This window comes from Myxocyprinus asiaticus, chromosome 1, assembly GCF_019703515.2.
Source record: "Myxocyprinus asiaticus isolate MX2 ecotype Aquarium Trade chromosome 1, UBuf_Myxa_2, whole genome shotgun sequence".
Classification (NCBI taxonomy): domain Eukaryota; kingdom Metazoa; phylum Chordata; class Actinopteri; order Cypriniformes; family Catostomidae; genus Myxocyprinus; species Myxocyprinus asiaticus.
Genome location: NC_059344.1, coordinates 4,009,167 through 4,081,255, shown reverse-complemented (window position 1 = coordinate 4,081,255; position 72,089 = coordinate 4,009,167). Strand labels below are relative to the sequence as shown.

Below are 72,089 nucleotides of genomic sequence, written 5' to 3'. Positions count from 1 at the left end.
GAAGAGTGACATTGTAATGCATATTTATCTGAATTTTTTTGCTAGAATTTTTTTTAAATGACTCAGAATCAAGGCAAACGATTGTTACAGTCGCTTGAAAAGAGAAAAACTTCATTTAATAGCGATTACACATGTAATAACATTAGCGTAAGTTAACTGTTTTATAACATCCCTTTACACACTCATTTTGATGCTGGGAACTGTTTATTTACTATTGCTTTTATTATGACTTGAATCAATACATAAATGAATAAACGTTCAGTTATTAGCTTTAATTGACCTTGGAGCAAATGTACGTAGGTGTCATTGCAGATGTTATATGTGGGTCGCACGAGGATAATCAACCATAGAATAGAGGCGTATTTGCGCAGAAAGGCGTATGCAATTTTAGACCAATTTCGTCATCAAATGGAAGGTAAACAATTCCCCTACTTGCAGCTCAAATCTACCCAAGATGTAAATCACTGACCTTTAATGATTATACAAGGACTACATCAGACAATTAATGGCTCAAGAAAGATGATTTTAATTATATGATTTATTATTCATCAGGGCTGAGCTTTTAAAACTCTAAAGCTCATTTCACTGTGCGCAATCTCTCTGTCAGTGGTTACAAAATTCTCTGTCACTCATTCAAATTAGTTACTTCTGCAAGGACAGTTTGTAATTTTACCAAAAAATTGAAACTAATAAGTGATGAGATACAGAAGAAACAACAGCAGTTCAACTGTTAGAGGAGAGGAAAGGAGAGAGTGTTCTCCTGTAGTGCTGCAATCTGTCTGGAATGTGACTTAATCTGTCTTCATGCTGACCTGTAAGCCCTCTGCTCTGCTGCCACACACACACACACACACACACACACACAGAGAGAGAGAGAGAGAGACACATTCTGTGCAGCTGATCACAGGGCATCAATTCTGCCGCCCACTGCAGGGATACGCTTCACCCAGCACAGAGAAGCATTACACTCTATGAGCCATGGCTTGTCTATAGCGGCGGGTGGGGCAATGCCCACCAAAATAGTAATCCACTTGAAAAAGTGGAGAAAGAAAACAAGGATTGTTTGGAAAAGTGTAAATATCATGTAGATAGTTTTTGTTGTGTGTTTTGTTTTTTATTTTTTATTAGTTAGACAACTGTTATCTTGTGTAAAAAGAATAGGCTATTTTGCACTAAGAATCTTCATAGCTTTTTCTCCTTCTCCTTCCTGGAGTTATTCCATGGCACTAAAAGCTGCACTCAGCCTTTGCTCTTAAACAAATTAATTGTAATTTTGAAACGTATAAAATCATGAAGAATCCAGTCACATCAGTAACCTTATAAAAGCTGTTCAAGTAGAGGGTTCCCTTAAGGAGGCAGCCATGTTAGGATCACATGACCAGCCAAATACTACTCAAATAATCTCAGTAACTGTCCTGTGTTGGACACTTTCATTCAAAGATTAAATTAACAGAGTTCGTATGTGTGATGAATGGCAGCTGATGGAGTTTCTGGTGCCCCCCTAGGGTAAGATAGTGCCCCTATAGGGAGCAGGTACCTATGCAGACTGTGTATGCGTATAGGGAGTGTCAGTACCGGTCAGTAATACTCTTACTGAAGATAAATAATACCAAGAAATTGACCATGTATTCAGATGGTCCCTTACTACATCCTTCATAGTTTTAGCAATAAATGCTTTTTGAGTTCTGAGTCTGAGTCTGTTCCATGCCATGTTTTGGCCACATCTGAACAGTTGGACCTGGAGATGGTTCCCGCCCTTGTACCCACCCTTAGTTCTCCTGAGCAGGCAAGGGGAACTTTCAACCCTCCGACCCCGCCTGGACCCTCCGAACCCTGGACTCCGCCTTGGCCTGTCGGTCCCTTGACATCGCCTCCGCTCTGCATTCCCTCGGATCCACTGTGGTCCTTCAGCCTGTCGGCTTTGCCAGGATCCCTCGTCCTTCCGGCTCCTCCTTGGTCTGTTAGTCACCTGGCTCCGCCTTGGCTCTCCGATCCTCTGGCTGTGCCTTGTCCCTCCGATCTGTCAGCTCCACTGGGGACCTCCTTCCCTATGGCTCCGCCTTGGTCCTCAGTCCCACCAGCTCCACCTCAGTCTTCCGATCCCCCAGCTCCACCTTGCTCCTCCAATCCTCCAGTGCCGCCTTGGTCCTCCCTGCCATCGGCTCCACCCTGGCCCTTCGAGTCTTCGGCTACTCTCCAAGTTCCATGGTGTCGCCCTTCGAGCCTCTCAGGGCCCCACCTTCCATTGACTCTGCCCTGGTCCCATGCCCCACTCCCTGTCTTGCCACACCATGCCCCACGCCTCAAGATACCCCCCCCCCCAGCTCCCTACAGTGCTTTGGAAAATGATGTCTTGTTTTTGTGTTTTGTTCATGTGCTGGGGCATCGGGAGCCGCCCCTTAGTGGGGGGGGATATGTCATGTGTATTTTGTTGATCCATGTTTTTCATGTCTTTTATTTTGAAATTCTAGTTCTGTTCCCTAGTCATGTGATGTCCTGTTTTCCCTCTATGTTCATGTGTCTTGTTTTCATTGGTTTATTGTTTAATTATCTTGTTTAGAGTTCTGTTTGTTCATTGGTTTATGTTCTTCCATGTCATGTATTTAACCCTCATGTTTTCCATAGTCCATTGTCAAGTATTGTTGAATGTGTATGTAACTTTGTTATACTAAGTCATGTTATGTTTAAGTCAGGCCGAGTCAAGTTTATGTCAAGTCTAGTTTATGTCAAGTTCATGTTTTTGTTAGATCACGTTTATGGTTAGGGTTTTTGGATTTTCACAATTGTTAAATAAACTACACATCATCATTGCCAGCGCCAGCAGCAACGTTACAATGGGACAATCCTGTATTTTACAGGACAGGTGGCAATCCTACCTGGAGGTCGAATACATTCTCATGAGCAAAGTGTGGATGCGGAAAATTGGGAGTTTTTTAATCGGGAGAAATTTTAAATTGGGAGTACATCGGGAGGAGGGGTGGGAAAATGGGAGAAACCCAGTAAAATTGGGATTGTTGGCAGGTATGTAAACACACTGCAGTGATGTCCATACTGTATGTTAGTATTTAAATTCAAATAGTATCTGACACTATTTGCACCAGGTTTGGGGTGCAAATAATATCTGCTACTATTTGCACTGGGGTGTAAATAGCATATACCATTCATTGCACCAGGGTGCAAATTGCATCTGCCTTAAATTAATCGATGCTGATCTTCACTTGTTCAGTGAAGGTGCATGTTCGTTCAGTAGGTCAAGCCAATGATATGCTCCTCCACAACCCGACTTGAATGCTATTGGCTCGCACTACAGTCAGTTTTTACAGGAAAGAGAAGCCATCAAAGCAGTCTCGTGCCTCAAACTAAGGCTTATTGGTTTAGATGGGAAAAGACTTCAGTCTATTAGAAATATGAGTCAGTGTGATTCCATCTCTCAAAAGATTTGTTCAAAAACACTAATTTAGTCCACAGGCTGAGATTCGTGCAGACACTATGGGGTCATCTTCCTACGCCAGAGCTGTGTTGCTCGAGCAGTGATTGGAAAATCTGTGCACCTTGATGACTGGGCCAAGTGATGTGAGTATTGAGAAGAGGAGAGGGCCAAGCACTGAAACCAGTGGTACCCCAGTGGATAGCAGATATAAAGCAACCTGATTTCATTAATTTTAAATGAGAGCTGGTGACTTCTGGCAATAAAAGAGACAGTGTGTGTGCAAACAAAAAGACGCAGATTTAAACACAGGGACTCTTATCAACTCATGGATCATGGCAGCCTCAGTAAAAGGACACTTTCAGCTCTTGAGAGTTCTTACCAGCTGTACATAGAAAGATTTGCCTCATACTTCCTCCTTGTTAAAAATGAGGGGTTGTTAAGGAATCAGTGAAAGATTTATTGTCTTTTTTAATTAGCGCCCTTGTAGTTATTATCCTTAATGATCTCATTTGAATCATTTCCTTTATTTAGTGTTATCACTTTAGTGAAGTGAAAGAGTGTGTATGTGTGTGTGTGTGTGTGTGTTTAACAGCTGGGTGAGAATGTGTCGATTGCCCTTATCTCAGCAGTGATTTTGCCCACCTGCTGTTAATGTGGCAACAGGGTTCGCAGGGCACGACTAAAGGTTTTCACAACAATCTGTTCTCTCTCCCTCTGTCTCTAACTTTATCATCCTCTATCTCTTCTTCCCTCCCATACTCATTCACTCACACTCCTCCCTGTGTGTTGTATGGATGCTGATAATGACACATCCAGAGAGGAATGGACATGTTATGATAATTCAGAGGTGATGACGCCTTTGACCCATAATGTCTTCATCTGTGAGTGTTTCCATAATGTGAATGCAACTCAACCAACATATGCACAAACACTTCAACATTTACTCTCTCTGTCTGTGTCGTCTTGGACCAAGAGGTCTAATGTAGGCCTATCTCGCTGGAGCTATCCTGCAGTGTTCCCATTAATCTCAGTGGCAGTTGCTCATTTGTTGCATTCACCTCTTTTTGAGGTCTGCAAGGGCCTGAAGCTGAAGCCCGAACCTGACCGGAGACCGTATGTCGTGACCATGCAAATGCTACTACAAAATATCCACAAAAATCAACATTACTTTGAGTTGATGGTCATCTTCTATGGTCACGTGACAGGAGGCAGTACCTCTTCGTCATTATGATTGGCTGATTAACCTTTCAATGGGCAGCCCTGCTGCTTTGTTGAACTCACTTTCACAATTTGGTCAGAATCATTTGACCTTTGATTAAAGCATCTGATTTGTGAGTTAAAAACTGATACTCACTGAGTCAGACAACACCACTTTCTATCATAGGCATTGGCATTTACGATGGCGACAGCGTGCATGTCCTCACCACTTTTTGCCATGGTTAGTTTTGTCGCCAATTAACCTGAAGCAGGAAAGTGTCAAACATAGAGGAATTGTCGAGCAGGAGCTATCATTTATTTTCTGTGGTGTATTTTATAATGGTGATATCAGCCTGGATTATGTTTTTTATTGTTGTTGCTTGATTTGTTTAGGTTTTTAGTTTTGCTGCGTGTTTGGTGCCATTGTCCCATGTCATGGATATTTGCATAGAGTGCCGATGCTATTTATTTATTTTCTCCATTAACCAACATCTTATGGAGTTTTTTTTTTTTTTTTTGTTCCTTGCCAAAGTCACCTTTAGCTGGCTCACTGGAGGTCTAATTACAAATATTATTTATTTATTAAGGCAGAATCTAAAATCCTATTTTGATCAAATGAACAATGATTGACAGACATTATTGGCTTTATTTTCTTTTTTTCTATTAGCATAATTCCCTGTAAAGCTGCTTTGAAACAACATCTTTTGTAAAAAGTACTATACAAATAAAAATTACTTGACTGTTTAGGATTCAAGGTTTCCATGACAATGAGTGATTTTGTAGAAAAGAGTAAATACAAAATGTTACATCTCAGTCTCACTTAGCCAGAACTTTGAGTAAATGGCAAAAGGTCTGGTCCACATTGCAAAGTATTCTGGCCAAGAACTGGCCACTAAAGCAACCAACCAAAGTTCATTATAGGGACAGGTAAATCAGAAAGAGGTGATACAAACAATAACAGACTGAAAAAAATACAATTAATATAGCCGCAAGTGGCAATTTTCAGGGTGCTTAGCATTTGGAAAAGTGGAGAAAATTATCAAAATTGTGAGGTTTGCAATATCATTACAAAGGACTTTACTTTGTAGGTATGATGTTTGCAGACTTAAAGGTGCAGTATGTAAGATTCAGAAACCCTTGTTATTAATGACACCTGTGGCCGTTAAGTGAACTGCAGCCAGCTACCTGTTGCTCATGCTCGCGCTCGTGCAGACACTCCATAGGGACACGAGCGAGCGAGCATCGGTCAAAATAATGACGTAATGTACAAAGAGTCTGAATGTGATCCACCGGCATATGCTGACAGATGAGGTAGCATAATTAAAATTACACAATTATGATTGTTTTACTACAAACTTTGAGACTAAACTAAAACTACTTATCAGCTAACATAGCATACTGATACACACATACAGCTACATACTACCGAACTATACCAGACAGTTTACTGTTACACTGTTATGTTGCACTATTGTGTGTTTTGTATGTCTTATGTTGTACTACGATCAAGAAACCAGCGTATTTGCTTAAATTTATCCTGTATACCTGACTTTTAGTATAAAGAGAAGATCATTGAAATTATTTGAAAGTTACGAAGCAAGGTAGCTTGCAATTCGTCAGCGTTAGCAGGCAAGATCAAGTTAGTTAAATTACACAGATCAATCCTTATGGCACTATATTTCACATGCTTTGCAGTTATGTATGCTTACCTGTCCAATAAGAAGAACGTGAATTCAGGGTCAGTTTTGCTCCCCAAAACCGAACGAATGTCCCTCCAGGAATCAAATGCCTTGCTGATGTTCACTCTAGTTTTTGCTCGACCACAATCACGTTCCCACTTAGCCAGATGGGATTCAGTAGAATGCTCTCGGGAGTGCGCAAAACCGACCCACACCTTTCGCATGAAAATCAGTCTACAGGCTTTAATAGGCAACCTAGGAAGTCCGAGAAGGCTCATTTTTTAAGTTGCGTTACAAGCCGTTCACACATTGGCAAAAAAAAAAAAAAAAGGTGAATATTACATGAAAATTGTTACATACTGCACCTTTAAAAGGATTTCTTGTAACAAAATGCTTATCTAGTGGACAAAACCGGTAGTACATCTTTCTAGGGTTGTCACAATACCAACATTTCAATAGTCGTTGCTTAGACTAGTAAATCATCCAGATTCTCGATACCAATTTTGATACCGCAGAAAAAAAAGAATACGCTATTGAACGCACATCTTTAGCCTACTTATTAAAGTTACATGTATTAATGTAAATAATAAATAAATACAATCGCATGTTTCCTTGTGTTTCTCAATTAAGTCAACATTGCGTAGTTTTTTTTATAGCAGTATTTGTTTTGTTTTTCTAAGTTTTGTTTTTTTCCCCAAATTCTGTTTTCCATTCCATGTTTTAAAGTTTAGTTCAATTTCACTATTGAAATGGTGTCTAAACAAATTAATTAATAAATTAAATAGGACAATTACTTTTTAACATGCCATTGCATTTTTAATCAAATGAAATGCTTCAGTAAAGATCCTCACAGCATAATTCAATACACAGAATATATTATTTTTGTTTAAAAAAATAAACTCAACGTGCACAACAGAGAGTGTCACATTATAAATAAAAAAATTGATGGAAACTTCTATTCAGTACAATAGCACTCTTGTGCGACACTTCTTAAATATTATTATTAATATTATTACAGTAAATACTACATTATATACAGCAGTAATTTATTTTTGTCACGATTTCTTCAATTCTCCTGTTGAGATTTTATTTTATATCAAACTTTTATTTTGACGTGAAGGCTTATCTGTTCTATGTTTCTGTTGGTAGTTTCACACCTCCAGTTAAGACATTGGTTATATGGCCCAGTTTGGTTATTAAAGTGCAAAATGCTGCAATTTAATTATAGAAATATGGAATCTGCAGGTGCTGCGCACTTCACTGTAAATGTGCAATCTCTTCTGTCATCTACTACAACAAGCACAGCGTGCGATGCCCATAAAATGTGATGTTTTGATCAATCAATGTTTTCAGCATATAAGCAGCTTCAGATATGTGTTCTGAAGCATGCAGCATATGCAGACTGTATTTTTTTAATTAAATAGTGGTTGAATAATCACACTAGAGCATATCACTATTTTAATTTGATTATTTTTTTCCATCTAATTCTTAGTGCAATTTTCATGCCAGCGCAAAGAGCAAGTGGGTGTGGCTGGAAGCGTTTGCGGTGTCTGTGGATGTATGCGCGCAAACTGTGGGTGTATGGTAATGAAGTGGTGCAAAGTGCAATTTGCTTTTTTCCTGAGAAATAGGTCATTGCACTAAGACGTTTCAGAAGCAGGTCCGTGTTCAAACTCAGTTCCTAGATTTGCAGTTTGGAGATTCCACCAGCAGGTGGTAATAAAGTTCCTGTCCAAACTCTGAAAATATAGTGGAACATCAAATTATGTCCCTGACAGTCACTGTTTTATGGAGAAAAAAAAAAAAAATGAATTATGAGATTTGTGATCTGTATAGGTCATGGTTTATTTTTCAGTTATTATTATTATTATTATTATTATTATTATTATTATTATTATTATATTTACAATATAAGATACTGATAAGATAAGAATATATTCTTCTACTTGTTGTCTTTGAGTGATTTTATTAGTCATTGCAAAAGGGGCCTGTAAAAGAAGTTGGAGTTGGAGAGGGTAAAATATTTGGATTTGGTATGATTTTTTGACCACTTCGTTATTTTGATTATATTTAGTTTGAAGTGTATTTGAAGTGTATTTGAATATATTTGAATTTTTGTGTGTGTGTGTGTGTGTGTGTTTGTTTCAATAAATGAATTTAGTTTTTAAAAATCAAAAACGACCGGTAGAAGTGATGTGCCTGCTGATACAATCACTATTAATGCTAGTCATGATTTGTGTGTCAGTAGATGAAAATTATTAATGATAATTAGAATTATAATAATACTAATAATACATTCTCTATCATTTCATGGAACGTACATCCAAATCCTGACAAGAATCACATTTTATATGCTAATAAAAAGAGTGTCACTGTCATACAAATATTTCTATACTTCTAATTCATTGCATACAGTCCACTGACCCAGCCCATTAACGCTTTAGACTTAGCACATGCTTGCACGAAAATACCAAAACTTCATGGCCATGCTCACTGACTTTGTGCTTATGACTTAAAGCATAGTGCTGCGCTTAGCACTAGCGCTCATAAAATAGGGCCCCAGACATTGATATAACAAGATACTGAATATGTCGCTTGTTTACTCAGTCTTATTTAAAGCATCCAGTAATGACAGTTCATTCTTTATATTCAGTTTTTGCATGTCTCATTTGTTCTGTTTTAGCTAGAGTCTAAAAGTATGCGCTAGGCATTTTATTTGGACAGTTCTGTGTTATAAAAATGCTGTGACTGGAAATGCATCAGGACCAGACATGTGCAGTAGCATTCTAATTTCTTTGTTCCTGTTTAAGTCCTTGAAAAGGTCTGTATCTTAAGGACATGTTTGCACTTGACCCAAAAAACATGCATGCCCAATCTTCTTCGTGTCAAAGTTTTCCAAGTTTCATTAAGTTTGGATTTTGCATTCAGAAGATATAGATTTATAAGTGGATTTGGGCCACAACCAAAATATGAATTGGCTTATAGTTTAACGATATTTTTGATAGCCCATGGATCTTGTTAAATTGACACTCAAAGCCTCAATCAAATCTCTGATTACCTTTTTCTCCCCAATTTGGAATGCCCAATTCCCAATGTGCTCTAATTGCTTTTGGTGCCGTAGTGACTCAATCCAGGTGGCGGAGGATGAATCTCAGTTGCCTCCGCGTCTGAGACTGTCAATCCGCACAACTTATCACATGGCTTTTTGAGCGCGTTACCACGGAGACATAGCGCGTGTGGAGGCTTCACGCTATTAATCGTGGCATCCACGCACAACTCACCCCCACCCCTACCGAGAGCGAACCATAATGTAGCGACCACGAGGAGGTTACCCCATGTGACTCTATCCTCCCTAGCAACACTGGGCCAATTTGGTTGCTTAGGAGACCTGGCTGGAGTCACTCAGCACGCCCTGGATTCGAACTCGCAATTCTAGGGGTGGTAGTCAAACTCTGATTATCTTTGAAAAATTTGATTACTCTAACCTGGAAATCTTTGGCAAATCCAGTGGTTATTGTATCCACAAATGTGTTTGCACATTTAATTTAGAAAGCAACCCAGTTCATTTTGAGAAAGAAACAAAAACCTGCATCCCCCTTACTCCTGGAAGTTGCATAAAGTCAGCCATTGGCGTAACTTGGATCTTACATGTCGCCCTTGATCATTGTCACCTTCTGAGGGTGGCGGTTAACGTTTTCTGGTAAGAGTGCTAATTCACGCTAATTAATTTTCATGCTAGTGCAACGCGCAAGTGGGCGTGGGTGGGAGTGTTTTTACGCTATCTATGGATATAAGTGCACAAACTGTGGGTGTGTTAATAAAATGGTCCATACTTATATTCTTGTAATGCATTGAATACAGCCAGTTTACACTAACAAATTCTTATAAATGGGCTGTCTTCATTTATATCGACAATGCGTGACAAATAATGGAAAATGTAATATGGGATGCACTTTACCAAACCCAATCACACTTTGCATGCGCTATTTCTATTTAAGGCTTAGCTCATACTTGCACGAAAATACCAAAACTTCATGGCTATGCCGCATATGACACATCGCATAGCACATGCTTAAGACTTAGCAGTCTTAAAATAGTTTCCTCCGTCTCACTTGGATTTGTCCACCAGTAGGGGGTGTGGATGGGCTGTAGCTGGAGGTCCTCGATTGTGACCAGACCAGCTGCACACTTACAAGAACACTTGCATGCTGTTTCAACCCTGTCTGTGTAGATGCATGGAGGCGAGACATGGAGAAGGAGTGATACCTCTGATCAGTGTGTGTGTGTGTTTTCCGGTGATGTATTACTGCGGCTTTGCCTCCTGTGTGTAAAATGTTGTGTATGTGTGTGTGTTGCATTGTGATGTGGGTGCTTGGAACCACGTGGAAGAGTTTGCTGCTGTTGCCATGGAGATTAACGTCACAAGATCAAGGGTCTTATCACACTGTACATGCACAAGTTTCACTAAGGTGAGAAAAACCAGCCGTCCAGGTTGGCTTTATTGAACCATCCAAAACCCTAACTAGCATGCTGCCAGGAGAAAGACCAGACAAACACACACACACACACACAACATTTCATACTTTACACAGGTTACTTCCATCTCACTTTTGGCTTACTACTTCAGCCATATATGTCAATGGCAGAAATAGTAAGAGTAGTATGGTAGTATGCCATTCCGAACTCGGCCTTTCTCTTTTGTTTTCTGGTCTTTGTTATTTAACAGCACCCTCTAGAGGTGAGTAAGCAACAGAGTAAGTCAGGGTTGTGCAACATTCAGAATTGAATGAAGAATGCCAATTCAATTCCTGAATTTAGATTGAATTTACATTGAGGTAGCATATAGGATGTAGAATTGCAATTCAAATTTGAATTTAAGGAAGTAGGGTTAAAATGGAATGAAATTCAAATAAATGTATATGATTGTTTTGAATTTTATTTTTATTAATACATTTGATTTTTTTCAGTATGACATGAAACACGTTATCATATAATCACGTGCTTAAAAATTTTGGTATTTCCAGAAACATTGCAGTGTAAAAAAAAAAAAAAAAAATTAAATCAAGTAAACGATTCTGAAAAAACAACAACAACAAAAAAAAAAACACTGAAAGATTTACTTGATTATTGTCGTTTTTTGGGCTTGCATCTCAATGAAGCTTTTTTTTATTACTATTAACGTACATAATTTTTTAAGTTGAACCAACAAGCACAGCAGCTAGTTGGATTAATGCATTTATTTGAGTTCAAATTGGCCTACTCAAAATGTTTATGTGCTTCAGTACCATTTACACTCTTCCCAGCATGCACTAGGGCATGAATAATATGGTTGCATTGCTTGGACATTTGCATGGTTTTATTTACATTGTTGTTGATTTGTTTTTCATGGTAGGTATGTGGCATGGTTTGTTGTTTTGTGATGTCAGGATTAATTTGTTTCTATACTAAAATGATTAATTTGTTCATTGTTAACCTTGCAGTGTTTTATGTACCAGATGTCTAGGTTTGTGTGTACCATTTTAAAATACTTTTTTTCCTCATGATTGTTAATGTGTTAAGTAAAAGAAATATATATTGTTGGTTTAAACCTTGTGCGACCTTTGGGACATTTTTGTCTTTTTCATTTTTGTTTTTTCGATCATTTTGACTGTGTTAATGCCAATGGTATAAATTTTTGCCAAAGGTGTGTATTTTTGGGGGAACTGTGATATTTCAACCTCATTTCTTATAACACATCTATAACACACTGTGTACACAAAATAATTACACTCAGGACCTTAAGGACAAAAATGTCCCAATCAGTGCAATTAAAGCATAAAATCATGAATTCTATGATATTATGCTTTCATTCTAGAGCCCTGGCTTCAAAATGTAATTTATTAATATTTTCCACCAGATGGTACCATTTTTCTCATGTTTAGCCTATGGAGCAAATACATGCTTTTTTCCTATTTTCTGTTTTGCTGTATTATAGAGCGCTGCAGGCCAATTGAATAAATGATGCAGCTAAAATAGTGTGGGTGTGTTGGTATGGATGTCAGAGTGTGTTTTTTATGTGTGTATTGAGAAATGTATGTGTATGTGTAAAAAACAACAGTGGCATTATGTAAACAAACTGGCATTTATAGGTTAAAATCCTGTAAATTAATGAATATTTGGTAGATATGATCAGGACTGATGCTGGTTTAAAAGTCAGTGAAAGTGGAAAATAATATTAATACATAATATTTGTATGGCAGTTTTTTGATGCAGACATTTTTGAGTAACTTTTTTTTTTATTGACGCACAAGGGTTAAGACAGCAAACATCACACTCCATGAAATATACAGAATGTTTATAGAAAAAAAATGTAAATTTCTTTAAATTCCAATTCGAATTCCAATTCATCTTCCTGTGGGGTGTGGCCAATTCAATTCAAATTCCATCTCATGAATTGAAATCTGAAATTCAGAATTTTGCACAACCCTGGTGTAAGTACATTCATTTTTCTTTGAGAAGGGTCTGTCTGCGTCCTGCAAGACTACTACAATACACATCCTCCTTCAAATAACCAGTGAAACACTTCAGTCTTGCAAAAGTTGGATGTCTCATTCAGCAACCCTACGCTGACGCCTACCCCTAAACCTAACCCTAATCACAAACCACGAAAAATTAAGTGTGTAAAATTATTAAATATACTGCAGCTTAAAAGTTCTATTAAAGTCGGCATGAAATGAAAATTCACACTGTCTATTTTCTAAATGCATGTTATTGATCTTATTGTGAACGATTCGTCCATGCATGTTTTTTTTTTTGTTTGTTTTTTTACCTTGTAATCTTTATTCAAAATGTAATAACTCAGTCTTCCGGTGAAATGACAGACTTCTCTCTGGTGACGTATGCAGGACTTTTCCAATCATTTTTTTATTTTTTTTATACTTTATTATGTTTTTTCCATTCAAATAATTTAATACATTATACAAATAAACATTCTTTTAAAGACATAATGTTTTTTTCCCAATAATTGTTCACTATTTCTTCTACTTTCTTTTAATTATTTTTTTTTTCTTTTGTGATAATACCCACCACCAACACATAAAAAAAAAAAAAAAAAAAGCACTTAAATAGAAACAGTAAACCAATATATATATATATATATATATATATATATATATATATATATATATATATATATATATATATATATATATATATCAGGCTCTTATAACCACACATAGTACCTTAAAATAATTCAAATAATATTATTTAAACATAAAAAAATACTACTACTAATACTAATAATAATAATGATAAATGAGTAAATCATAAATTAAAGGGGAGGGAGTGTTATATGAACAAAGTAATTAATCTAATGTATATTCCTTTGTTTTATATTATATTCTTTGATTTTAGAGGTGCCCATATCTTTTCAAAAAGTATATTTTTGCTCTTAATTTCATATGTTATCATCTCCATAGAATGTACTTTGGAAACTAGATCTAACCAATCATTTAAAACTGGGGATTCTTGCCATCTCCAAAATTTTGTTATTGCTTTAAAAGCTGTAATTCTCAGTATTCTAAATAAATATAACTCATCTTTATTAAGTAGCATATGTCTTATACCCAAGACTATATGTTGTGTCTTTATTATATTTGGTTTCTTAAAAATGTATTCTATTACCTGAATTATTTCTATCCATTTTTTTTTTTTTTTTATTGTTTTACAAGTATAAAAAATATGTGTATAATGAGCCTTAAGTTCACCACAGCTTCTCCAGCAACCTAAAGATGAATAATTATACTTAGAGGATATTTCTGGTATTATGAAATATCTCATATTAACTTTCCAAGCATGTTCAAATTTATTTTAAACATTGTTTCCAATCTCCTTCTGTTATTTTATTTTCCAACTCGTCTTCCCATTTTATTTAAATATTATGTAAACCCTTATCCTTGATTTCTTGATATATTTTATTTATTCGTCCTATCAGATTATCTACTTTGTTAATTTTACTAACTTTAATCATAAAGTGCAACAGAAGGTGAATATCGTCTAAGGTTTTTACTTTAATTTCATCTTTTAAATAATTTCTTATTTGAAGATATTTGTAAATTAGTTTCTTAGACAATACATATTTTTTCCCTATGTTCTCAAAAGTCTCCATAAATTTGATAAAATCTTATAAGCCCTTTGCTAGCCCAAACCTTAAATACATCATCAAAGGCATTTGGTTTAAAGTCTGGATCTCTTGCTATTTCTCTTAAACAGACCTGTTCTCATGATCCCTAATATTTATCACTTTACAAATTCTTCTCCAACATTTAAAAGTTTCACCTATGCAATAATAACTAGCATTCATATTCTTCTTTCTCCCACAGAACATTAATGTACTAATTGCATCGTGACCCTGTTTCCATATGTTTCCACTTTGATGTATTATCTGCATGCATCCAATTCAAAATTGGCTTAACCTGGGCTGCATAATAATAATTCTCCAAATTAGACAATGCTAGACCCCCCATTCCTTTACTGTTTTGTAAGACCTTAAGTTTTACTCTTGGTTTTCCTTCATCCCAGATACATTTTCTAAAAATGCAATGCCACTTTTTAAAACTACTAAGCTGTATATAAACTGGAAGGTTTTGAAACAGATATAAGAATCTTGGAAGTATACTAATTTTAATTGTACTTATTTTTTTCAAACAAAGATAATGGTAGTATTTTCCACCTTTTAAAACTGTGTCTTATAGCAGTTTCTAGAATATCATAATTACACTTATATACATTTTCTACATTGTTTGGAATTATCACTCCCATGTGCCTTATTTCAGTTTGTATTTCTTTTTAAAATCCTTTTGAAATTTGCACCCTATTTCTATAACGTCTTATTACAATTTAGTTTATAACCTGACAAATCTCCATATAAATCTATCTCTTCTAACACTGAGAGTGATGATGTTTCTACATCTGTTAAAAACAATATTACATCATCTGCATACAATGCAAGTTTATGTTCCTCATCCTCAATTTTAAGACCTTTTATTGTGGAATTAATTTGTATACTCTGTGCTAAGGGCTCTATGCATAAAGCAAATATCTGAGGTGACAAGGGATCCCCTTGTATATTTTTTGACTAATTTAATAAACCGTTGATTAAAACCATATGCTTCACAAGTTTAAAAAAAAAAAAAAAAAGATCATAGAACCCTGTCAAAAGCTTTTTCAACATCTAATGTCATTATTAACATTTGTTTCTTAGTTTTAGTTGCATAATCAATAAAATTTAGTGTCCGTCGTACATTATCATACAATACCCGTTTTTTCACAAAACCAGTTTGATCTAAGTTAATTATTGTTGGTATTATTTCAGCAAGTCTGGTAGCAATTATTGATGTGAATAGCTTTTGATCTACATTTAACAAAGATATAGGTCTATAAGATGAACATTGTGTGGGGTTTTTCCCGTCTTTTGGTTTTACGGTTATAATGGATGAGTTCCATGTCTGTGGCCACTCATCCTTTTCTAAAATCCAGTTAAAAACCTCACTCAATATTGGGGACAACAATTTATTAAATTCTTTATAAAATTCATTTGTAAATACCTGGACATTTTTCTGTTTAACTTTTTTTAATAACTGTTAAAATCTCTTCTTCTGTTGTTGGAGAGGTTAAAAATGTATTTTGTTGACTTGTAATTGTAGGAAGGTTCCAAAAATTCAAGTAGTTTTTCATTTTAGTTGTATCCGAAATTTCTGAAATTGTTTTATAAAGAGACTTGTAATAATCTCTAAAACATGAAACCATTTCTAAGTTTTCCTTCCTTTCTACTAAATCTTTATCTTCTCAATTTCTACTAATGCTATTTTATCTAAGGCCTTCCTTACCTCCTTTAGCTCTTCATAAACCTCCTTATTTGTATTTTTCACATGCTTTTCCTGTAAACTTTTAAATTTATTTTCTAAGTTTAACTTCTCTCTTTGACATTGTTTCTTTTTCCATGATGCATATGCAAAGACCGCAATATGCTTGTGCGTTTATGTTGTCAGTTTGATCATAAATGTGTTCAATCAATTTCACCGATAACCGGCTCTGACTCAAGCAGCACGGTGGTAGTGGTGTGTGTGTGTCTGCTGGAAACTGGCATTCAGATCTGCCTCCGTTCCGCTATGCAACATCCATATTTTCACAATCCAATCCAACAACCAGTGGAAAAACAAATCCCGCCCTACATTTTTTTCTTGTTTGAAGAAAAGTTTCACTCGTAAATACGTCACAATACAGAAGTAAAATTGGTCGCTACTTCTGTTTCATGCCGACTTTAAATAAAATCATACCGCAATATCACTAGGTGGCGACAGTGAGAAGAAATGTGATGAAAATTAAGAGTAGACGAGGTTAGTTAGTGGTATGTAGTGATGGCAGAAACGAAGCTTTCCGAAACTTCGAATCAACTGAACCAATTGCTTCGTAAAATGATTCACTGTTTCGAAGTGAAAATTTAAAAAACAAAACGTATGGTAATAAGTTACACATAGTCTGTTTGGGGACCTAAGCTCACGCATTTTAGTATTTTAAGTAATAATGCGAGTGTGTTAACCACTAGTCTATGCAGCATTTTTAGCATAACAAAATTTGGTGTATTAAATAAAACATAAAACGAAGGCGTGTTATCATGTCCAATAGCAAAACAAATAAATCTCTTTAAATGTCACAAAATATCTGTCTCTCTTAAATTTCTTTCTCAGAAACACAACATTTTGATTTTTTTTTCTCCTTTGGGAACATAACTCAAGGTGATCGACAGGGAAATTAAAATGACTGAATTCAAATCAGCAACTCTTGTTTGAATCAATCTGATTTTATAACCTAAGTTATTGTTGAACTGACTCGAGATCAGTTACTGCCTACATTTAACACTGAATCAGGGTTACACTGTAGGATCAACGCCCCCTAGCATAACCGCAAACCATTACGAAACTGTTTCGAAACAGTGTGACGTAATGAAGCCTTGCTGCTCATATCACATGACTTAGCCAGTTTGATATGTGCGCCGCGCGAAACTAATGATTCGTAAAGGTTTCAGAGCTTCATGAAGCACCCTTACAAAAAACCTAAACTTGCCACAAATTTGCCACAAGTTTGCCACTCATTTTTTTCACATGCAAATGAGCTTGTGATTCGACAAAAATGTTTGCCAGAAGTTTACAGCTCTTCACCGGTAGTGGTGAAACTCCGGCAAATTTTTGGCAACAATGGACAATTTTCCGCAAGTTTACCACAAAGCTGGCGAATTTGCGGCAAATTTGCAATGAACTAAATTTTTGTAAGGGCTTTGTTTCGAAAGAGCCCATGGCTTCGAAAGAGCCTATGCTAAGCTAGTTGGCTAATCATTTAGCTTGTGAGCTAACTGGAGAAAACAGAACAGATAATGTTTAATTTCACCATTTATATCTTTGGTTTAATAATATGATATGTCACATATAATTTAAAAGTTATTCTTTGTTTTGTTTACACTGTTAAGACAACATGAATCATCCAGTGATTGCATAGGATCTTAATAGTTATATTAGCCAAAAGAATCTTTATGATTTATGGTGCACTGGGCATTACTTGTCATCTTGCTTGTTTTTGCTTTAAATGACTTAAAGGGATAACTCACACAAAAATGAAAAGATTATCTGCGGTCACTGTAGGTCTTTGTCAGTGAAAGGTGACTGAGGATAACAGTCTGCTTAACATCTCTTATAACATTGCTGTCCCTGATATAGCACACATACATCACCCAGACATCTATTTGATGTGTGTGTTTACATCTGGAAGACGTATTTTTTACATTGTTTGCTCATCTGCGATACATCTATAAGATGTTTCCTCTCGGATGTCAATAAGACACTCAGCAGATGTCTTTGAGACGTTTATGATTTAGATAGTTTGTAAATCTGATCTTTTTAAGATGTTTAGCAGATGTTATTTAGATTGTGATTAAACACTCAAAAACAGACATCTCTGAGATGTGCGTGTGCTATCTGGGGTAGAATCGAAGTTCCCCTAAATGTGTGTGCCGCTATTTTCTCCTATCTTTTAAATAGCTGACATACTGTATAATGTTTGGGGGGTGCCATGCATTAAAGTCCATAAATGAATGCGGCCTGATGATTATTTGTGGCTTTTCGCTACAAAACACACACAACAAAATGTCACAAATAGTATCAGAATAGCTACTGCAAATCGAGTCATTTTTGGCTGCTTATAATCCGAAAAAAAAAAGTGCTGTGAAATCCATTTGGGACTATTTATTTTTCCACTGAACAAATAAAGTCATTGAAGGCCGGTCTATTATTATGGTATATAAATCTGAGATAACCCTACCCCTAAACAGCACAAAATCAATACCAACAAAACCGACAGTAACTGATCATTTTATGTGAATTACAGCTATTAAGTAGTTAGTTCGAAGATGTAGATGAGCTCAAAGCTAACACACGTACTAAAAGCCACAATACTCTTATTTTGATTTTATCGGGTCTATAAAACATCAACACATCATCAAACTGTTTAGTCATTCCAGTTCTTAATCGATTTAAATCCCAAATCCAGACTTCACAAAAACATCCACTAAAGACAGGAGCACTGAATAACCATGAGAGTTTAAAACCAAAAGATGACTCAAGTGCCTGACTTTATATGTGGGTGTGTCATTTAAGTTCCCAGCCAATTATTAAAATGTCAGTTAGGTGTCACAGTTTTTACAGCAATAAATCGTGATTTTAGACCAAGGGCATAGCCAGGAAATTAATTTTGGGTAGGCCTCAATAAAAATGGATGGGCCAGATTTTTGCCCAAGTTTTTTTGAACCAAACTGTCCTTAACAACAGAGAGGTGGCGCATTCAAACAGTTCTTACACACTTTCAGAAATCAGAATTTGTTTTAAAATCAGAATATTTTATAAATATATATTTGAAGTCATACAATAACCTCTAATATTCTGGGTGGGCTTGGGTCTAATTTGGGTGGGCCCAGGCCCGCCCCGGCCCACCCTTGACTACCCCACTGCTTTAGTTCAAAAATACCGAACAAGAGCAAGACTCGTCCTTCACTGACTATGTGATGAACTCATTTTCAACTAAAATCCCATATGGTAACAAAATATTTCACGGGGTAGGTTTTTATTTTATTTATTTATTTATTGTTATTTTTTAAAGTCAGTTTCTTTATATGCACATATCTTAAAGTCTTAGCTAGGAACACCGTTACGAACACTGTTATTGTCAAGGAGAAAAGATACAGTTCCTTTCATTACACACCTTTTTTTTTTTTTTTTTTTTTTTTTTTTTTTTGTGACAACTATATGGATTTGTCACACTATATGGGGTAAGTTGTCACAGTGGAACCAACCATTAAAAAGCCTGTTACAGACTAAAAACAATTTTGAAACAAACAACAAAAAGATAACTTACAAAAATATCAAGCATTGTTTTGTTCAAAAGAAAAAGATGGTCATTGATCGTTTATATTGAAATTGAAGCTGATGCTCACGGCAGAAACATTAGCACATGGGTATTTCACCAGCTAATTTTATTTATTTATTTATTTATTTATTTATTTTCATAAATGTTTGTATGGCCTGTGAATTACTTTATGTAATAAAATGACACCTAAATATATTTTGTTTATAAAAGATGCTTAAAACAGTTTAAGTTTAAAAACATATCTTGTTTCAATGACTGGAAGTGGAAGAACTCGACTAAAAATAATACAACACATATTATTATTATTAGAATTATTATTTATTGGAATTATAAAAATAATAAACAGCACAGTAAATGTAATCATAAGGATAAAAACATAAAATCTTCATGGCAACATTGCATAGAGCTGGATCTGATGTGGTATTTTAATAAAAACAGTTTTATTAAGAGAAGGATCTTTTATTATCTAGAGAAATTAAAATGAGCACAATCATTATTATTAACATTTTAAACATGTAAAATGTAAATAAATAAAACAAATAAAATCCCAGGGGAAAATTCATTGACAACATTTCAGGTATTATAGAATGGCACTTTTGGTGACTGTATTTTACATAATTAAATGTATTTTAATTGTATGTTTAATTTAACATATCTTATATATCCATATACCATTAATTGATTAAAATCTTAATTAGCCAACATATTGGAAGTACTCAAATCTGTTTTGTACTTAACAATATACTGATAACCACCAGAATAATATTGTTGTTAAAATAAATGGCCAAAGATGACTAAAATTAACCTCATATCAACAATGAATAAACATGCATAGCACAGTGTTAGCTACACAAAGACAAACAACATCACACATGTCAATATTAACTAAACAACATAAAGATGTATCATAAAACACCCCAGCATTAATTATAGAAAAAAAAAAAAAAAAACTTAAATCTTATAAATATAGATAATCAAATGTGATGTCACATGGGCACTTCTGGGAATGTCCTTTTACTGTTTATCACCATAAATGATAAGGGAACATACTTTATCTTACAAAATAATAATAACAATAATTCTAACAACATTTTACCTCATTTAATGGTTAAAAATGTATTATTGCTGTCAAATATAACATATTCATACTTTTTACTTTACAAATGACATGTATTGTTAAATGTGACGTCCTTTGTTAACATATAGGCTACTGTATGTTAAGGTAACAACCTATTACAAGTTTTACTCTATTAATGCTTTTTCTATTGAATAAAGTCTGTATGCTCCATGTAAATTTAACAGAGTAACAGATATAACCTGTTCAACATCATATACAACATTAATTACACAGGTCTTCTTTCATTTTTGCCTGTCACAATGGATGTCATAAATACGTCTAGTGTTTCATACAACCTCCCTCATATGTCTTTTTGATGTGGTGAAAATGGAAGTAAAAAAATGGCAATATGGAGGCATAGCAGGGCAGCAAACACAAACAGCTATGCCAACATCTTGCCATGTTTTCTCTCCCCATCCGAAAACGGTCAAGTCTCTTCCTAAGGACTGGATCAAATAAAAAAATAAAATTAATAATAATAATAATAATAATAATAATAATAATAATAATAATAAATTAATAAAACAGCAAAACGTTTTTATTTATTTTTTTAATTTATATATATATATATATAAATTAACCTAAAACAGACCAGGAGTCTTTTGTTTTAACACAAAAATAAGAAGTTTATGAATCTACAACATATCCCTAAACTTGCAATCTATCTATCAGGATGGGTTGTAAATTTGTATGTATATATATGAGTTATATAGAAAAAAAACATAAGTTAAATATAGTTTAAAGTTAGGTAGAAAAGTTCAAACTCAAATGTCTTAACATTTTCCAATTCAAATTTGAGGATAACTGCAAAACAATTATTATTTTTATTTTTTATTTTTTTTATGAAACATTTTAACAACAATAAAAGCAATTGTAAAAGTTTCCTTACCTGTTGCATTTAAATGGGAAAACGTGGCAAATACAACAAATTCTCAGCCATATTCAAGCCTGTCCCTCCTCTTCACACAGCTTCTGCCTCCAAAGGTCACGCTGGAATGAATGAAGCTGCGTCCTCTGAAGTGCGTTTTCACTTTGATGTGAGTCAGCACATTTCTTCTCTCTACTGTTCAGGTGTGTTCAGGTGTGTTTAAGTGCAACAACGTCATCACAGGACCGCGCCTACACATGTCAGAGAGGAATAATGGATAGTGCACGTCAGGTGTCGAAGCAGCCTGGCTTTCAGGTTACACTGGTGTAGCATTTTACAGAATGATGCTTTTAAAGCAAAGCTCTGCTTAATTTCATACAAATGTGTGTGTAGTTATGTGTGAATCACACTTGGTCTGGACTCAGTCTAGACGGGGTCTTGGTTCTATTAGGACAGTGAGCTGCACTCTTGGAAGGGGTCTTGATCACTCACATGTGCTGAGTCAAAGTCTTCATTTTGTGAATGAATCATTTAATGTTTGGCAGGTCAGACACTTTTTTGTTATCACCCACTTTCAGCCCACACCCAGCTGCAGCAGCTTTATTAACTAGTGCTAACTACTCCTACAGATCATATAATAACGCCTTGCATTCATAAGCAGCAAAAAGTTTTGCATTCCCTCACAATAGTTTTGTGTTCCCTCACAATAGCTGGCGTTCATTCACAAAAAGTTTTGCATTCTTTTGCATTCCCTCACAAAAGTTTGTGCATTCCTTCACAAAAGTTTGTGTTCCCTCAAAAAATTTTGCATTCCTTTGCAATAGTTTGCGTTCCCTCACAAAAACGTTTGCGGTCCCTTGCAATAGTTTTGCATTCCCTTGAAACAGTTTGCGTTCCCTCACATAAAAGCTTTGTGTTCCCCCAAATAGTTTGCGTACCCTCACAAAAAGTTTTGCGTTCTCTCACAATTGTTTTCTTTTCCCTCACAATAGTTTTGCATTCCTTAACAAAAAGTTGTACATTCCCTCGCAAAAACGTTTGCATTCTCTCTCAAAAAGTTTAGCATTCTAACACAATAGTTTGCATTCCCTCACAAAAACGTTTGTGTTCCCTCACAAAACGTTTGTGTTCCCTCACAATAGTTTTGCGTTTCCTTGTAATACAGTAGTTTTGTATTCCTTCGCAATAGTTTTGCGTTCCCTCACAAAAAGTTGTGCATTCCCTCGCAACAAGTTTTGCGTTCCCTCACAAAAAGTTTTGAGTTCCCTCGCAAACGTTTTGTATTCCCTCGCAATAGTTTGCGTTCCCTCACAAAAAGTTTTGAGTTCCCTCGCAAAAGCTTTGAGTTCCCTTGTGACATAATTTTCTACTTTTTTACTTCACATAGTAAACATGGTTTTACTATAGTAATATTGTACTAATCATAACTGTAGTAACCATGGTTAATTTCATTGTTACTTTGGTTTTACTACAAATGCCATGGTTTAACTATTGTTACTGTAGTAAATCATGGTTGATTTTTGTAAGGGTTAACCACGGTTAGTTTTCCAATAGTAACTTCATGGTCCATTTGAGGTACGTGTATTATGCTTTTTAAAACTTTGGTTACTGTAGTAAAGCCATATTACATTTTGTGGTTATGGTTTTACTAAATACCACAGTTAACTATGGTGACTGTTGTAAAACCATGGTTCATTTATTGCAAGGTTACGCAAACTAATGCAAAGGAATGTAAAACTATTTCAGAAAATAAATTCCCTCCCAGTCCTTTAAGGGTCTCTGTAATAATCTGCTAGGGGTGAATACAAGTCAACTGGGAGAACAGGTGAAATTAGACACTTTTGTAGTATTACATAGTTGTAGTGTTTAATTATATATTTATATATAGATATCAATATACATACATACATACATATATATATATATATATATCAGTATACATACATATATATATTATTGTGAAGTTGAGGTCTTTAGCTATGGTACTGTGTAAGGGCTAAGCCATTTGGCAACATATATTAAAACAACGGCAATAGCAAATTATCAGAAACAATCAGTTTACTTGCATTCATCCATATATTCACACACACACACACACAAACACACACACACAAACACACTCTCTCTCTCTCTGTCTTTAGAACTGTTTTATGTATTTGTTCTATATTTGTGTCCAGTTATATTTTCTGTTTTTAATTCAGATGCTTCTTATATGTTTAAGAAATGAGGATGGGGATGGCACAGCAATTACACATAATTTACACATTTTAGGGATATACTAAGTAGCATAGTTTGAGACACATAGCACGAAAAAAAAAAAAAGAAAAGTGCTACAGACAAAGTTACGGACCAATCGAAATGACAACAATGAAACTAAAACACTCCCCAAACTCCCCTAATCCATTCTGCAGTTGCACAAATGATTATAATAATAATGATTATCAGACTATGGTCCTGATTCCTGAACTCTTCCCCTGGTGAGGTGACTCACTTCCTATGGCACACCTCATCCCTCCCGCACCTGGATCCTCCCTAATTACAAACATCAAAAACCTCCATCTGTGCACAAATCGTCCATTTCAACAGCACACCGGCCCTCAGCTTTCCATTACATACAAAAACAGGATCAAAACATTCAAAACATCAAAACTACAAACCTACAAACAAAGTCTGTATATGCCTTAAATCCTGTCCCTATAACACAGAATTTGTAAAGGTGCACTCGATATTTATTTATTTTTTCTTATTGCAAAACTCTAAACAAAAATAAATGTATAGTATTTTAAAAACAAATACTGTAGTCTATAGACTGATGCTACATGTGCAGTTAATATACTCTTAAACCTAACCATAACTGAAAGTCTTGGAATAAATATGAATTTAACATGAATTTAATGATTATTTCTTTGCCGTAATTGACAGATTCTCACTTTTTTTTTAGATCCTGCCGGAAAATGACGACAGGGGCGAGGAGCCCACCACCAACCCCAAGACGGCCCTGACAGTACACGTACATCTCCCAGATGTCTATTAGATGTGTGTGTTTAGATCTGGAAGATGACTGTTTGACATGGTTTGCTCATCTGCAATACACCTATTAGACGTATTGTATCCATTTCTTCTCAGATGTCTATTAGAAATTCAGCAGATGTCTTTGAGATGTTTGATTTGGAATGTTCATAAATCTGATCTTTTTAAAATGTTTAGCAGATGTTTATTGGATTGTGATGTTTTCCAGATCAAAAGATCAAAAACAGACATCTCAGCGACATATAGTGCTATCTGGAGGGAACATAAACTGGTGGCAGTGGGGTGGTGGAGGGTGAAAACAAAGACAACAGAGCGATGAAAGACAGCTGTATGAAACTTATAAAGCACAAGCTGCCTTATGGCTAGATGAAAATGAATGAATCAATGACATAACACTTACTATTCCAAGTCTTCATCTCAGAACAACTGTTTTCACTTCCATTTCTTTCACTTATTTCTTTGTAAATGTAGGATGTGACCTCAGATTCGCTTGGCACACTGTATATGAATATTGGTAAAAAAATAAAAATAAATAAATAAAACATTCAGAATGAATGCACCAATTTCCCTTGTGATCATGTTGGCCACTAGGTGTTAGCACAAAATAAACTAACATTTTACTGAGTGCGCCTTTAATGTTAATAAATGTCTTCTGTTTCTTTTTTATATTGTTTTATTGTTATTTTTATTACCATTACAGGCACATGATTTTTATATTTCCCGGCACTCTTTTATTGTTTGTATGAATGCTTTAACAGAATTGACACAATGTGCAGTAAATAGATTAAATGTGAATGAGTTATTGGACATTAATTGAAATCTTAAATTTATCTGAAGATCTTAATCCTTTCTGTGAGGTTTTTTTTTTTTTTTTTTTTTTGTCTGCTGTGCAAAATGAGAGCGTGTACACGCACACACACAGTCACGGTACTTTGAGCTCCACGTGTGAGTCACCCACAAATGACTTAAGCGGCAGATATTCACTGTTCCTCCTGCCCGCTAAAGCTGGCGTCACTCTAGCGAGTCAGGGATTGACTCAGCCGAAAATCCACCAAATCTGGCTGTGTCATATGCTGAGAACAAATATTTTGCAGTCCAGCCCATATGGGGATCATAAGAATTGTGCAGTCCAGCTGAAGTCAGAATGGTGACTGACACAGTGCTGCAAAATATTCTCATACACAGATGGTTTTGATCAAATGTGTCATTAAAACATTTATAATGATCACTGTCTCAACTCGCTGCATCAACCTCATCTCAGATTAGATCCGTCCAGTCCCTTTAGAGAACGGCCTGCTGCTATATTTTAAAGATTTTTATTAGCAGTCTGTGTTCTTATCACTCTGAGCAAAAGTTCAGAGTATTCGTGTAGCTCATAAATCAAAGGTCACATAAATACCGACCCAATTCACACTGTATGTTGTCACACCATAAGGGGTAAATTGTCATATTGGATAAAAAAACAAACCTAAAGCACAAAAATAGTGTCTTATACAACATAATTTGTAAAAAAAAAAAAAAAAAAAAAATATATATATATATATATATATATATATATATATATATATATATATATATATATATATATATATACATATTACAATATAAAATGCTCCTTAATGGCTTTTATTCAGCTAAATTTAAACTGTAAAGCAATATGTGAACTAGGAAAAATAAGTAAAGCTAAGGTAGTAATATCAAACTATTTATTTGGCCAACAGAAATACTAAAAAATGAATTGTATGAAATTACATCTTGCATATGCTAAATGTGACATTTATTGACAAATTCAGATTCAAACATTCTTTTAAAATTTGAAAACTTGCATTAATGTATGACATTGCCGTGTGGTTATATTGTGCTGTTTATCCAACATATTACAAATTTACGAAGCCACTGATAGAGTTGGAATTTTTACTGTCATGAAGCTTAAAGGTGCTATATGTAAGACTGACAACAAGCATTTGAAATGGGTACTGCAGTCCAAATTCAAAATATTGGAGAGTTGTCTGCCCCGCCCCAGACTTCAAGCTCATGCGGGATGCCAGAATTGGCCAACTCAGCATCTGCTTTAAAGGATTTTTGGGCTTTAAGCTGTCTCCATCTTCCAAAGGCATTTTCAGTATTTATCCTTGTTTTACTACGCCTCTTGTCATGGTGGTTTTTAGACAGATGGCGTGGCTTTTTAGGTCGGGTGGAATCTGTTATCTCTGATCCAGTTCGTTTGCTGGCTTCCATGGCTGAAGCACGCAGTGTTGTTTGCCTGCAAACTTGTTCAAATCTGGCAACCCGGCGGTGTTGAAATACTACTGGTGAGTGGGCAGTGGGCGGGATCACACAGGCCAAAACATAAACAGAATTCCGGCCCGGAATGGAAACTTCCAAGTAGAATATACTGGCTGTAGCATTGTTATCGGAGAAGCCAGTATTTCAACTTAGCATGTTTCTTAATTCTCTAATGACATATTATGGTCATTTTGTGATTTAGTACAGTACAAATATTACATATAGCTCCTTTATGAAACCTATAGACCTTATTCACGCTAGCACCATCTTTGATTTTTAATGGGAATGACAACGAGGCTGTGAGGGATAAATGACCATCTCTTCAATGGCATGAACGGTATAAAGCTGTACAAATCTCCTTGATCACATCTGATTTTCCACAACTCATGTTGTCTGGTGTTCTTTGTATACTGAATGCTCTTAGACAGATATTTTATCAATGTTTTGTCCATGGAACGATCCAAAAACACTTCAGACTGCAGTACAGCCCATTAAAGAGACTGTACATCTGTCCCTCACAGCCTCGTTGTCATTCCCATCAAAAAATCAAAGATGGCGCTGCTGTGATTAAGGTCTATGAAACCTTATACATTATGTTGGACCTCAGAATTCTAACATTGTTAAATCAAACAGATTTCGTGCTTACGGTACACCTTTCCTCTGGAATTTCAACAAGGAGTTTATTCCCAGCATAATAACAGTGAGATGGAATTTCCCCACCAGGATAATACGGAGGAAACAGGCGGGAAAGACTTTAATCTTCATCAAAATCGGTTTCCGGGTAGTTTTGACTTGAAATGTGCCGTTAATTCTCAGGAAAGACCCACTTTAACTATGAAAAACTGAAACTTTATCTGTCTGTCTATCAATCTTTCTGTCTGTCAGACTGTCTGCAGTGAATGAATGAATGAATGAAAATAAGTGAAACCATTAGGCTACTACTAAAGCGCACGTGCGTCTATTGTATGCTAGATGGCGCCAATATAAAATACATGTCAACCAGACAGACAGTCCTCTGCTTTTAAAGAAGCTCTTGTTGTGAGATTTACAACAGTTAAATGTCTGGTTTAAAAATAACCCAATTGGCACCCCCTTGCTGGTTACATATTGGACAGAACATGTGTTGGGTTAAACTAACCCAGCACAGTTTGCTTAAAAATGGTACAACACTGAATAAATAACCCAACAACATGATTTATCAGACTCAATCCAGCATTCTGGGTTAAAAAAAATAACCCAGCAAAATTTAGAGTGAACTTTAGAGTTATTTTTAACCCAGCCATTTTTGAAGGCACTCTAAGGAAACTATGGCTTTTGCACTAGGCCTACAAATACAGATGCATCCACATAATTTTCATCCAAGACTGACCAATCAAAAGCCTTAACTGTAAACTGCACTGACCAGTCAGCAAGCTATTAAAGAGTTCTAATCAGCTCATTTTGATTTTCTGCTAATATCAGTTAATGTTTTTTAATCAAAGTTGTCATAATGTGTTACTGAGAAATACGTAGCTTTTTAATATCAAGGGTCTCTGAGTCCTTCTCATCTATAGAGCCTTCCCCATGTGCTCTTTAATATGATCAAAGTCCTTGGCAAGTCAGTCCACTCTGAGGAACTCTCCCAGGCAGCAATTTTCTGTGAATGCAAGTGGCATAAAAGTACAGCTTCTCTTTACTTGGATTGGGAAATACTGAAATCTCCAAGTTTACATTGGTCAGGATTACGATCAAGGAACATATTTTAAATCAGCAGTTAAATCTGACAACAATGTTGACTTCTAGAGTCGACTGACAGGCGAAAACTGAATCTAAAAGGTGATTGGCTCTTTAACCTGTAAGGCGGGACTTCATTTTCTGCACCGTCATATTGGGTGTTCTAATGTCTCCCGCTCATTTTAACATAAGGAGTCTGTCTCGGGACCAGCCCACAAAAGTCCAGGTGCTCCTACTGGCCATACCATGCCTGAGGTAATTTACGTTTATTCCTATAGTGTTTATATCTTACAGAAATCTACTTTGAAAATTATTTTCCAAAATTCCAAATCTTTATCAAAGAATGACCCAACTACTCTTATAGTACTGAGTTCAGGTTATGTGACCTTTGATCCAAATAGTAGATCTGACCCATAATAGAGCCAGTGAGTGGGTCTAAGATTGTCTTTCAGTGATGTCTTTTTTTAATCCTATGTTTCTTTTTTTTTTTCTTCTAACCTGTGCTTGGCAGACAACAAAATTATGCCAGCAGACACCATAGACAAAGACCAGGTTGTAGGCTTTAATTCAAAATAATTTTATTGTTTTATTTACTAATTTACACATCTTTGTCTGCCTGAGAAAGAGTGCTATTCTTATCACAGACTGAGGGAGCGTGCTGTCTGCATACTGGGAATGAAGATCCTCTTCCAAATAACTACTGTGTGTCACCGTGGCCTCACATACAGTGAGAGAAAATGTCTTCAGGCTATTTTGTGTGTGTGTGTGTGTGTGTGTGTGTGTGTGTGTGTGTGTGTGTGCTTTATCTGAGATTTGAGCTATATTTTTAAGCTGTTAATACTTTTAGTATTGGTAAACTTTCCTATTCTAATTATTATGATTATTATTATTATTATTAGTCTATGCAAATATCCATAAGTAATATACTGTATAATCTCATTAATAAATTATTAATTAATTATGTTTTGTGATATCATTATTATTATTATTATTATTAATAATAATAATAATAATTATTATTATTATTATTATTATTATTATTATTATTATTGATATATCATTTATAATTCTATTTAGCTTCTCTTTCTTTTCAAACTTTTAACTTTTAGGTCAAATTCTGAACTTGTGAACTAGTGCAAAGCTCCATAAGTAATATACTGTTTTATCTAATTAATAAATTATTCATTAATTATTTTTGTTATACAACCATTATTATTGTTATGATTATTATGATTATTATAGGTATTATTGTTGATATTGTTATTATTATTACTCTATGCAAAGATACATTAGTAATATACTGTATTATCTCATTTATCTCAATAAAGTATTCATTCATTATTTTTGTGATATAATGTATTATTATTATTATTATTATTATTATAAGAAAATATAATTTGTATACCTAATTATTTCACTTATCACTTTATTAAATAATTTACAAATAATTTTTAGAATATTATAATTTATGATGATGATGATTTGCATTATTATTGTTATTGTTATTATTATTGTTATTATTATTATTACTCTATGCAAAGATCCATAAGTAATATATTGTATTATGCCATTTCATACAATATATTGTATTATGCCATTTCATACAATATATTGTATTATGCCAAAAGATTCATGAATAATTTTTCTTATAAAACCATTTATTATTATTGTTATTATTATTATTGATGTTGTTATTATTAGTATTTCTCTATGCAAAGATCTATTAGAAATAAACCCTATCTCATTTATAAATAATTCATTAATAAGTTTTGTTATTAAACTATTTATTATTATTCATTAATTTATGAATATGAACTCATTTATCTCATAAATAAATTATTAATCTATAATAATAATTATAATTAAATATATACCGATCGGCCACAACATTAAAACCACCTGCCTAATATTGTGTAGGTCCCCCTCGTGCCGCCAAAACAGCATCAACCCATATCTCAGAATAGCATTCTATTCTATTCTTCTCACCACAATTGTACAGAGTGGTTATCTGAGTTACCGTAGACTTTGTCAGTTCAAACCAGTCTGGCCATTCTCTGTTGACCTCTCTCATCAACAAGTCATTTCTGTCCACAGAACCGCTGCTCAATGGATGGTTGTTTTTTTTTTTTGGCACCATTCTGAGTAAATTCTAGAGACTGATGTGTGTGAAAATCCCAGGAGATCAGCAATTACAGAAATACTCAAACCAGCCCATCTGGCACCAGCAGAGAATTGCCAGACTGGTTTGAACTGACAAAGTCTATGGTAACTCAGATAACCACTCTGTACAATTGTGGTGAGAAGAATATCACCTCAGAAGGCTATTCTGAGATGCGGGTTGGTGCTGTTTTGCCTACACAATATTAGGCAGGTGGTTTTCATGTTGAGGCTGATCGGTGTCATTTTTATACAGCATTATTTCATTTATCACATTACTAAATAATGTACTAATTATTTTTGGAATATTATAATTTATGATGATGATGATATTGATGATGATTATTTATTGATTAAAACATTAAATAACGTAATTATTATTGTAATTATTATTATTATTATTATTATTATTTACACTTAATTACCAAATCGTATTTGAGATTATTGAAATCACAGCACACAGATCTGTTTCATAGTAACCATAGCCCTTATTTTCATGTTTTCCACTTCAAAGCACACATATGCAGAGGGCTGGCATTCAATCAGCTTGAACTCTAAAGGAAGTTTCGGTCTATGAATGATTAACTGCATTCTTCAAGAATTGAAGTGACGCAGCGTGTGAAAACCTGCTTCAGCTTTTCTGTCCACTCATTGCAGTGTTTCTCTCTCGCAAAAGGTGTGAAACTGTGCGCAACATCCCGGGTGGGTGGATACCACTGTCACTGACAACAAGCCTGAAATCAAAGCATGAGGACCAGGATTACATCACAGGCTTTCCACTGGGGTTGGTCTGACCACTCTCACAGGTGTAATCACAAGGTTTTCACGTGGGAACTCCCTTTGAGAGGCTTTACCTGTGGAGGTTTTACGCATCCATCACCTGGGGATATAATGGTGGAATCCTTCAGATGACACCTCTTAGGGACAGCTTGTGTTCTGGAGAGAAACACTCCTGCTGAAACATTTCCTACAAGCAGCTATGTGGAGAGCAGTTCATCCAGAAATGCCTTGCTTGGGTTGTTCTGTGTTTTCTCCAGTTCTGACTCGTCGTGTTTCTCTTCTGGTGGTGCTGTCGTGTCTTATTTTCTTTCACTGTATGCAGTGTGCTCGATCGGTAAGTTTCCCAGGTAGTTGCTGGAGGTTAGTGACTTTGTATTTAGGATAGTTTTGGTGTGCTTTCATCTCTCTCTCTCTCTCTCTCTCTCTCTCTCTCTCTCTCTCTCTCTCTCTCTATCTATCTCTCTCTCTCTCTCTCTCTCTCTATCTATCTATCTACTGTATGTTTTGTAGCGCAAGCAGCCACCTGGTATTGAAATATTAGATTCTGGACCATCCAGCAGAGTAATCCAGAAAGGTATGAGCTGTTCTTGAACTGTTTACACTGCACAGAGTGCTTTATTAGGCCGATCTGTTTCTCATAACTGTGGTAATCTGTGGTAAATGCAATGTGTGTTTTAGTTCTCACAACAGATGGTAAGGAGTGCAAGTTTCCGTTTCGCTTTGGTGGGACAATTCATGGCCAGTGTATCCCTATGAGCTCCAGTAGGAACTGGTAAGTGCTAATACACATGCATAAACACACAGAATCACACTTGATTGCCATGACATTACAATGCAAATAAATGTAGCAGTCCCCCAACCCAATGATTTCACATATTGTAGCTGGCATCAAAGTCAAATTCTACTAGGTACAGTATGCTAGAGGTTAAAATCATTGCCACTACACAATTGCAAATAAATAATCTTTAAACGTTGACCCCAGACCTACATAATAACCCAGACCTTGAGCCCATCCCAGCCCTAATACTTTAACCCCAGCCTAGTCCAAAATATAATGCCAACCCTGCTGGAAAATCTAGATAAAGCTGGTTGCTGTGTTTTGGAACATGGTAGCTGGTTTCTTGTTGGTCCAAACTGGTAATAAGCTGGTCAAAGCTGGTCCTTAGCTGGTCAACAATCTACCATGTTCCAAAGACCAGCTTGGACCAGCTCATGACCAGCTAGAAACCACCCACCATGTTCCAAAACACAGCTACCAGCTTAATCTGGATTTTCCAGCATGGAAAGCAATCTCTAACCCCAATAATGCAGCCCGTACCAAGCCCAGGACCTTGAATCTAACCCAGCCCAATGCCAGATCCTCAACCAACTCAAATCAGATCTTTATCAAGCCCAAGCCTAGATCCTTTACCTGATAAAAACCAGATCCTCTGATGGACCAGATTCTGACCCAACTCAAACCCAGATTCTAAACCAGCTCAAAGCATATCATAAGCCAGCCCAAACTCAGTTTCTGATTCCACCCATAACATGATTCATAACCAACCCAATCTCATGACAAGTTATAATAATAGTACGAGATGGCGAAATCGTAAGAAATCGTACGAGTTGGTTTATACAGAAACTTACGACTATAAAGAAAAATATATGAACCAATAAATAATGTTTTTAAGATTTTTCCTATGTTTAACCACTAAACCGTTCCTGAAACTATCAATAAAGTTTAAACCCTCACCCAAAACCTAAACATAACCATGATTTTAATAGGAAAACAACTTTAATGGAATCAAATCAGTTAATTTAGATGTTACCACATGAAGCTTCATGATAACAATTGTAGGTTTAGACTGATCTCACAGTAAATTCAGAAACACTAGGTTGACTTTTCTTGAGCTAAACTCTGTGCTTACCAAAATTCAAAAGAGTTTTTTTTTTTACATAAGGACACGCTTAAGCTCCAGTTTCCGGGTGAAATGCCCACAGAGGGGGCGCCAAAAGCGAGTTGTTTTTAGCTGTAAATGATGTAATACAGTGAAGAGGAACTCTACCCCCAAACCCCAATCCTAAACTTAACCATCAGTGGACTAAAAATTTAGTCTTAGAGGCACTATACTGTTTATGCGAACATGATCACTTCCTGGTTTCAACGTGGGAGGAGAACCCGGGTCTTCCACACTGCTAACACAAGTCAGGTCAGAGCAGAAGGTAAACACACTTGAACCAATGCAAACATTTCTAACGGTAGATAGGAGATGCCTCTTGTCTGTAACTTGGCGTAATGGGGTCAATGTCACAGTACTGGAACATTCAGAAGCATCATGTCGACTTCCCGTGTGATCATTTTGGTAGGTTACCACTTTTCACGGTGTAACCAAAACTAAACCCAGATCTTCAACCAGCCCAAACCTAGAGACTGACCTAGCCCAAACCCAGATCTTTAGTCAGCCAAAACCAAATCCTCAGCCAGCCCAAAGCCAGGTCCTTACCAGTCCAAACCCAGATCCTTAACCAGATCTGTAATCAGCCCAATCTGAAATTATAACCAAACCCAAACTCAGATCCTCAGCTAGCTCAAAACAGATACTTAGCCAGCCCAAAGCCAGGTCCTTACTAGTCCAAACCTAGATTCGAAACCAGCTCCAACCAGATCCTTAGCCAGTTCAAACCACATTCTGACACATCCCAAATATTAACGAAAACCTAGCCCAACCCAATTCACGAATCATCAACCAAAAGTATTTCTGATGTAACCCCTCTGATCCCAATCTTAACCCATCTACATCTTGAGAAACATTCACTTACTCCCCGCCCTAACCCCAGGCCCTGTTCCATAAGCCGTGACCCCAGTCCTCTTCCACTGCTCTGTTTGTGGTCTTAATGATCTTTTGTTAATATTTTATAATATTATAAGTGCAGTGATGGTGAATATACGCACCGATTTTATAAACAGTAATTAACATTCTGAATGGGGGAAGTTTCAAGTCTTATCAGGTGGAAAAATCTGGGCAGTGATGAAAGATCAAGGGGGTGCCATGGTTATTAATGTCATCTCACGCTGAAGCTGAACAAGCGTGTGCCAATATCAGTATGAAGTAACTCTTGAGTGAGTTGCCACTCCATAACTATGGAGGAGGATTTGTTAGAGGTTAAGTGTTAGGCTGTGCTGCTTTAATACAGAATGATCTCTTTAGATCAGTGGTTTTCAGGTTTTGCTTCTAGACCTGGATTATATTTTGAACATCAAGTAGTGAAGTAGTGAATTGTTTATTGTACAAAAGTACAAGTATTGTTTTTTTGATGGCTCCATGTTCTTGTTGACAGAAACATTTTCCGGTCAGCTACAAGTGAACCCGTTTTTAATGTAGAGTGTGTGTTAGCCTCTTTTACCTTGTATAGTTTTGTTCATGGTCTTCGTGGATGAGGGTATGACCTGTATTAGCATCTGCCTAATTTTGCTAGCTTCTATGAAGTGACAGATGTCAAAATACTGTAGAGTTTGATGCCCTGCCTTTGAGGTCAACAAGAGATATAGGCAACGTTTGGTCCTCCTTTTCCAAAGTTGCAAACCCTATATATCATGCTATCCTAACTAAACACAATTTTATGTCTAGCAACATGGCTATTTTAGGATTTACAGTACATTTAGCATTTTCCAGCTGTCCGTAACCCTATCAGAGCAGACCTGCAATGCATTTTTTGAGTCATAAACCACCTGAGAAACATTGCATTAGAATGTGTCTATCTGTCCATTTGATCTTTGCGCAAGTCTCGAAAAAGTCAGGTGTGTGTTTTGTTCAATGTATTGTTGGTTTTGTTTGTGTAGGTGTTCTCTTACACACAACTTTGACCGTGACCAGCAATGGGGATTCTGCAGTCCAGGCACACAACTGTTTAATGGTGAGAAACGACTTTTTACCCTCCTACGAAACTGCCACGTCAACAGTCTTTCTGGTACAGTCTTCTGTAAAGTTGGAGTTTATGTCTGCCTTACACAAGAGGTCGCGGTTACAGAGTTGGGAAAGTCTGTGGTCAAGATTGTGTTTCCCATTCGTGTGCATCTATCAGAATTGTTGTTTTTTCAGAGGGATGTGTTTACATTAACGCAAAAGCGAAACACGTTTTGTTTGTAAGACGCAGTCCTCCAGACCTCTATGTTTACAACAGCAGATGTACGGATTGGATTTTCAAGAGTGTCTGCTCTAATTCAAACACACAGCCAATGCATGTGCTCACACACCTAAATGTATTCTTGCCTACTCTTTTTTTATTACTACTATTTCCCACATTTTCGAATAGTAGTGAAGTCATTAAACTAAATAATTATCGGAAGAACTGTATGTAATGACCAAAAATCAGAACTATCAGAATACAATTTTATTTTTATTTTTGAACTGGCACAGTTTGTATTTGTCTACAAAAACTAATTTTAAGCATTTATACATAATCCTTTAGATCAAAAGGTTTTTAAGGGAGTGGAAAGCATACATTTTGTCAAGTGTGTCCAAACTGGAAGTTTATTTTCATGCACAGGTGACTTTAAGAAATTGTAGAGAATGCATTGGCAAAGACGTTGTTTATGATTTGGAAAACAGATTCTGTATATAAATCAGTTTTATGAAACTCTCTCTCACACACACAGCTGTTGCAATGACTCAGTCCTGAATTCGTGATGATAAGCAAGTTTTGCTCTCACAAGTTTTGTTCTCCCCTTTTATGACATCACTGTTTTGCTCTCAGGTTTCTTCCCCCCACGCAGGGATCCGGGCCTCTGCCGGCAGAACCCATGTTTGAACGGAGGCGTGTGTAGCACAGGTGCTCATCTTCAATCTTTTGAGTGTGTGTGTCAAGACGGCTTTACTGGAGCCCTGTGTGAACAGAGTGAGTGACACACACACACACACACACATATACAATTGCTTATTACCATTGGGAAACATGAACAATTTGCTCTGTTTATGTACCCTAAAATCAACCACATTCTGCAAAATTATTAAAAAGCGTTATCTCCCATTAGACATTTTTCCATCAATTCAGCCACGATAACATGAGCACGTTGCACGAGCAACCTCCGAGACACAGGTTCTAGTTCTGTAGGATCCAGGAAATAAATCTGCAGGATTTGTAGGTTGCATTTTCGCTCTAAAATTAAATTTTTACTCCACTGATGGTAAATTTTAGGGTTAGGGTGTAGGGTTAATAAAATATGGATACCCGTTGAATGTGGTTAGATTTTTGATAAACACAGGCCGCTTTCAGCAGCAGAACTTTCGAAGTTTTGTTGCTGAATTCACTGTGCAATCAGTCTGACTTCACAGCAGTCCGTGAAATCAGAAGTGTGCTCCAGACTTGCAGGATATTCCTAACTTTAACTATACTGTCTTCAAAGATACTTCGTTTTGGCCATATGTTGAAGCAGCTTCGCAAGTATCCTTTGTTGATAAGGCAATCCCAGAATGCATAATCACGTGCTCAGTAATAATTTTTATTGGAGCCAGTTGGAAATTGGAGCAGAGGCAAATGTCAATTATAAATATTTCATTCAGATTATTTAATCTAAAACTGAACAAAAAATTAAATTAAATTAAAATTCTGCTTGTTAGAGGATCATGTTAGTGCCAAACTATTTTAGGATAAATTGTGAGTGTTAACAATGGTTAGTCGCAATGTGGTCTCATAGAATCATGTTACTATTAGAGGTCGACCGGTAGTGCGCTTTGCCGATACCAATAACTAAGGTGGGGAAACAGACCGATAGCTGATCGTTTTTAAAATAGATAATATGAATGAAAACTTTCCATCTAATGTACAGTAGTGTTGAACTTTAGAAAGGGTCACTTTCCGTGGCGATATTTTAATAAAGTTCTACCATACTGGTACCTTCTTTTCCATCTGAAATTATTGAAAATATTAATTAAAATATTATAGGTGTTATATTAATATAAACCCATATTAATGGATTTGTTGTTCAGCAGTTGCTCACTGAATGTTTTTTGTTTCTGGCACTATTTGGAGTCAATTCTAGAGACTGTTGTGCGTGAAAATCCCAGGAGATTAGCACCAACAATCATGCCACGGTCCAAATCACTAAAATCAAATTTTTTTCCCCATTCTGATGGTTGATGTGAACATTAACTGAAGCTCCTGACCTGTATCTGCATGATTTTATGCACTGCACTGCTGCCACACGATTGGCTGATTAGATAATCACATGGATGATTGTTGGTGCCAGATGGGCTGGACTGAGTATTTCTGTAACTGCTGATCTCCTGGGATTTTCACACACAACAGTCTCTAGAGTTTACTCCAAATGGTGCCATAAACAAAAAACATCCAATGAGCAGCAGTTCTATGGACAAAAGTGTCTTGTTGATGACAGGGGTCAATGGAGAATGGCCAGACTGGTTTGAGCTGACAGGAAGTTGACAGTAACCCAAATAATAACACGTTACAATAGTGCTATGCAGAAAAGCTTTTCTGAACATGCAACACGTTGAACATTGAGGCGGATGGATAAATCCAATATATCGGTCTACCTCTAGTTACTATAACATATTTTTTGCTAAATTTGTTAAGTGGCTTGTAGTATGTTATGTTATTGTGTTAGTTTCCGGGTGAATTCAACACTAGAGGTGCTACAACAACAACGACTTTTATTCACTTTAACACAAATCATGAGTAAAACGGCTCATTATCAGTTCATAAATACTTACTTTTCAAACTGTTCTTCTCACAATGCTATCTTCTGACATTAAAACACTTTTACTATAGCACATGATTTGAAAGGTGATCATTTTTATCACTTGCATTGCATAAGCAACTAATTTTACAAGCTTATTCAAACGACTGAGTTGTGTGATAGCTTAGTTGAGAGAGCGTTACACTTGCAAAAAGACCAAGGTACAAGTCCAGCAGAGCAAGTGAGTCAACATGTGAGACAAACGTGTCATAGAAGCACCACAAAATGACGTGGTTGCTTCAGCAATTGCGTTTTTTTACCTCACATTTGCTTTGACACTATCGGTTAAGTTTAGGTTTAAGGATTAGGGTAGGGATGTCAGTTTCGTTATTTAAAACTCGATAGAGCTTTAACCTTAAAAAACATAATCTGTTTGGGAGAACATTTAACTTGCTTTTAGTGCCACACAGTGGACATTTCACCTCAGAACTGCTGCAATACGTGTTATAAACCACATAATGTCATTTTGCAAAAATGTCGCTACAGTCACGTAGTTTTCATGTGGTCATGCTGGTCAGTTGAGTTTCTTGTGCTTCTCGTGACGAGCCCTATTTTGGGCACATGGATGAACGTTGATTTAGTTATATCACCCATATGGAGCATTTAGGTCACTTACAAGGTTCCATTCTAGTTTGGATGCTGCCCAAGACGTTAGCTAACTATGTAGACAGTGGCTATAGTGGGTTTTACTAAGCTATAATTTGAAAATTTTGTGACAAAAAGTGACCTTAATCTGAGAAAACCTCCCTTTGGGACATCCTTAGTTAAAAACAATTCTTAAATTAAGTAAATAATGTTAGAACATTTATTGTAGTGTTTAGTTAGGGTTAGTCTGTACTCATTTTGCAAGAATTGGCTTAATGTTAGTTAGCTAAGTTTGTGTGCGTCAGGTTTTGTCTACATTGTGGGGACTAAGTGTCAAGATGTAAAATGCAGAAAGGTTTGTGTGAGGGTTAGGTTTAGAAATATAGAAAATAAAATTTGCTTAGTTTCGAAAAAAATAACAGTCAATATAATGTCCTTACTGTTATAGAAAACACAAATGTGTTTGTTAGAGCTTTCTTTTTCTATTGTCAAGCATACCATCGTATGTTGTCTCCATTCAGATGTGGCTCTCTTTTATCTAATGAAAAGGTCTTCTGTATGCTTTTGTCTGTGTCATTTGATATGGGTGGTACCTATTTCTCCAGGTCTGATCTGCTTGGTTCATGATTCGAAAGTCTAAGTGAAGAGTTTCTGTTCTGTGGTTTATATTGTAGAGAAGTGTTATGAACTGCTGCATCTTAAATACTATGACATCGGACAATCATGGGGACGAATCTACCTGCGGAATGTCGAGCTGTGCACGTGCCTTGCTGGAGGGGTTACGTGCACGCGTGCACACTACACAGGTATTGTACATCTCACCTGAAACTAAACCCCTGATACCTGATGCTGCTTTTCCTTGTGAACATTGTTCTTTCTCTCTATGTGTGTGTGTGTGTGTGTGTGTGTGTGCATGCGCAGTGTGCTCAAGTAATCGCTGTGAAAATGACGGAGTGTGTAGAATGATAGAAGCCACTGGGGAAGAGGTGTGTGGGTGCACACAAGGATATACTGGACAGTACTGCAACATCAGTGAGTACACACACACACACACACACACACACACACACTTCTGTCATGGTCCATAAAATAAAAGTTAATTTATTAAATACAATGAAATCAGACAAACAGGGTTTGATTATACAAATAGCACACAATGATATATTTTAATATGATTACTGAATTTATATAATCAATTGATTTTGTATGCAGCTGCATATAAATAAATAATGGGGAAATATGGAAATATCATTAAACATAAAGGATCATCAATAAGTTATAATTATTCAGATTTACATTTACATATTCTGAATTATAAATATATATTAAGATTTACAACTATATATTGATAATTATAATTATATAAAAGAACTGCACGAGGGTAGTTCTGACCCGGGATTGATGCAGGAACTGCACTCAGCAACCGACCTCGCTCTCCGGGCAACGAAGGTCATGGCGCGGTCTCTCGGGCAGGCGATGTTCACCCTGGTGGTCCAGGAGCGCCACCTTTGGCTCAACTTGGTCGAGATGGGAGAGGCGGACAAGGCACGGTTCCTTGACACCCCCATTTCCCAGGTTGGCCTGTTTGGCGATGCCGTCAAGGACTTTGCCCAGTAGTACTCGGCGGTGAAGAAGCAGACTGAGGTTTTACAACATATCCTGCCCCGGCACGGCTTAAGACCCCACACCCTGTCTGCTTGTCGCCAAGGGGGTCCTCCTGCAGCAACAACACTGGCTCTGCCCCCATGGCCCGGCTCTGGCATGGAGCCCTCCGCAGGAAGCAGACGCCACCCGTCTTGCAGCCGGCCGCTTAGAACCCGAGGAAGGCTTCGAAGCGCCCCCGAGACAGGCAACCCAGGGGCGAGGAGAGCCAGGCACCCACCAATGTTCAGCAGCGTCCGCTTCACCTCGGTGAAGGGCGAGCTGCTACTTTGCGTGCGGAGATCACTACCCTTCTGCGCAAGGACACGATAGAGCCTGTCCCTCCAGTTGAGATGAAGAAGGGGTTCTACAGCCCTTACTTCACTGTACCGAAGAAAGGCGGTGAGTTGCGACCAACCCTGGACCTGTGAGTACTGAGCCAGGCTTTGCACAGACTCCCGTTCAAGATGCTGATGCAAAAACGCATTCTAGCGAGCGTCCGGCATCAAGATTGGTTCGCGGCGGTAGATCTGAAGGATGCGTACTTTCACGTCTAATCCTAGCTCACTCTCGAGAGTTGCTGTGCGCACACAGGGACCTCATGCTCCGGCACCTCAGCCGACTGGGGCTTCAGGTCAACTGGGAAAAGAGCAAACTCTCCCCAGTTCAGGGCATCTCTTTTCTCAGTTTGGAGTCTCGATGACAGCGCGCCTCACGAACGAGTGCGCACTGTCAGTTCTGAACTGTCTGAAGGCGTTCAGATGGAGAACAGCGGTTCCACTGAAACTTTTTTAGAGGCTCCTGGGGCATATGGCATCCTCAGCGGTGGCCACACTGCTCGGGTTGGTGCATGTGTGACCGCTTCAGCACTGGCTTCAGATTCAAGTCCCGAGATGGGCATAGCGCCGCGGAACACATCGCGTGGCCATCACACCGATCTGTCGCCGCCTCTTCAGCCCTTGGACTGACCTTGCATTTCTACAGGCAGGGGTTCCCCTAGAGCAGGTCTCCAGGTGCGTCGTGGTTACAACAGATGCCTCCAAGACGGGCTGGCGTGCCATATGCAACGGGCACACAGCCGCCAGCTCCTGGACTGGCCAGCGGCTGCGTTGGCACATCAACTGCCTAGAGTTGTTGGCAATACTGCTCGCCCTGTGGAGGTTTCGGCCGTTGATCCAGGGCAAGCACGTGTTGGTCTGGACAGACAACACAGCACCGGTAGCTTACATCAACCGCCAAGGCGGTCTATGCTCCCATTGCATGTCACAACTTGCCCGCCGTCTCCTCCTCTGGAGTCAGCAGCGCCTCAAGTCACTATGAGCCACTCACATCCCGGGTGACCTCAACACCGCAGTGGATGCGTTGTTACATCAGGTTACCCTCAGGGGAGAGTGGAGACTCCACCCTCAGGTGGTCCAGCTGATTTGGAGTCAATTTGGTCGAGCACAGGTAGACCTGTTTGCTTCCTGGGAATCCTCCCACTGCCCGCTTTGGTATGCCCTGACCGAGGCACCCCTCGGGATAGATGCGCTGGCACACAGCTGGCCCCCTGGACTATACAAATACGCATTTCCCCCAGTGAGCCTACTTGCACAGACCCTGTGCAAGGTCAGGGAGGATGAGGAGCAGGTCATCCTAGTAGCACCCTACTGGCCCACACAGACGTGGTTCTTGGATCTCACGCTCCTCACGACATTCCTCCCGGGCGAATTCCCCTGAGGAAGGACCTTCTTTCTCAGGGCAAGGGTACCATCTGGTACCCGCGACCAGACCTCTGGAATCTCCATGTCTGGCCCCTGGATGGGATGTGGAAGACCTAAGTGGCCTACCACCAGCGGTGGTAGATACAATCACTCAGGCTAGAGCTCCCTCTACGAGGCGCCTGTATGCCTTGAAGTGGCGTCTGTTCCCTAAGTGGTGTTCTTCCCGACGCGAAGACCCCTAGAGATGCGCAGTCAGATCAGTGCTTTCCTTCCTGCAGGAGAGGCTGGAGGGGCGGCTGTCCCCCTCCACCCTGAAGGTGTATGTAGCTGCTATTTCAGCGCATCACGATGCAGTAGATGGTAAGTATTTGGGGAAGCATGACTTGATCATCAGGTTCCTGAGAGGTGCTAGGAGGTTGAATCCCTCCAGACCGTGCCTCATCCCCTCATGGGACCTCTCTGTAGTCCTTCGGAGTCTACAGGGAGCTCCCTTTGAGTCCTTGAAGTCAGCTGAGCTTAAGGCACTCTCTTTGAAAACTGTCCTCCTGACTGCGCTCACTTCCATCAAAAGGGTAGGGGACCTGCAGGCATTCTCTGTCAGCGAATCGTGCCTGGAGTTCTGTCCGGGTTACTCTCATGTGATCCTGAGACCCCGACCGGGCTATGGCCCAAGGTTCCCACGACTCCTTTTAGGGATCAGGTGGTGAACCTGCAAGTGCTGCCCCAGGAGGAGGCAGACCCAGCCTTGGCATTGCTGTGTCCGGTGCGAGCTTTACGCATCTATTTGGATCGCACGAAGAGCCTTTGAAGCTCCGAGCAGCTCTTTGTTTGCTTTTGTGGACAGCGGAAAGGAAGCACCGTCTCCAAACAGAGGGTCACCCACTGGGTCTTCGACGCCATCACGATGGCATATCAGGCTCAGGACGTGCCACCTCCTGCGGGGTTATGAGCCCACTCCACCAGGAGTGTGGTGGCCTCCTGGGCCCTGGCCAGTGGTGCCTCTTTGGCAGACATCTGCAGAGCAGCGGGCTGGGCAACACCCAACACCTTTGCAAGGTTCTACAATCTCCGGGTTGAGACAGTCTCGTCCCGTGTATTGGCAGGCACGAGCAGGTAAGTTCCGGGACAACTGGCCAGGTGTACCATTTGTGCATAGCACCTTTCCCCTTCTTGAGGTGAAGACGTGCGCTCTTGACTCCCAGTCGTGTTCAAAGACTGTGATCCCTGGATGACTTTCCTCCTTAGCCCTCTGGCAGCTGAGTTTGCAGAGAAACTCACTGACCAGACCAGTACGTGCGCTAATGAGCCCCTGTACTGAGGTAGGTGCTCCACATGTGCTGGTTCCCCAAAGGCGACCCCATGTGATATCTTCCGCAAAAATTGTTTCCCTGACGGAAAACTGCATCTTCCTTGGGCAGAGGCTCCTCTGCCCCCGGTCGCCATGCTCTGTAGAAACTCCTCCCCCTTCGGGTAGGACCTACCATGGGACCTCTCCACATGATATACTTCTGACAAGACTCGGTAAGACCATGTGACGTATTCCACTCAAAATACTCCCCCCCCTCTTTTTGGGTGGGGTGTGGTCTCCACAGTGTCTTCCCCTTGGGAGGGACACCCCCCAACGCAGACACTTATGGCTCCCAGTCAGTTAACAAATTACACTTTTTTGGGGGGGAAAAGAGAGGGAAAAGAGGCCTCGGCTGGGCTAGCCTGTCCCTATAGTTGGGCAGTCGACTTGTTGCTGATGGACCGTTCGATGCTCATAAGAGCGTTGGGGGAGGTTACGTGATGGCCTGATGCACTGGCTACGAGGCACACAGCAGTCTGCCCGTCACACACCGCCAGTTCACGCAACACAGTTCAGCTAGTTGTGGCATTCTGTATAGGGACCCCTAGTGTCACTACAACGACACAACGTCGAGTGAGTGACAGATAGGGAACGTCCTGGTTACTTTCGTAACCTCCGTTTCCTGATGGTGGGAACGAGATGTTGTGTCCCTCTTGCCACAATGCTGAACTACCCGCTGAAATGGCCGGGACCTGGTCTCGGCTCCTCAGCACAAAACCTGAATGAGTGGTTGCATACCAGCTCCTTTTATACCCATATGTCCGGGGGAGTGGCATGCAAATTCCTCTCGCCAATTCTCATTGGCCTTTTTTCAAAAAAAGCAGAGGTGTTTGGGGCTCCCAAGAGTGACCCCTAGTGTCACTACATCGACACAACATCTCGTTCCTCCATCAGAGAACGGAGGTTACCAGGACGATAATAACCATGTGTTGTACACTGGAGCCATATTTTTTTTTTTTTTTACTCAGTTGAAGCTGCCTCTATAACAAACTAAAATGCCAAAAAAAAAAAAAAATCCTAACAGAAATTATCACAATGTGATGACGAATTTGACATGTTGAAGCTGTAACTGCAGAGACTTAAACATGTTTAAAATATAAAAAAGATCTGGCTTTTTATATAAAAAGACTTACCAGACCAGACTGTTGCATCCACCATGAGCAGGAAGTGGGGAAGGGGTACTCAGAGTTATAGCTGACCATGACATTCTCTGATTTATTTAGGATTATGAAAAAATCTGACAGAGTTGTCTCAAAGTGAGGACACAGATTTGATAGATAGTGTTTAATGTAAAATATAATTTAAAGTTTACTTTATATATTGTTTGAAATCTTACAGAACCCTACCTTTCATTTGATATTTAAGAATTTGTTTAATTTTTAAACACTTTGTTTGGCAGTTTAACATTATGACCTCTTGCTGAGGACAGTTAAGTTACATGTGCTTCCAAGTATCGAGCATGCATTAAACACTTGTGCGCCCTTCAGGACATTTTTGTCTTTTTCATTTTTGTTTTTTCGATCATTTTGGCTGTGTTAATGCTAATGGCATAAATTTTGCCAAAGGTGTATATTTTTGGGAGAATTTTGATATTTCAACCTCCTATAATACATCTGTAATACACTGTGTACACAAAATAGTTACACTCAGGACCTTAAGGACAAAAATGTCCCCATTGAAACCCATTAAAACTGCAATATTTGATATTAGTGCCATTAAAGCATAAAATCATGAATTCTATGATATTATGCTTTCATTCTGGAGCCCTGGCTTCAAAATGCAAATTTTTAATATTTTCCACCAGATGGCGCCATTTTTCTCATGTTTAGCCTATGGAGCAAATACGTGCTTTTTTCCTATTTTCTGTTTGCTGTATTATAGAGCACTGCAGGCCAACTGAATAAAGGATGCAGCTAAAATTTTGTGGGTGTGTTGGTATGGATGTCAGAGTGTGTTTTGTATGTGTGTACTGAGAAATGTGTGTGTGTGTGTGTGTGTGTGTGTGTGTGTGTGTGTGTGTGTGTGTGTGTGTGTGTGTAAAAAAACTACAGTGGCATTATATAAACAAACTGGCATTTAAAGCGGTAAAATCCTGAAAATGAATGAATATTTGTTAGTTATGATCAGGATTGATGTTGGTTAAAAAAATTAACTCATTGAAAGTAGAAAATAATATTAATATATTATATTTTTATGGCATTTTTTTGACGTGGACAACTTTATTTTATTGACGCACAAGGGTTAAAAAAATTATAATGAAATTATTTTAAAATATGAGTGATGAATGCCTGGAGTATACATATTCCCTTTAGATTTAACTTTTTTATTATTTTTATTATTAAGAATTTCTTTATCGTTATAACATAAAGAGGACTTATACATGAATGTATAAGTCAAAACTACACTTAAAGGAGTGAAATGCATTTCTTTTAATTTTATTTCATTTTAACTGTGCTTCCTTACATTTAGATACTACTTACAAATCTACGGTACATTTCGTTATGTTTTATTTTTCTAATTAAATTATTTCAAATTATTTCTGTGTGTGTGTGGTCAGAGCCAGAAGAGCAGTGTTACCATGATTCAGGTGTACAGTACCGCGGTATTGCCAAAGCCACAGTGTCTGGATCATCCTGCCTGCCCTGGAACTCTGATTTGCTCTTCAATGAACTGACAGTAGATACAGTAGACAGCGCATCCCTCAGGGGGCTCGGAGAACACTCATTCTGCAGGTGAATGCTTACTCATTTTTATCATGCTTGTCATATTCTTTGTCATATGTTTCTTTACTATTACTTTACTTTCCTGCTGTTTACTACTACTTTATTATTATTAGATTCAGAGTCAGATGTCATGTTTATTGGCCAAGAAGGTTGCAGGCTACAGTTACACTAATTGAGCATATTATATGGTGGAAGATTTGTCTATTACGATTGCTATGATTATTAAATGTAACTTTTTATTTGAAAATTGGTGTATCTGATCACATTGATGTTGCTGCCATCTTATAATAGCATCAAGCCACTTGAGGCTGTGCATTACGGTGATTTATCAAAGGTAAAAGAGACTATATGTTGTTATGTCATATTTTTGATTATTTTGATTTGTAAGGAAACTTTGAAGTTGTCTTTGCGATGCTGTTTAGAATGTATCAATGTCAGTTTGTATGACTTAATTTGGCAGGAATCCAGATCACGATAAACTGCCGTGGTGCTACACAATGACGGACAGAGCTATTTCCTGGGAGTACTGCGACATCCCACGCTGCTTCAAAAAATCACGTTAGTATGACTCCACAAACCCACACTTCTCATACATCAGGTTCTCCCAAACTCAAAAACAATAATAAATGAGAAGCAAAAGCTTTCGTGAAAATTCTGCAGAATTCTGGCTGGCTCAGTGTGACTTTTCCAGGAGTTGGAAATTTAATACAGTTTTGCTCAAGGCACTAGATTTATTTGTCATGAACAATTGACATCATAGGCCTGGAACGTCATGATGAGCAGGTTATGGATTTTATCGAGGCAGAGAGATGAACTTCCCTGATACTAGCCGCAGCAGGACAGACAGGGTCCAACAAGCTGTCTTTACTGTTAGAGCCGTTGTTATTCTTACATTTATATCTCATGTACACTATCACAGTTTAGATCCAGTGGACATGCCATTTACTGAAGAAAAAAAAAATTGGTAATGAAATATGCACTCAGGATTATTCCATGTCCAACCAAATTTCAGAAACTTCCCTCCCAGAAATGTTAGATTTTGTTAAAACATTTTCTGAAGAAAGATCAACAGAAATTATGATAAATGCCATAGATATAGATATGCCACAGAGTAATGCATTATTTTACAGAGAGGGGTCACAATGAAAATTTCCAGTTATAATTTTTGAGCAAAACTATTGGTAAAAAAAATAACCGTGGAAAGTTGGCAGCATTATTATTTTATTTTTAAACAGAGACTGGTAAGTCTGTTACTAAAATCAGTTGATTCAGCACCTCTTATTGCATTATATGCCAATGGTGAGTCGAAAAATGGAAAAAAACACTTTTTTTTGTGTTGTTTTTTTCCAAAGCTGAGTGCTTATAACACCAGTATGTATTAATATCCTTTTTGATTCTGATTCAAAACACACTTTCCTTTTCGTATCTTTATTTTTAAGGCCCTTTATGGTTAAAGCCCACAGATATGTGGCTCTCAGTGTCACTCCATATGAAAAAGAAAAAAACAATTGTCAGCCTGATCTCATGAACATTACGTTACTGTGGCAAAATGTTAGCAAAACAAAATTACATTGTTCATTACACGTTTTGCTGCACTTTCTTTCAGTGGGGGGCAACAAAATCAAGTGAAATAGTGTCATAATCAGACAATGTTTTTAAGGTGAATTAGATGGAGTTTTCAATGAGTAAAACATGCCACTCTAACCTAAAATTTTAACCTAAACCTAACCAATAGTGCCCTAAAAGCAAATGCGACGTGAAAAGCACATTTTCTGAAGCAAACACATAATTTCATAATGCTTCTATGAAACTTTCATCTTTTAAAAAGTGTTTTTAAAGTCATAATCAGTTGTTGTAGCCATGATTTGTGTGAAAGTGAATAAAATGCATAGCTGTTGTAGCGTCCTTAGAGTTAAGTTCAACAGGAAACTGTAGCGAAATATAAAGTGTGGCACTTAAAACACAGTTTGTAAAAATTTTGTTTTAGTAACGTTCATTCTATGAGACTAGGTTGAAAATTGTTCAGTTTTACCAATTTTCAATGATTGAAAACCAAATGTGGGTAGCATGGTATGAAGCTAGTGTTTCTTGTCCCACAAAACAAAGGCCTGAAGTACGGGTGTTGGGGGTGAGGTAGGGGGTGGGCTTTAGCCCCATTGTCAAACACTACTAATTGATGTCTGGATCCAGTGGACATGCCATTTACTTTAGAAAAATTTGTAAATGTAGTAAACTAAGAGTGATCCAATTACTATATATGCTTTTATTGTGTATACATACTGAATACCAACTGATGTTATTATTGCAAGTTGATGTTATTAACAGTTTTTGACTTTTGTCTTTGGTTATCTACTGAGGTGACAGACACTAAGACAACACTTTTGTCATACTTTATTTTAAGTGATAGAAAATAGAATATATTTTAGTCAGATTGTAACAATTATGGAAAGGAGGAAGCTGGGACCGACCTGACAAAACACGTAGACATTTATTGTTGCACTTTTCAGTCGCACACAATAAGGGCGCTTCTCAGCATTGCACAAAAGATTTTCTTTTCAGCAACACCACACTGACACGCAGATACACACAGACAGCTTCACACGTCTCTCTCTCTCTCTCGTCTGCCGCTGTCTCCTCTCCTCAAATACTCCCGCCGCCCCTCACAGGTAGGCGAGACCGGTGTGGCACACAGGTGAAGCTCATTCACCACTTATCTTCCTGGCCTCACTCAGCCCAGACGCCGCTCGGCACCGCCCTGCTCGCCACATACCCCCATCGTGTCAGGGAATTCTCCGGCCTGTGACCCCCCCCCCCCACCGCCCAATTTCTAGAGAGGGAGCGCTGATGCATCGTGATGGTCTCCGGATCCGACCCGCATGTGCCTGGGAGTGGGAACAGGACGAGGGGAGGAGAGGGGGAGGGGGACAATAGAGAGAGAGAGAGAGAGAGGAGGAAGCAGAGAGGAGAGAGAGAAGAGAGAGCGAGACAGGCTTGCCGGCCCCGTACACGCCGTTGACTGACCTTCAGCTCGCTGTCTTGTTTCCGTCTGCGATACTGGGCACTGGATCCCTCAGCTGTCCCTTTCGGTTGCTGGTTGACGCAGAGCTCCAGCGCCAGCGGATGAGCACTCCCTCGGCATCGCGATCCTCAGTCAGCGGCGAGGACTCCTTGACTGCGCGTCCTTCCTCCTTCCGAGGTTTCGGCACCAGTGTAACAATTATGGAAACGAGGAAGCTGGGGCCGGCTTCACAAAACACGTAGACATTTATTGTTGCACTTTTCAGTCGCACACAATAAGGTCGCTTTTCAGCAGTACACAAAAGGTTTACTTTTTAGCAACACCACATTGACATGCAGATACACACAGACAGCTTCATGCATCTCTCTCTCTCTCTCAGCTGCCACTGTCTCCTCTCCTCAAATACTCCTGCTGCCTCTCACTGGAACGTGCACACAGATGGAGCTCATTCACCACTTATCTTCCTGGCCTCACTCTGCCCAGACGCCGCTCAGTCCTGCCCTGCTCACCACACAGATGTAGGCAGATTATCCAAGTGTATCTGTCTACATCCTGCAAGACTACATGGAACATCCACTTTACAACACGTCCACTACACATAACGCCCCCTTGGACCATAAAGTGATTCTGTTGGCTACAAGAACTTTTAAAATCCTACGCAATTGGGTTTGATGGTGGCTTTTGAAAGCCCCGGACCGAATTCCAGTCATGAACTGCCAACCGACAGCGCCTGTATATCACCAACCCGTTTGACTGAGGCGAGAGCCAACAGCAGTGCAGTCTTAAAAGAGAGCACACATAAGTCAATGGATTCCAATGGTTCGACCGGGGGGTGGGGGGGGGGCTTGTGAGCACCCTCAGCTCCAGATTTAAGTCCCATGATGGAACTGTAGCAGGGCGAGGAGGGTTCAAGTGCCTCGCTCCCCTAAGGAACTTTATGATCGGATCATGTCTACCTATAGAGGAGCCAGCCTCTGGGGCATGAAATGCAGAGATGGTCACTACATAGACCTTAAGCGTTGATGGAGTAAGACCTGCATCCAACCGCTCTTGAAGGAATTTAAGGATCTCCGTTATGGAGCAATTCACTGGGTCTTTGCTGCATGAAGAGCACCAATCCGCAAACACACAGCATTTTAGTGCATAGAGGCATCTTGTAGACAGTGCTCTAGCCTGCAAAATGGTGTTCATTACAGACTGAGCCAATTCGGGCTTGTTCGCTGTGCTCCTCTCTGCGGAAGCAAACAGGTCGACTTCCACTTTGCCGAACATTTCTCAAATACTCAGAACCGTCTGAGGATGAAGTCTCCATTCCCTCGCCATTGGTTCCTGGCGCGACAGCATGTCTGCTCCGCAGTTCATATGGCCGGGAACATATGTTGCATGCAGGGAGAGGAGATGGCGCGTGCTCCACATGAGGAGGCGTTGCACCAGGCTCATCATTGGTAGCAATTGAGTTGCCGCCTTGGCGATTTATGTATGCTACCACTGACATATTGTCTTACCGAATCAGAAACGGAAAGCTTTCACAGCTAAGAAGATGGCTAGCATTTCCGAGCAGTTGATGTGCTATGCCTGTTTCACACCTGTCCAAGTTCCGAAAGCTGGGCGTCCATCGCACAGCGTGCCCCAACTCATGTTGGACGCATCCGTGGTCACCACTTTTCATCTGAAAACCTGACCCAGCATCATATCCTGCTGGTAAAGGTTTGGAGCTGGCCATGGTGTTAGAGCAGCTAGGCAACGGCGAGTCACAGTGACATGCACGCACCCCCGATGCCAGGGTGACTTGGCACATGTTTGAGCCAGCACTGGAGAGGTCTCGTGTAAAAGACCTAACACCTAGCATTTTCTGAGAAGACTTCTGTGGAAATGCTTTCCCCAGTCTGAACTGAGATAGACACTGGTGAATGGTCTAGATGTGCTCGCTTGTGAGGTGTGCACGCATGAACACTCAAATAGGAGATTTGTTGGCTTGGAGAAAGTGTGCTTTTTGGCCAGTTGACATTGAGACCCAGGCTGCTCAAATGGTAAAATATGAAGTCAAGCTCGCATAGCACAGCCTCAGATCAGGCCAGTAATAGCCAATCATTCGAGGTAATTCAGAATGCGCACACCGTTTATCTTCAAAGGGGCGAACACCACATCGACACATTTCATGAACGTGCACGGTGCCAGAGACAATCCAAAGGGAAGGACTTGGAAATGATATGTCATCCCTTTGAACGCAAATCTCAAGAACAGCCTGTGATGCAGTACAATTCGGATATGAAAGTACGTATCCTTTAGATCTACAACCTCAATTCCGAAAAAGTTGAGACAGTATGAAAAATGCTAATAAAAACAAAAAGTAGTGATTTGTAAATTATATTCACCCTTTGCTATATTGAAAGCACTACAACTAAACATTATATGATATTTTACCTTGTGAATTTCATTTTCAGTTTTTTCGAAAATGTACAGTAATTTCAAATCAGATGATTGCAACATGTCCAAAAAAGTTGGAACAGTCGAATGTTTACCATGGTGAAACATCACCATTTCTTCGAATAACACTTATTAAGCATTTGGGCACTGAAGACACAAGTTTGTTAAGTTTAGAAAGTGGAATTTCCCCCCATTCATCCATTATGCAGGTCTTCAGCTGCACAATTATACGGGGTCTTCATTGCCGTATGGTGTGCTTCATAATGCGCCACACATTCTCATTTGGAGACGGGTCAGGACTGCAGGCAGGCCAATCTTTTAATCCGGGCTGTTTGTGGTTTGGTGTTGTCCTGGGTGAAAATGCAGGGACGTCCCTGGAAAAGATGTGCTGGATGGCAGTATATGTTGCTCCAAAATTTTTACATATCTGTCTGCATTAATGGTGCCCTCACAGATGTGCAAGTTACCCATGCCATTGGCACTGACATGCCCCTTACCCATACAGACACTGGCTTTTGGACCTGACGCTGATAACAGCTTGGATGGTCCATTTCCACTTTGGCCCGTAAAATATGACGGCTGTGTTTTTCAAAACACAATTTGAAAAGTGGACTTGTCGGACCCAAAAAACATGGTTCCACTGTTCTACTTTCCATTTAAGATGAGTCGGAGCCCAGAGAAGTCGGTGGCGCTTCTGGACAGTGTTGATGTATAGCTTCTGCTTTGCATGTTAAAGTCATAACTTGTATCTGTGGATGCAGCGGCGAGTGGTGTTGACTAACAAAGGTTTACTAAAGTAATCCCAAACCCATGTTCATAATATCCATTACAGATAAATGATGTTTTTTTAAGACAGTGATGTCTTAGGGATCAGAGATCACGCACATTAAAAAGTGGTTTTCGTCTTGCCCTTTACGCACCAAGACTGACCATATTCCTTGAATCTTTTAACTATATTGTGCACTGTAGAGGGTGGAATGCCCAAAATCCTTCCAATTTGTCTTTGGGAAACATTGTTCTCAAAGTGCTGGATTATTTGCTGAAGCATCTGTTTGGCAAATTGACAAATCTCGAATAATCCTTGATCTTGAAGGACTAGACTATTTTTGGAGGCTCCTTATATACTATGACATGATTGCCTCACCTGTTTAACATCTCCTGTTTCACATCACCTTGTTATTTCAACTTGTCAAATTGTTATTAGTCTTAAACTGTCCCTGTCTCAACTTTTTTGGAGCGTGTTGCAATCATCTAATTTGAAATGACTGTACATTTTCAAAAAATCTATGTAATTCCCAAGGTTAAACTTCATATAATGTATAGTTGTAGTGCTTTCAATATAGCAAAGGATGAATATAATTTACAAATCACTACTTTTTGTTTTTATTAGCATTTTCATTACTGTCCCAACTTTTTTTGAATTGGGGTTATATTGACGCAAGCCAGTCCTGTGGGCAGATGTGCAATAAGATCTGTTTCTGAGGGTACGTTTACACTACAACGATGTACTAAAAACGGAAACGTTTTTCCTTTGCGTTTTTGAAAAGTTCCGCGTACAGACGACAACGTTGTCAAAACGATCCCCATTCACACGGATACGTGAAAACGACTAAAAGCGCTGTATTATGCATGCCAGGCCAGTAGTTGGTGACGTCACTTTGTAAAGAAACACTATGCGCCTGCGCACATAAGCATTCTTCCACAGAGCGGTAAATACAAACAATGAAGATTGCGAAAGTATCGAGTAATTTTGTCTGGACGGACGATGAGGTTGCTTTATTACTACAATTACTTTTCTGGAGAAGCGTCAATAAACTCAAAATCTTGAGGAGCACAAACACAGTCCTGTAGTCCGCCACTGTTGTTTTGAAGTACTCACGCGCATGCATATAGACTGAACTCTCAAGATTATTCAATAAACTCTGCTCATTTCTTTATTTCCTCCCTTCTTCAGTATTCCCCCTGCTGACTCTTGGGCTGGCAGGAGAGTAAGTTAACATAACAAGCTGTTGATGTTGACTGGCTTTGGATATCAGACAGAACTCTGATATATGGATATCTTCTGATGGAGAGAGATGTCTTGTGTACACTGGATCTAACATGCATTTTCACTGCCTCATGTTTTCATATTCTAAGCATATCATTGAATACTGTACATGGCATCACATCTCTGTCTATAGGCTATATACATAAGCAGTGGGTGAAAGAATTGCAGGGTAAAGGTACATCAAATACAATTAAGTAAATAAATAAATAACATTTAAATTACAAATACATTTTTCCCATCTGAATCCATACATTAATTTCAAGATTTTCAAATTGCAGGTTCTGCCTACTGTACAGTGTTCACACTCCATACAAAACACTCCAAATGAATAAATTGTTGATTATTGTTATTTGCACAGACACCAGTATTCATATTGATTATTATATATCTCAAATTAATGCCTATAAATCCATCATTCTTTATATAACACGTAATACACCTGCGCATGATGTCATCATTTTCACAAATTCACTTTTTTGTATGTTTACACGGAGACGATTTTTCAAAAACCCGTTTTCAAAAGTTTGCGTTTTCAGGCCCCAAAACGCCGTTGTCATGTAAACGAACAGCCAATACGCATAAAAAGTTTCAGTTTTTAGTTGAAAACGTTGTCCTGTAAACGGCCCCTGAGTTAACATTTTGAATGGGTGTTTTGCAAGCGTGCTGTTCAAGTGTCTCAGATCTATAATCGGCCGAAGCCCGCCGCCTTTCTTCGGAAAAAAATTTAACAGCTGTAAAACCCTTTGTTGGTATGGCAGCTCAGAACAATCTCTATCGCATCTTTTGTGAGATTGTGAATTTCTGCACGTAATACAGGCACATCCTATGATGGAAGGTCTGCCTGCGAATTGGATTGAATACCCATGTTCAATCATTTTTAGCACCCAATCTGACATGCCCGTTATATTTGACCCTAATTGCGCCACTCACCTTTGGGAAGTGGTTGTGCACAGTGTGTGAAGCGGGGAATCAAGGCAAATTCTCAAGAATGGCCTGAGCCTAAGTTAATAAGTACACTAAAGTATGGTTTATGAGCATGCAAACATAAGAGAGAGAATTGTTTGTATGTGATCGTTATGAACAGAAACCAAAGAGGGCTCAATTCAAATGTCACAGATTCAGATAGGCTGGAGGCCACCGTCTTTCTGCATTTTGATGAGAAAATAATGGCTGTGATATTCTCTCTGCACTGTACGGGGAACAACCCCTGTTGCATCTCTCACAATAAGATTTACTACCTTGGAGAGCAGAATGGGCATGTCCTGTACTGTAACATGGAGGATAGAATGCTGTTGAAGCGAGGAGGCCGCGTTGCGAACTGGAATGTATAACCACACACTTAGAAATGCTTGATAACACGCACCACGTGACCGTGTAATGCGCCGGTGGATGGCAGCCATTTAGATGGGAGCATTTTGTGTGGAGTGTGGGTTGATTTTTCTCTGAGATGCCCGGAAGCGCACAACGCGATCGCAAAACGTGCGAGTGGGCGCAGATAACGGGAACAGATAGCTCCCGCTTATCAGACGGGAACTCACTCAGACCGTGTCACGCATCCGTACACAGTGCTTATAGTGTTAAGGCTCGAGCAAGCTAACAATAGACACCAATCACCCATGGTTATCATGGCGAGTGAGTTCGGTTGGAGAGGAAGAAAGAGCTTTTTCAGCCTTCAGTGCAGGTCAAGCAGCCACTATGAGGTACGTGTGCTATTCAAGCAATGCAAGGAAGCACTGCAATAAAAACTGACTTGTTCCTGGTGAGAATAGCGGGGAAGGGCAATAATAGAATACATAATAGAAAAGGCAGCAGCTCTAGATTCCTATAAACGCTATACTTCCAGGGGGATTCTTCACGTTGGTGACTGACAGCACTATTTTTGTCACTGTACAAAGATGATAAAACATGCCTGAGGACAGCAGAACCTCCGATCTGGGCGCTCGCAGAGTAGGGCACACGCCAGTTCTCAGTAAGCTCCATGTGAACCTCAGGGAAGAATGACACTGCTTTACGAACCTCTGTCTTTTGACTACGGATGGTGTGCAGGAATCCTTCATTCAGACGAGAATTTTCCAGCTCGACAAGAGGCAACCACTCAAGGCCGAGCTCCTCGACCACCCGCGTAATAATGTGGAGTAACTCGTATCAATGGCCAGTGTGCACTCCTCATCCTCACTGGGTGGAGGGGCTGCAACATCCTCCATGGACCATTCTCTGATGCTGCGAGGGACATGACATCATTATCATTGTCAGACCCGCTGAATACGACAACACCATGCTCATTCATAGAGGGCCGGAGGTCGTCACGTGCGTACTGCACTGGCGAAGACGCTGCGTGGGAAGATCAAGGGGCTCATGGGGCTTGTGCCAGCCTGAGATCCTCCTCGGGTTCTTCCATCTCTACCTCACGGCCCTGCCATTTTTCCTCATTTGGTCCCTCGAGACTTGGACGGAATATGACATATATACACATATATATATCAAAGGATACAGCTCTTGCCTGGATGCTGTGGGAAGCGAGTAGATGTCTCGCTGAGCGAAGAACCCGATCCGGCGGAGGGGTGGAACACTAAAGGGGGTGGGTGAATCTCAGCTGAGAGTCAGGCAAAGAATGTGCTGATGCATCTGCAGGGAATCCCGTCCACTGATGGGTGTCCGTTGATGGCAAAGAGAGAGTTGATCCAGATGCGTAGTCAAGACGAGACAATGTCAGTCTTGAAGGAAGAAAATTCTGAAGAAATGGCGTTTGAGCGCCAGCTTATATAGGCCAAATGCGCGCCTAAAAGGGCGGGGCTCAAACACCTTTGCCAATCATAAGATTGCCAGTATGATAAAAGGGCTTCAACTAGGTTGTGGAAAAGGAATTCCCCATAGCATTCAAATGCAATGTCGAGTGAATTGAATCGATAGGGAACTTTGAATTTGTGGTATATTTAATGATTTTACAAACTTTTCATTTTTTAAAATCTTTGTGTTCATGGTTAGGTTTAGAATTATGGATAGGTGTAGGTGCAGGGTTGCTGCGGGACTCCAAATAAACAAAACAAACATGAATGAATGAGGCATCCAACTGTTCCAAGACTTCAGGATTTCGCTGTTTTGTTTTTTTGGAGGGGATGTAACTTGCAGTGGGTGTGCCTTGTAGTGGGTGTGTCTTGTAGTAGTCTTGCAGGACGCAGACAGACACATCTCCAAGTTATCTGAATCTTTCTCTGTATTCTCTTAGCCACCCGGAAAGGCCCTGACGTACCCCCACCACTGCGCCCATCCCGCTCTCCTGGCAGGACACCAGTGTGTGGTAAGAGGCATGAGAAGCGGGAGATTCGAGGGCGTATCCTTGGAGGGACATCTGCACTCCCCGGCACTCACCCCTGGATGGCAGCATTGTACATCGGTGAAGAGTTCTGTGCGGGCAGCCTGGTTTCCTCCTGCTGGGTCGTGTCAGCGGCTCACTGCTTTTTGCGCAAGTATGTGTGAGTGTAATATTAAAATACAGTACTGTGCAAAAGTCTTAGGCACATAAGATGTTTCACAAAAACATTTGTCTTAAGATGGTTATTTATATCTTCAGGTTTAGTGTGTCAATAGGAAATATAAATGTTAGACTACCAAACATTACTTTTGCAAATAGAAAAGATAAGAATAGAAGAACAGGGAGCCCTGCAACAGATGTCATGGCCCCCACAAAGCCCCCCACTGAACATCGTGTCAGTCTGATATTACATAAAGAGGCAGAAGCAATTGAGACAGCCTAAATAGATAGAAGAACTGTGGCGAATTCTCCAAGAAGCTTGGAAACTCCTATCTGCCAACAACCAAGAAAAACTGTGTCCAGGTGTACCTAGGAGAATTGGTGCTGTTTTAAATGCGAAGGTGGTCACACTGAATATTGATTTAGCTTTTTTATGTTTACTGGACTTTGTATGACATTAAGTGATAAATGAAAACTATTTATGTCATTATTTTTGAAGACATCCTCACTATGCAATATTAAGTGCCTAAAACTTTTGCACAGTACTGTAAATTATTATGAAATATGTGAAATTATTCATCTTGCGTTTGCTGCAGGATTTAGAATAGCTAAAAAATTATGTTATAAAATGATGGTTAAAAATTAAATAAAAGTACATTTCTATTTAGACTTCAACAAATGAAAACATACTTTATGAACTTAATTGTAACAGTACAGCTAAACTTCAAATTTAGACTTTTAATACAATTTTGTTTTTTAACTAAACTTTAATATTAATTTATCTTTATGATTTTTGCATAAATGCATATTTATAAAATTATATTTATAAATGTATTTCAACTTTTTTATTATTTTAACGGCATACAACTATGTAAATAACTGTAAAACTCTCTTTTTCAGTCCATTATTGTCACAGATTCGAGTTGTTCTCGGCCAACATTCCTTTAACGACACAGGCCCGAACACCAGGACGTTTGGTGTTGAGAAGTACGTTTTGTACCACCGTTATACTCAGTACCAGCCAACTTTAAATGATATCGGTGGGTTTTGACTCCAAACACTTGAACATCATTGCAAACTGGAAAGTTTATATCATCTACAGACCCTCCTGGACAGAACAGCTGGACAGAAAAGAGTGCAGGGGGCATGCGTTTTTAAAAGTTTCAAACTACATTAAAGGGATAGTTCACCCCAAAATGAAAATTCTCTCATCATTTACCCACCCTCATGCCATCCTTCTTCAGCAGAACACAAATTTAGATTTTTAGAAAAATATCTCAGCTCTGTTGGTCCTCACAATGCAAGTGAATGGTGACTAGAAATTTTGAAGGTCATAAAGGCAGCATAAAATGTATCCATACGACTCCAGTTGTTAAATCTATATCTTTTTAAGTGATATGATAGGTGTGGGAGAAAAACACATTCATATTTAATTCCTTTTTACTATAAATTTCCATTTTCAACCAGCCATCCTATGCATGTTCATGAGAGGACAGAGTTCTTTTCAACTTCTTTTGTTTTTTTGGCGATTTGCATTCTTCGTGCATATCAGCACCTACTGGTCTGGAGGAGAAAGAAAAGAAAGAAAGGTGGGATAAAGGAAAGAAAAATAATAAATGAATCATATTTGCACAACAGCCCAGTAGGTGGCGATATGCACGAAGAATGCGAATCACCACAAAGCAAAAGAAGAACTCTGTCCTCTCTTGAACCTGCATAGGAGAGCTGCTAGAAAGTGGAGATTTATAGTAAAAAAATATTACTTATATCGATTTGTTTTTCACCCACACCTATCATATTTCTTCAGAAGACATGCATTAAACCACTGGAGTCATATGGATTACTTTTATGCTGCCTTTATGTGTTTTTATAGCTTCAAATTTCTGGCCACCATTCACTTGCATTGTATGGACCTACAGAACTGAAATACTCTTCATTTGTGTTCTACTGAAAAAAGAAAGTCATACACATCTGGGATTGCATGAGAGTAAATGATGAGAGAATTTTCATTTTTGGGTGAACTATCCCTTTAAGTCTACCTCAAACTGACTGATGTATTCAATTGTAAAATGGATTGCTGTGGACTGTAGGCCAGTGATAGGCTTATGGCCAACAATATGTAAGTTCGTCTGCAACAATAGTGTGATACCTTTGAACTATTAGAATTTTTATATTTATCATTATTTTGATTATTATATATAAATTATCTTTATTTGGGGGCCATTTTCAGCAATTATTGATATATGTGATTAAATTCGATTGATTAATCTGCATATCTTGAAATTAATTTGATTACAAATTTTAATCGATTGATAGCCCAATATTTATTTATTTGTATTTTTTTATCTGATTGCCTAGACAAGCAGCACACCTGGAGACCTTTGCGTGTATGAATGTTTTGGAACCGCGTTTACACCTGCATTTGCCGCTGACCACTTGTAATTGAATCGTCCGAAATAGATGGTAACAGCGGGTGTAAACAGGGTCTAAGTGTTTGTGTTCTGTTATGTGTGTGCATGTGAGTAGTGAGTAATAAAAGTTGTTTTTATAGTCTTAGTGAAGCTAAAGAAGGCAAATGGACGCTGTGCTCAGAAAACACAGTTCATCCGGCCGATCTGTCTGCCAGGGAAAGACACAGTGTTCCCAGATCATTCCTGCTGTAAAATCACAGGATGGGGACATATGCATGAGAGTGAGTACACACACACACATAAACACACACACAGATTTTAGTCAGCTCTGTTTGTCCATTTAATGCAAGTGAATTGTGACCTGAACTTTGAAGCACAAAAAAGCACATAAAGGCAGCATAAAAGTAATCCAGTGGTTAAATCCATGTCTTCAGAAGTGTTGTGATAAGTGTGGGTGAAAAACAGATCAATATTTAAGTCCTTTTTACTATAAATCCCCATTTCACATTCTTCTTCTTGTGTTTATGCTGATTTGCATTCTTCGTGCATATCGCCACCTACTGGGCAGGGAGAAGTTTTAGTTAAAAAGGACTTAAATATTGATCTGTTTCTCAAGGACACCTATCATATCAATTCAGAAGATATGGATTAAACCACTGGAGTCGTATGGATTACTTTTATGCTGCCATTATTTGCTTTTTTGTGCTTCAAAGTTCTGGTCACCATTCACTTGCATTGTATGGACCTAAAGAGATGAGATATTTTTTCTAAAAATATTCATTTGAATAAATGCTGAGTAAATAATGAGAGAATTTAAATTCTTGGGTGAACTATCCCTGTAACACATACTGTATAATGTTTACATCTTGTGTCTATACTTTCGAAACAATTTGTATTTTAACATTTATGAACTGGCCCCATTCACTTCCATGAAGCCACTTACTGTAAGCATGATTTTTGCTTTTTTTTTTTCTCAAAAAAATGAGGGACGAGTCAAAAGTATTAATTTGTATTAATCTACTACATTATGCCACAAATTATGTCGATTCAGCTTTACTTGTATTGAATCTGGAACATTCCACTTATTGTTTTTTTGTTTGTTTTTTCCAGGAGGGTGGGTTTTGCAACAGAGCTACTATGTAATAATGAGTCTAAAAATGTATCACTCTCTGCACAGAATGTGAATTTAACTTGTGTGTGTGTGTGTGTGTGTGTGTGTGTGTGTGTGTGTGTGTGTGTTCAAGAGGCAAACTCATATTCTCACCTGCAAGAGGGTGTTGTGAAGATTATTCCGTTTGAGCGCTGTTCATCTCCAGAGGTTTATGGAGCAAACGTCAGGTCTGGCATGCTGTGTGCAGGAAGTGACTCCTGTGTGGACGCCTGCCAGGTAAGATGATTTGAATACATTGGATAGCAAATATTGTTGGCTAATAACTGTGGCCTCTAACTGTGGTGTGTGTGTGTGTGTGTGTGTGTGTGTGTGTGTGTGTGTGTGTGTGTGTGTGTGTGTGTGTTGTGTACAGGGAGACTCCGGTGGTCCTTTAGCGTGTGAGTGTGATGGTGTGAGTTTCCTCTACGGCATCATCAGCTGGGGGGACGGATGTGGACGAACAGGGAAACCGGGCGTCTACACTCTAGTGCCCAAATATTCTGACTGGATAAACAGCATCCTTAAATCACACAGAAGAAACACATCACCAAACACTTTGGCTAATAGAACACAGACATAACATTGTGTTGGGAAGCAATGCCAAAGATAACCTGAAGACAACCTGATAACCTGTGAATATTTTATTAGTGTATTCGGTAACACTTGACATTACAGTGTTCTGTGTAATTAGTGTGTAAGTACTGAGAAATACTATGAACATGAACTTAATATGTAATTATTTTGTGCAGCTGCTTGTAGTTACATTTGTATTGCAATTGTATTTATATTAACATGCAATATTTGTGACATGTACACTGTAATGTGAAATATTATCATGTGTTATTTTTTTATTATTATTATTTGCATTTCAATAAATTATGATTTTTACATTTTTGGGGGGTGAAGAATACTGTGATGTAACTGTATCTTTTAATTATTTTAAATCTTCTATGCATGCTTAATGAAAACATAAAAAAAAATTGAAATATGTTTTAGATGGTTTGGGTGAATGTCACATTCATTATTCATGAATGCAGCTTTACAGACATTATGATTTTAATGACAATTACACACACACACACACACACACACAAAAAAAAAAAAAAAAAAAACTTTGTGCCTATTTTTAAGATTTACGCATTTCAATTTTATAACAAATTTCTATCAAACTGAATTGTGTAATCTTTGACAAAACTAAATTAATAAAACTTACAATATTATTATTTTTTATTTAATTTTGTTAAAGATTACACAATTAAATTTGATGGAAATTTGTTATGAAATTTAAATGTGTAAATCTTAAAAGTATTTTTGTGTGTAAGAACATTTTCTCCTCAATTATCTTGCATAAAATAATGAAGTGTTATTCAAAACGTTAAGTATTTTTACACCCTCATAGTATTGTAACAATGGCTGGCAAGGCAATGACAGGCAGACGATGAAGACGATGATGTGTGCTGAACCCAAGTGCAGTTTTATTAACAATAGTGAGATCCAATAAACCCTAACTATAAACGTGAACAAAACAAAACATAAACATCTTGACTTGACTTGGAAACAACGTTACATTAATAAACAATACCTGACAATGGACAATGGCAAACATGAGGCTTAAACACATGGACAAGGGTAACAAGACAAACAAGTTAACCAATGAAAAGACAGAACTGATAACAAGATTACTAGACAATAAACCAATGAAAACAAGACACATGAACATGAAAGGAAACATGAAATCACATGACCAGGTGACCACATGACATGAAACAGGAACTAGATTTTCAAAATAAAAAGTCATGAAAAACATGAACCAACAGAATAATCATGACATATCCCCCCCACTAGGGGCGGCTTCCGACACCCCAACACATGAACAAAGACATTAAACATGGCATAATCCCAAAGTTCTGAAGGGAGCTGGTGGGGGGGGTGTTCTTGAGGCGTGGCTTGGCAAAACAGGGCGTGGAGCATGGGATCAGGGCAACATCTGTGGAAGGTGGAGCCATGAGAGAATCGAGGGGTGGAGCCTTGAGAGACTTGAGGAGCAGAGCCATGGAAGGCGGAGCCGTGAGAGACTTGAAGGGCAACACCAGGGAATTTGGTACCTGGAGAGTAGTCGAAGACTTGAAGAGCCATGGTGGAGCCAAGGTGGTGCTGGAGGCTCGGAGGAGCAAGGCGGAGCTGGGGGATCGGAAGACTGAGGTGGAGCCAGTGGGACCGAGGACCAAGGCGGAGCCATAGTGAAGGAGGTCCCCGGTGGAGCTGACGGATCGAAGGGATGAGGCACAGCCAGAGGATCGGAGAGCCAAGGCAGAGCCAGGTGACCGACAGACCAAGGAGGAGCCGGAGGGACGAGGGACCCCGGCAAAGCCGACAGGCTGAAGGACCGCAGTGGAGCCAAGGGAACGAAGAGCTGAGGCAATGTTGAGGGACCGACAGGCCAATGCGGAGTCCAGGGCTCGGAGGGTCCAGGCGGGGTCGGAGGGTTGAAAGTTCACCTTGCCTGCTCAGGAGAACTAAGGGTGGGTCCAAGGGTGGGAACCATCTCCAGGTCCAACTGCTCAGATGTGGCCATGACATGGCATGGAACAGAGTCAGGCGTGGCTGTGACGTGGCATGGAGCAGGCTCAGGCGTGGCTGTGACGTGGCATGGAGCAGGCTGAGGCATTGTTGTGAGGCATGATCATGTTTTCCGATATATATATTGATATTGTTACGAATCATGCCTCTGTAGTTCCTCCCACTCACCACCAGAGGGCTCCATCACCAAGGTATTGACTTTAACTCTCTGGACTCCATTTCCCATAATCCCCATACCGGGCACTGATTACCTGCTCACTTGTTTCTCATTAATTCAGCTATTTAAGACTCACTCTCACTCTCTTTTATTGCAAAGTCTTGTTTTGCCCTGGCTGAAATTTCTGAGCATTACCTGTGTTACTACCTTGCCTGTGTACAATCCTGGACTGTTTACCCTGTTTTGACCCATTGCTGCTTGCCTACTGTTACTGCTTTGTTTGCGTAGATATAACCTGTGATTGTCTGCCACCTGCCCTGACCTCTTGTCTGTTTATCTACTACTCTCTGGATTGCCTTGGATATTACTGTTGCTGTTGTTTGACCCCTGCCTTTCTGTATTACTATGTTTATTGTTATTAAAAGCTGCACATGGATCTCAACTCCGTCATTACATCATTACAGAAGACTTCGCCACAAACCGATCCAGTGGCTTTTTTCAACTAACCACTGAGGTCTCAACTCCTTCATCGAACCCAGCGGCACACCCAGCCTCATCTAGAACAATTCACTGCACCATGGATCTAGCAGCGTTCTTTGTTCAACTAAGCAAGGCGGACTTATCAATAAGGGAGTACTCACATTTTTTTTCCACCGTTGCCGCCCACACTGGTTTTGATGATGCCGCTCTGAAATCCATATACCGGATCAGACTCACAGCATGCCAGTGGAGGGAATTGCCAGACTCCGGAGACTACACGTGGGAGGTATATGTGAGGCTAGTACTCGACACACTTCCAAGTCAGCCACGCCTCAGCCTGCTCCATGCCATGTCACTGCCAAACCTCAGCCTGCTCCATGCCATGTCACAGCAATGCCTCAGCCTGCTCCATACCATGTCACAGTCAAACCTCAGCCTGCTCCATGCCATGTCACAGCCACGTCTGAGTCTGCTCCATGCCATGTCACAGCCACACCTCAGCTTGCTCTTTGCCATGTCACAGCCACGCCTCAGCCTTCTCCATGCCATGTCACAGCAACGCCTCAGCCTGCTCCATACCATGTCACAGCCAAACCTCAGCCTGCTCCATGCCATGTCACAGCCACGTCTGAGTCTGCTCCACGTCATGTTACAGCCATGTCTGAGTCTGTTCCACGCCATTTCACAGTCAAATCTGAGTCGGCCCCATGCCATGCCACAGTCCAGCCTTCTGCGACTCATTGCTCGAAGGCCTTCACGGCCCTTGTCTCCAAGTTTAATTATCCACCACTGATATTGGTATGTAGGGCCATGAAGACCCTTTCCCACAAATTGTCAGTGCCCACGCCTGCCACGGCCAATGAGCCGACGTCCACGCCTGCCACGGCCAACAAGCCGATGCCCACGCCTGCCACAGTCAATGAGCTAGAAGCCTCGTCCATCCCAGAGCCAACGTTGCCAGCCTCTTCCACCCCAGAGCCTGTGTTGCCTACTTCGGCTTTCGGGAGGAGGATTAGGAGAGGAAAGGCTTCAGTTACCAAGTCTCTGCCAGTGTTCAGGACCACAGAGGTTGTTTCCAAGTCTCTGCCAGTGTTCACAACCACAGAGGTCGTTTCCAAGTCTCTGCCAGTGTTCACAACCACAGAGGTCATTTCCAAGTCTCTGCTCATGTCCACGACCAGAGGTCACTCCCGAGACTCTGCTCCTGTTCACAACCACTGAGGTAATTTCCCAGTCATCCTGGACTCTTAGCCTCGAGCCTGCCATGGCTCTGCCTTCTACGGCTTTGCCCTTCAAGCCTGTCATGGCTCCGCCTTCAATGGCTTGCCCCTCGAGCCTCCCATGGCTCAGCTTCCCACGGCTCCACCTTCCATGGCTTCGTCCCTCGAATCTCCTATGGCTCCAACTTCCATGGCTCCAGTCTCTAGTCTGTGGTCACCACCCAGCTCTCCTGACCCTGTTTCAGCTTGGTGGCCATCAACCAGGCCTCCTGATCCAGTCCCTAACCTGAGGTGGCCTCCTGGGTCTTCTGGGTCTCCTGGCCATCCGCCTGATCTGATCTGGTGTTCTGGATCTCGTGGCTGTCTGCCTGATTTTCTCCGGTCCCCTTGGTCTCATGGCCGTCCGCCTGATCCACTCTGGTCTTCTAGGTCTCTTGGTCATCCACCTTATCTGCTCTGGTCCTCTGGGTTCCCTGGTCATCTGCATGATCTGCCCTGGTTTCCTTGGTCCCCTGGTCGTCTACCTGATCTGCCCTGGTTTCTTTGGATCCCGGCGTCGCTTGCCTCCTCGCTTCAGAAGCCGCTCGCAGCGGGGGGCTCTGTTATGAATCACGCCTCTGTAGTTCCTCCCGCTCACCACCAGAGGGCTCCATCACCCAGGTATTGACTTTAACTCTCTGGACTCCATTTCCCATAATCTCCGTACTTGGCACCTGCTCACCTGTTTCTCATTAATTCAGCTATTAAAGACTCACTCTCACTCTCTCTTATTGCGAAGTCTTGTTTTGCCCTAGCTGACATTTCTGAGCATTACCTGTGTTACTACCTTGCCTGTGTACGATCCTGGACTGTTTACCCTGTTTTGACCCATTGCTGCCTGCCTACTGTTACTGCTTTGTTTACGTGAACGTAACCTGTGATTGTCTCCCCCCCCCCATGATCAAGCCAAATCTATGCCCTTGTGTGTATGCTTAATACACATACACCTTAAAAAGTTCTTATTTAAATTGGAATCATTTAATAATATATTATTATTTTTATATTATATATGCTATATAATTTTTTTTAAGGCTTTAAAAATAGTTATTGAATTGTTTATTATAAATAATATTGCACAGGGATAGAATTACATGAAAAGTATTATTTTAAATGCTAAACCACTTCCAAATACTTATTTATCTTTTTGGTCAACTTTACATTTACACCGTTATTTAGCCTATGAAACCCAGACAACCCAGCTAATTATATAATTTTATGCAATAGTAATATATTTCTGTACACATTGTACAAATCAATCAAACCACAAAAGGACCCACAAACTACCGTACTCAGACCTCCTCCTGAGGTGGTCTGACTGCAGTTTGCTTTTGGGTCCTTTTAGGGGGATCTGAGACCACTTGGGTTGTTCACATATACTCTATATACCACTCTGAGAGTGCTTGGAATGCTCAAACGAACTAGGTGTGAAAACGGCCTATTGAAAAGGGAGTTGCAATTTGGTCTGTTTTGCACCCAAAACTGATTGTATCACTTCAGAAGACATTAATTAAACCATTCAAGTCCTATTAATTACCTTTATATTGCCTTTATGAGCTTTTTGGAGCATGGAAGTGTTGGACACCATTAACTTGATTTGAATGGATATATTCAAAATATCCTTCTCTTGGTCACGATTAGTGGTTTTCGCTCTCAGTGGGATGCATGGTAAGTTGCGCGTGGATCGCGGAGAGTAGCATGAGCCTCCACATGCTGCGAGTCTCTGCGGTGTCATGCACAATGAGCTTCGTGATTAAGATGCGCGGATTGACTGTCTCAGAAGTGGAGGCAACTGAGACTTGTCCTCCACCACCCGGATTGAGGTGAGTAACCATGCCACCACGAGGACCTACTAAGTAGTGGGAATTAGGCATTCCAAATTGGGGAGGAAAGGGGATACATTTTTTTTTTTTAAAGTGCACCGATATTCGATTGGATCATGAAATGGCAAATGTTCTTGGTTGTTGCGGGCTTATTCACACAGTGTTAAAGAAATATTCTGGGTTTAATACAACTATAAAAAAAATATATATTTTGACTGTTCCTCCTTTTCTTTAAAAAAGCAAATATCTGGGTTCCAGTGAGGCACTTGCAATGGAAGTGACTGGGCCCCAATTTTTGAACGTTAAAATACTCACTTTTTCAAAAGTATAGCCACAAGACATAAACAATATGTGTGTTAACCTCTGATATACATATATATATATATATATATATATATATATTAGATATAGAACTGGATTGCTGATGAAGTCAAAACAGTGAAGCCACTGCGCCGCCATATTGCTATGCCCAAACATTCCAATCTCCCTACTGACTTAATAGGAAATCATCTCATTTCAGTGAGTAAACATTAGCCATTCAATCGCTGATTTTATATCTGAAATCTGCATGTTTATTTATTTATTTAAATTCAGGAATTTTTCCTGTTTCTTGAAAGCCAGAGCGAGTTATGTATATCTGAATCAAACAGTACCCACCATTAACAAACTTCATCAGCGAACAGATCAGCTGAATGTAATCAAGTTCACTGAAACTGAGGTTAGATACAAACAGACATTTTCAGACTTATTTATTGTGAACATCAAAGTGTTTGTTCAGAGTTACTTGTTTTATGTTTTCATCAAAAAGTCCCTTTTTCTCATGGTCACTTGAATAAGCGCGCTCACTCTCTCTCCCACTATCACACACGCAGCAGGTGCTGAGACTGAGGGAGACAAGCAAGTCTGGTTCAAATTAAACATATATGCTAGGTTTAAATGGCAAACGAACATGTAACTTATGACATGTATCCATGTATGACTACAGAGAGCGCTTCAATATGAAAATCCTGGGCAATTTAGGCGAATTAAAAATCCCGGTTTGACATTTTTAAGGACCCTCCGTGGGAAAGGACGTGTTGTCACCCCCAAACAAGCAGATATTACAGCTTTTCATACTTACATTACAACTTATGGACAGTTTTGCCGCTTCTTTTGGTGATCGTTGCGCTTCATTGAAAAGCTGCACACGGGGCAGGTGAATGCTCTGACATTGCAATCCCTCGTAACAAATATTATTCATAATGAGCAAATTAAACATTAAACATGATTGTCACTAGAGGGCGAAATGTAACTGTCGTATCTGCAGGTCTGAGACAGTGAAACGGGAGTGTTTTCGCCTGTCAGTCATTGATGGTCTATGGCACTTTGGACATTGTAAGTTGGCCGCTCGAACACTTCTGGTGGCTTCACCTCCTGCTGGCAGTTCACTGTTGCGGCAGTGATCCAATTTTATATATATTATATATATCAGTGGTGTTAACTTGATTTTAGTGTGATCAAATCGCTTACTAACCTTTTCTGTGTCAAGTTATATCCAGTTTTACAACTTCGTTGCCATGACGATGTCAGCAAACCAAAAACCCTGAAATGACGATTTAAAAACTTTACAGCTGAAATAATACACAAGTTTTAACAGAAGAATTAATGTAAGTGCTTTTATAAAATTATAAGCTTCACATTTCTACCTTTAAACCCTCCAAAAATTGCCCCATTGACTTCCAAGTGCCTCACTGTAACCTCCATTTTTGTCTCTTTTTTTTTTCAAGAAAAAGATGGATGAGTCGAAATAATTTTTTCTTGGTAATCAATATAATGCCACAAATGCTGTCGATTGAGCTTAACTTGTTGAACCCTGAATATTCCTTTAATGACACGCAGTGACACAAAGGATACATCCACTTACTCTAATTCTGTAAAGATGACAGAATGAAAAAAATTGAAATGAAAAGTGTCCTTCGTGAGAAATGGTGGGTTATATCGGAGAGCCCTAAAATAACGAATGTGTTAAAGTGAAGAATTTGGGACATGAATATTCTACTATATATATATATATATATATATATATATACCGATCAGCCACAACATTAAAAGCACCTGGCTAATATCGTGTAGGTCCCCCTCGTGCTGCCAAAACAGCACCAACCCATGGCATTCTGAGATGCTATTCTTCTCACCACAATTGTACAGAGTGGTTGTCTGAATTACCGTAGACTTTGTCAGTTCGAACCAGTCTGGCCATTCTCTGTTGACCTCTCTCATCAACAAGGCATTTCCGTCCACAGAACTGCTGCTCACTGTATGTTTTTTGTTTTAGGCACCATTCTGAGTAAACTCTAGAGACTATTGTGTGTGAAACTCCCAGGAGATCAGCAGTTACAGAAATACTCACACCAGCCCCTCTGGCACCAACAATCATGCCACGGTCCAAATCACTGAGATCTCATTTTTCCCCATTCTGATGGTTGATGTAACATTAACTGAAGCTCCTGACACATATCTGCATGATTTTATGCACTGCACTGCTGCCACACAATTGGACCTTCTTAAAAGTAATTGACCATTAATATGCTAAACAATGAATAATGAATCACTGTAATTCATTCTCTTCTAAGCATGTGAAAATAGTATAAATTATATTTAGAAATTACACATTTCACCTCTACGATACTTCAAAGAATTCATGCGCTGTCCAAAAAACCATAGTGCATGTCCAAAAAACCATGGTAGCATTATCAATTATTGGTACTTATTTGTACTTTAGAACAAAATATAATATATAAATATATACTGAATGTGTACGAGTGTGTGTCATATTGTCTGGTGATGTACGTGTATAAGGAATGTGGCATGAAAGAAAGGACCAGCGTGACTCTAGAGCACATCTGCGGTCTGGAGACTTGTGTCAGCAGTGACGGCGTTCCCTTCACCCTCTCCATCGTGTCTGACTCAAACCGCAGTGCTTGGCTTTGACAGCAGAGAGGCGCTACAGAACTAAGACCTGCGATTGTGCTACTGCCACAGGGAAGGTGGGTCAACTTATTTTGTCATTATTTACTCACCTTTTCAAACCCATAATGTTTTTCTCAATTGTGTAAAACATGAAAGATGTAAGGCAGAATGTCCGAGCTTATTTACATACAAGGAAAGTGGATGATGATTTATTCTGTCAAACACAAAAAACGACAAAACAGCACCATGAAAGTATCATTAAACTTATCCATATGACTTGTGTGCTATATTCTGAGGCAATACAATAGCTTTGTATGAGGATCAGACCAACATTTCAGTTAAGCCCAAAGTATACTTTAATTCAGACGCTGAACGTCTGTGTACAGGATGTGTGATGCAAATTTCGTCATCAGCAGAGTGCTCGAGCACTGAACACGTGCGGACAGATTTTTGTACCTGCGCGTACTCTGAATGAGTAGATTGTGCATGCTCCTGGAATTATTTGTACTAATTAGTAGGTCCACTAGGTGGCGACACTCACATTTGAGCTGTTGCTTTCATGGAGAAGTGCTAGAAGATGTAATTGCCGCTAAACAACAGGAGACAATGGTGGAAACAACCACAGTGGATGTGTATGTCAAGAGCACATGTGTGAGGAAGTCAGGAGATACCTGCATTTGTATAACTCGAGTCTTAAGGACTATAAAGTCATCTTTATAGGTCTAATCTCTTGAAGAAAAATAGTTCAGTATCTCATAGCAGTTGTAGCATGCATGCGCCAACAGCCTGTGTATGCGCGCACAATCAAATTAAGTATACTTTGAAAGGATGCCGTTTGACTGTACGCATACGCTAAGCATTCTTTTGACATAATTCATTTCATTTACATGCACAGTTATAATCGAACTATAATGTGTTTTTGCATGGGTTGAGTGATTGCTTAGTCTTTATCTGTCTGCCCAAGTATACATGACACAATGCATAATTGAATATTTGTAGGAAAGATGTCAAATTCACCGGGTAAATACACAGGATGGGGTGCCAGGGGGAACCAAATTTCTCTCAGTCTCACTTTTAACAACACTATGTTTTGCCAAAAGATCGAAACCGCAATCGATGGAAAAAGACAATACAGTATATCACCATTAATCTTTATCTAAATAATTTTGGGTGGAGTGGCTTCGTCATTTTGCCATCCGAACGGGGTAGGGGGTATCAGAAATTTCTAAGGGGCACAAGGAAAATCTAGGGGGGCCTGCCTGACATCTAATTTTGTGTGAAAGTCATACAGGTTTCCTGTGAAACAATGGCTCACGTATTTCAAATATTTGTTTCATTACAAGTTTACTCAGAGTGTGGGTTGCACCAACAAGGATTAATCTTAAATTTAGATTAAATCAAGGTTTATCTGATAATTTTGTTGCACCAAACTTTAAACCTGGTTTAAACATAATCCGGGTTACATTTTAACCATCAATTTGATCCTGATTAAAATTTTACAGTAAATCTGAATTAAATATAATCCTGTTTCTCCAATATTTTAAACTCTTATTGAAATCTCAGTTAGGGATTAACTTTAAACTTGCAGCTGAGGTGGTTTAAATAATAAACGGACCTACAATTAAACATTAATGACTAGGTAAACAAACAGTGGATGTGCAGTCAGCCCTCTGAGAGACGTTTATCATATTATTTATGTTTATTATGGTCCAAATTGTTGGGCCATTGGCCATAATGTGTGCTTTCGAATCCGGTGTGCGAGTGCGGTGGCTCGTCTTCGGTGGCGGCGCGATTCTGCTTCTCATCTTTGACATGCCGAGACACCGGACAGAGACGGGTCTCTCGAGGAGAAGCGAGAGTAAAGTGTAATTTT

General features: G+C 39.1%; 1 protein-coding gene across 1 annotated transcript; it reads left to right on the top strand.

The window, feature by feature from the left end:
• The first annotated feature begins 31,597 nt into the window (after positions 1–31,597).
• LOC127441602 (hepatocyte growth factor activator-like) lies at positions 31,598–61,864 on the top strand. The gene is made up of 14 exons (XM_051699201.1): positions 31,598–32,043; positions 32,220–32,283; positions 32,388–32,481; positions 35,533–35,606; positions 36,447–36,587; positions 39,705–39,836; positions 39,952–40,062; positions 46,280–46,454; positions 46,906–47,003; positions 57,165–57,405; positions 58,311–58,450; positions 59,962–60,102; positions 61,066–61,208; positions 61,345–61,864. The coding sequence occupies exons 1-14, from the start codon at positions 31,909–31,911 to the stop codon at positions 61,549–61,551; spliced, it is 1,896 nt and encodes a 631-aa protein (XP_051555161.1). The 5' UTR covers positions 31,598–31,908; the 3' UTR covers positions 61,552–61,864.
• The last annotated feature ends 10,225 nt before the right edge of the window (positions 61,865–72,089 follow it).

Bases quoted from the DNA above. Each gene is read 5' to 3' on its own strand.
- LOC127441602 (XM_051699201.1), top strand. From the start codon at position 31,909: ATGTGGAGAGCAGTTCATCCAGAAATGCCTTGCTTGGGTTGTTCTGTG. The intron at 32,284-32,387 runs GTATGAGCTGTT...TGTGTGTTTTAG, and splicing joins CAGCAGAGTAATCCAGAAAG to TTCTCACAACAGATGGTAAG. The intron at 39,837-39,951 runs GTATTGTACATC...GTGCATGCGCAG, and splicing joins CACGCGTGCACACTACACAG to TGTGCTCAAGTAATCGCTGT.